The sequence below is a fragment of the Protopterus annectens genome, chromosome 9.part0 (genome assembly GCF_019279795.1).
Source record: "Protopterus annectens isolate FY-2018-M chromosome 9.part0, PAN1.0, whole genome shotgun sequence".
Lineage (NCBI taxonomy): Eukaryota > Metazoa > Chordata > Ceratodontiformes > Protopteridae > Protopterus > Protopterus annectens.
In genome coordinates this window covers 831,590,400-831,662,488 of record NC_056743.1, presented here as the reverse complement: position 1 = coordinate 831,662,488, position 72,089 = coordinate 831,590,400, and positions in this window count along the sequence as shown.

The window sequence follows — 72,089 nt, the reverse complement described above, 5'->3', positions numbered from 1 at the left end:
CAGATAGTGGCAGATAAATGAGTTTTAAATGTAATTAAGCAGGCTTATGCTTGGCAATAGGAATCTTTCCCTCCCTTTCAGGGGATTCCTCCTTGTCCAGCAAACCAGGTCTCCTTGCATCCCATTCTTCATGGAGTAAAACCGATGTCCCTCTGCTATATGGTAAAGCCCTTTATTCAAGGATTTTCCTGATATAAAACACACAAGGTTCCTGGAGAGCTGTGCTGAACCTTTACTTTCTAAACCCTTTTTCATCAAGATTCCAAAATTCAAAATGATCTCCCTTTTACCTCTTCTCCCTTCTGTATCATTCATGGTAAAGGTAGACTTAAAGGATGCATCGCATTCCCATTTGCAAGCAGTTCAGACCTTCTTGCTCCATTGGTATTCACAAACTTGAAGGCATGCACACTCTTCTGCAGTTGGACAGCTGTCTTATCCTTGCAGACTGTTTATAGCTGTCAAGTGCCTTTAAGAATTGTTGAGAATATTGTACTCAGTCTGGGTTTTCATATCAACTTTCAAATATATTCTCTTACCCTTCTCACAGGATTGTGTTTCTGGAATGGCCTGGGAAGAGCCTTTTTTCTCCAGGCATTTACAGATTTCCCAGGATTTGGGGATTCATGGCATTGATCATTCTCATGCTTCCCCTGGCCAGATAGCATGTGAGGAAAATCCAGTCATAGCTCAGGTCTGTCTGGACACTCAATCTCTACCCTTTGTCTTTTCAGATCCATGTTCTGGGATTTATTAAAAGGGAAATTTTCTGGTGGTAGACCAAATCTCTCACAATCCATGTCTTCTATTCTGGCACTACTGATGCATCACATCTTGTGTGGGGAACAATTCACAGAGAGGTGAAAGTACAAGCTTTGTGGAACCTTCATTATGGATAGAAGCACATAAATGTTAGAGAGATGCTCGCAGTGGTTAACAGTTTTGAAATACTTAAATCTTTTCTGGACTCTAGGACTACTGAAAGTTTGCACAGACAACACCACAGTGAGGTGGTACACAAACAAGGAGATACCAGATTATACCTATTTTCTGGCTTGTTATGATAGCCAGGGAGATAGCAACTCAACTCTATTTGACTCTTCTGTCTTCATATGTTTTATCAGAGCAGAATCTGGTTGCAGACTAGCTCAGTAGGACCAGGACATTCCCTTATGATTGGAAACTTCATCCTCCGGAGTATTCCAGGAACTGATCCAACTGTGGGGAAAACTTCATGTAGGTCTGTTTGCTTCCTCTGAGAACAAGACAACTAAAAAATTCTGCTCCAGGACTCCATGCAGACAGGCCTGGAAGACAGATGCCTTTCCATTCCCATGGATGTGAATGTGCCCATATTTTTTCCACCTTTTACACTGATATCCAGTATTCTTCTGAAGTTCCAGAAGGACTCTCCAGAAATAGTGGTAATGACTTCATTTTGGAAGATAAAATAGTGGCTCTTCCTTCTTTTCAATCTGGCCAAGGACAATTATCACAGACTTCCTAACAGACTGTATTTCGTCACACAAGATAGGGGTTGTTTGATACACTCCAACCTGAAAAGTCTTCAACCAAACAATCTGCATTATAGAAACTTGATACCTTTTAGGCACTGTTTGTCTGAAGATGTGCAGCAGATAGTAAAGGAGATTAAAAAGTGCTACTAGAAAGTCATATGTATGCAAGTGAAAAAGATGATCTAGTTGATGTCAGTCCAAGGACACGGGCCTTCTGTAGGCCAGGCTATCTCTGGTTCTTGATTATTTGTGTCAGTTACTGTCCTCTTTTCTTTTTATTCATCTGTCAATGTTTACTTGGCCATTTCTGCTTGTCTGCTCATAGATATCCCCATTCTAACAATCCTTAACGTAAAACGTTTTCTAAAAGGGGTGCTGCATCTCCATCCACCTCAAAAGCCGGTATCTCCTCCTTGGTATCTTAACTTTGTGCTTGAAAAAGCTTAATTTATTTTCCATTTGAACCAGCTCATTATTCTGAATTAAGGGTTTTAAAATGGAAAACTGTTTTACTCATTGCTCTGACTTTTGACAGGAGAGCTCTTACGATGAGTCAGTCCTACCTCATGTTTTCAAGGACAGAGGGTTTTTTTGAGAACTTATCCTTCTTTTTATACCTAAAGTTGTATCAGAATTTACTTATGCCAGATTATTAATTTCCCATCTTTATTTTGTGAACCGAAGAACAAGGGAGACCAGATTCTTTACACTCTATAGATTAGGCAACTGCAACAGTGATCCAAATATTGAACATAAATTAGTTTTGTAAGTAAAGTTGTATAACAGTAGCTGTTCTAATAGATCACTGGTGCAGTAGCCATCTTTCCCTCCAGCCCCCTACTTTTGGCTGTTTTCATTTTTGTATTGCCAGGGTGTCATTGTACAGACCCTTGTATATGCATTTCACTGTTGGGCTTGTTTCCTAGCATTATAATTTCACAGTTCTTGCCTCCATTTTTTTCTTGGAAAAAAAATTCTGACTAAAATTGGTGTTCTGTCTTTATATTGGAGCTCTCCTCGAGCTCCTGACATAGCACATGGAGGGCACCCTAAAGCTTTAAAAGCTGGATGGTCACTGGAGCTTTTATGTAGATACCCTGTTGTTGAATAATTGACTGCAACAGTGATCCCTTAGAACATCTACTGTAAAACTGTCCTTTATGGTCTAAAGTTGGGGAAAAGACAGGCTAGATATGCACCTCTTTGATGTCATAAAAGTGGTAAAAACTGTTGTTAAGGCACCTCTCATTTCTGTTAACCTGTAGCCTCACTACACTATAGAATCTGTTAGTGGCCATAGCAGGAGAGAGTTGAGAAGTGCAAACAGCTCTAAAACCTGGAGACCTTTGCTTACTGACTTAAAAGATAATAGTTATAGTCTTGATTTTTGTATTGTAGTCGTGATTCTTTGTATCATTTTTGCCACCTATGAAAATGTTTGAGTTGGAGTGCACTAATTCTCTTATTCATATCTCAACATGTATTCAATATTTTAAGTACTTTATTTCATTTTATGCTATATATGTATCTTATACAAATACACTTTATTTTGTATGTATAACCATGGATTCAGAAAAATTTGTGAAAAAAATCCACATATTGTTGTCATTCAGTATGTTATGTCTATAGAAGTTTAGTTTGAGCTTCATTATTTTTCCTGAAGTGCCTTCTACAGCAGATGCCAATGATATATATATATATATATATATATATATATATATATATATATATATATATATATATATATATATATATATATATATATATATATATAATACCATTGGCATCTGCTGTAGAATACATGTAATGACATATGTAATGTAGGCTTTACTTTCTCATAAAGCAAAAACATAGATGTAAAATGTGTTTTCTTTGACAAGTATTGACACAGTTGCTATGTCAGATAAAATATATTTGTAAAACTTCTGAAAAGTGAAATTGGATGGTCTTTTGAATTTCATTTGTTTCTGTGCAAAAGTCTCATCTTCTGATTTAAGTCCACTCATAACATTAGCATAAATTGACATTTTTTATTGCACCTTCATCTTTGCCACAAAGGAAATTCTGTCACCTTTACAAAGAAACTAGTTTCTGCATATGGAGATTTAATACTGAATAGTAATGTACGCTGAATGAGATGGGGAGATGTGCTCTACTAATTTCTTCTTGATCTTGAGCCAGTCAGAGTTTCTCTTGAGGCACAAAATTTTGAAAAGTATGCAGAATTTATTGATGGTAAATAGCTAGCAAAACTTGTGTTCTTGACAGACATCACATTAAAGTTTAATTACATATAAAATTACAAGGGACAAGCAGAGCCATACTTTATCTGTGAAGTCGGGAAAGGCACCTGTACTAAGTTGTGCATCCTTAAACAAGTTGTTGAAAGGTCTAGCAGAGAACTGGGGCATAATGTAAGTGTGCGGCATTGTTGAAAAGTTAGCTTATCAGCTGGGTTACATGATTTTTATTACAAAATACTTTTTTGAAAACCATATACTTGCAATACTTTCAATGAATGAACAGTCAGTGATTTGAAATGGAACTGATAGACTAACAAAGTGCCACCATATTGGTATCAGAGTTCAAATCATTGTAGAATGGGCTTGACCTTAAAAAGGACTACAGTCAACTGAAGAACAAATCATGCCCCAGTATTCACTAATCTTCCATGCAGGAATAAGTTATTCCTGCACAGAAACGACCGTTTAAGTGCAGCTTGGCAGCGCGCCATGCATATTTACGAAGGCGTGCTGCCTGTGCTCCCAAACTAACATGGAGCCATGGATGAGTGCAGGGGGGTGTGCCTGAGAGCAGAGCTCTCACAATATACATGCCCCTGTACTCAAGAATTGCTGTTCAGCAATTAAAATGAGAGAGAATGCTCATAGCACCCCAAACACATCAGGATAGCTGTAAAATGTACAGATGCATGCAGAAATCCACAGCAGTATGTTAAATCCACCCCTCCATTTGTTCCCCCATTATTTTAGGGTTTGTCCAGAGTTTGCACTCCAAGAGGTTGAGAGGTATGCCCACCGTGAAGCAGAAAGCTAACAAAATAACAGGTGTAGCAGTAACAGGGATATTTGTGAAGGGTGTAGATAAAAGAACACTACAAGATTTTTTTTTTTATAAAAGTGAAAAAGTTTAACTGTATCTGCGTGGGGGTGCTTGTTGCTAAGCTACACATAGTTCAGCTTAAACAGCACAAGACATTAAATAGCAAGATTCATTCAGTAGAAGCAGTACTGCTATAGTGTCGTGGTTAGAGCGTATGCTTTGCAAGCAGTCATTCCCGGTTCTATCCTCACTGTAACAAATTTCCATTTTACATGTGAAAGCAAGTCATAAACAATTATTTTGTGTATAACCTACTAAATAACATATATTTGTGAACTGGAGTACTACATTAAGTCGAGATGTGAGGTGTCATTGTAATAAATTGGTGAAATCCCCCCAATAAACACAAGTGTCCCATACAGTATACTTACACATGAATCAGGGATAAAAGGATACTAAACAAATTTATGATAGGTAATGAATGATAAATCAATGCCATACAGCAAAAAGTGTGTAAAATTAAAAATAAGCAACGCTAAGCCTTGCACACCTCTTTTCTATCACCCCTTTTTCTTGTCTTTTAAAGAAATTATCTCATGGGTAAGTGGGAGTAAGCACTTTTAAGCAGTACTAAGTAGGTTTAAGGCTGTTTGCATGGAGTAAGCAATGCCGACATAGAATAAGCAATTTTGAGGCTAACTCTCTGTACGCATATTTACCTGGTAGTTAGCATTGCTTACCATCATGCAAACCTGCTTACAACTGCTTAAAAGTGCCTTAGTCACTCTGTATCCAACATCCCTTGTTCTGCCCAGCAACAAAATAATCAGCCTTTGCAAAACCTGAACCCAGGACCCTGCACACCATAGCCACAGTAGTTTACCACTACGCCATACCAGCTGTACATAAAATTGAGGTATACTCAAATATAGCAAAATCACATTTTACATGTGAAAGGAATTTATAAACAATTTTTTTTGTTATATAACCTACTAAATAACATATATATGTGAACTGGAGTACTGCATTAAGTCCAGATGTGAGGTGTCATTGTAATAAAGTGGTGAAATCCCCTGATAAACACAAGTACCCCATACAGTGTACTAAACAAATTTATAACATGTAATGAATGATAAATCAATGCCAAACAGCAAACAGTGTGCAAAATTAAAAATAAGCAATGCTTAGCATTGCACACCTCTGCTTAGCAGGTGTAAGCAATGCATAGCCCAGCTAAATAGATTTGCCCATTGATATGCCCCTTTAAGCAAGGCCAACCTTAGGTAAACAGGTTTGCCCATAGCTTAGCATTTTCAAAACTGTCCAGTCATGGCAAAGTTCGGGAAATTGGCCCTACTTAAACCCCACAGGGGAATATGTCTCCTAACTGATTGCAGCTTCCGCCTGTAGGTGCAATGGCCAATGTTGGGGAAAGATCACGCTTCTAAGCGCACCATTGGGGCATCCAGGAGTCTAAGGACATGGCAGGACTCCTGGTAAAAGACCATGAAGAGAGATTGCTATAGGGCCAGTACCAGGGTTCCCAATATAAAGCGGAACCCTGGGACCGTCTCGCCCGTGACCTCATGGATGTCACTGGCATCCCTCGAACTGGTGAGCAGGTCAGGCAGCACTATGCTGACCTGAAATGAAGGAAAAGGGAGCTCTTGGATGAGTGGATCCAAGAAGCTAGGCAGGATGATGTCCCAACAGTGTGTAAGTACTCATTCTACTAACTGTTTAATAATTGCCTAGCTCATGTATTTTATGGATAGGTATTGCTAAGTATTCCTCTCAGTCTCTGACAGCTGTAGCAGAGTGGGCTGTGAATCAGGAAGCTCACGCAGGTAGGCTGCAAAGGCTGCATCACAAGGCAGGTTAGTAATAATCTTGCATGTACTATCATAAGAAATAAATCTAAAAGTAGTAGAACATTAATTGCCAGTATAAAACCTGTATCGTGTATGGGATGTACTGAATAAACCAGACAATATGGCAGGCAGAGTCTTGTATAGGTTTATGTAAATAAAAGGGTAACAGCGTGGCAATAAAGGTCTAACTCCTGGACTGCTTGTGTTTACTCTGGTATCATATGGTAATGTAGTATTCCATTCTTTTAATAGTACTGATGTATTAAGCACTGTTATCCACACTATGTTACATAAAATGTGTAGGAATGTCTGTATACGACTGTTGCAATCACAAGGTCATATTGTACAACTGAAGGAGACTTAAACAGAAAACAGTGAAAAGATACACGACAAAATCCAAATAACACACACTACTGTGATGTAAACTTTGGTATTTTTAACACAGACAGACATGGTTTGAATCCTGGGAGTGGTAGTAAGCTGTATACATAATCATACCCCTCAACTGTACAGATTTTGTCAGAAAGTTCAGATAATTGACTTAAATTTTCTGCTTGTCACCCTGTCCCCCTGCCAAATCAGTGGGATGATCCCAGACGTTTAAGCAGCAAATAATGACATGCAACTGATTCAGGCATCAAAACCATCAGAAAAATATCTATAAGAACAAATCTGTCACTCTAGCAACTCACCAAAATGTTATGAGTAATATGCAAATTATGTCCCATCTCTATCCCCATGTTGTGAAGCTAAGACACTGTGTGTGCAGTAACAGAGTGAGACATATGCAGATAATAATAATGTGGAATCTGGTAATGTGTGGCAAAATTCAGGTAGTGTTAACAAACATTCCCTCCACAGGTGTGTCAGATAAGAAAACTGTCTGGAAATAAAGATTGAAATCCTGGACTGGTACTGTTTAGTCTGGTATTATACGGCATTGTTAGTGTTGCAGTTGCTCTCAATAATAATGTATTAGTCATCACTGTTACCCACACTGTGCTACATAGTAAAAATGTTTAGGAATCTCTGTATAAGACTGTTGTAATTATAAGGTCAGATTGTAAAACCATGGGAGACTTAGACAGAAAATTGAAGGGATGCACAGCAATATCTAAATAGCACACTCAACTGTGACATACACTGTTTTACTTTTAGCAGACACAGCCATGGTTCGAATCCTGGGAGTTGTAGTAAGCTGTATGCATAATCATACCCCTCAAATGTACAGACTTGTTTAGAATGTCCAGATAATTGGCCCATATCCACTGCCTGTTACCCTGTCCCCTGGCAAATCAGTGTGATGATCTCTGAAATTTAGGCAGCCTTCAATGACATATAACTGATTGCTTTCCTTTCCCTATCCCTTCTTTCCATTATCCACTCTCCATTCCTCCTTTCCTGTCCATTCCTCCTTCCACTCCCCTCCATTATATGTGTCCATCCACTTTCCCTTCCTTGTTCCTTCTATTCCTTCCTGCTCTTTCCGTGTCTCTCATCCTTTCCTTCCTTTCCTTTCCTTCCATTCACTGTGTCCAAGGCTTCTAAGGGCTCTCTAAATTTATTAGTAACTTGTCCTCCTCCCTCCCACCCTACATATCTACCATCATCCACTGTCCCTTCTTCCTCCTCTTCCTTCTCCACCATACCATATTTTCCTCCTTTCCATTCTTTCCTTTCCACCATATTTTCCTTTCCTCCATACTATTTTCCTCCTTATTTCCTTATTTGTCCACTGTGCTGTCTGTCTTCCTTATTCTGTCTTCCTCCTGTCCGTGTCCTTTTCCTTTTCTGTGTGTCCATTTCCTCCGTGTGTGTCCTGGGTGTGTCTGTCCTCCTCCATGTCTCTGTGTGTCTCTTCCTGTGTGTGTCTTCCTCTGTGTCTCCATATTCCATGTCCTCCATCTATTTCCTTCCATCCTTCCTGTCTGTGTGTGCCTGTGTGTGTGTGTCTCTCTGTGGCTCTGTCTCTCTCCTTGTGTGTCTCTCTCTCTCTCTCCTTGTGTGTCTCTCTCTCTCTCTCTCTCTCTCTCTCTCTCTCTCTCTCTCTCTCTCTTCTCTCATATGTTCCTCCTCTCTCTCTCTCTCTCTCTCCTCTCTCTCCTCTCCTCTCTCTCCTCTCTCCTCCTCTCCTCTCTCTCTCTCCTTTCCTCTCCTCCTTCATTTGTTGTCTGTCCTCTCTCTCCTTTCCTCTCCTCTCCTCCTCTCTCCTCTTTCCTCCTCTTCTCTCTCTCTGCTCTCTCCTCTCTCCTCCTTTCCTCCTCCTCTCCTCCTCTCTCTCTCTCTTTCCTCCTCCTCTCCTCCTCTCCTCCTCTCCTCTCCTCCTTTCCTCTCCTCTTTCCTCTTTTTTCCTCCTTTCCTCCTCCTCCTCTTTTTTTTGTGGCTCTTTCCTCTCTCTCTCTCTCTCCTCTCTCTCTCTCTCTCTCTCTCCTCTCTCTCTCTCTCCTCTCTTTCTCCATCTTTCTCCTCCTCCTCTCTCCTCCTCTCTCTCCTCCTCTCTCTCTCTCCTCTCTCTCTCTCTCTCTTTCCTCCTCTCTTTCCTCCTCTCCTCTCTCTCTCTCGTTCTCTCTTTCCTCTCTCTCTCTCTCCTCTCTCCTCTTTCCTCCTCTCTCCTCCTCCTCCTCTCTCTCTCTCCTCCTCCTCCTCCTCTCTTTCTCCTCTTTTTCTTTCCTCTTTCCTCCTCCTCCTCCTCCTCCTCTTCTTCCTCCTCTTTCCTCCTCCTCTTTCCTCCTCTCTTTCCTCCTCCTCCTCCTCTTTTCCTGCCTGTGTCTTGTGGATCTCTTGTGTGTGTCTGGGTCCTTGTCTTGTCTCCTTGGTCCTCCATGTGGGTCGTTGGTCTGTGTCTCCTCTTCCTCCTCCTCCTGCCTCCTCCTCGTGTCTTTGTCTCCATCCTCAGGATGGGGATGGTTATGTGTTGCCTGTGTGTGTGTGAGGGATTTTCCGTTGTGTTGTTTGGTGCTAATTTCTTTGGATAGGATTGATTTTGCAAGATGGATGTTGGTGATTTTTCTTGATTTGTTATTTGATTAGTGGACAGTATTAAAGTGTTCGTTGTGGCTTGCCTTTGGATGTTGGCAGCTGACGGGGTCCTTATGTTTGTTGGTGAGCCACTGTGGCTGCTCCACCAAGGCCAGTGGGTCTTCTGGGTCGGGCTGGGACCTCAGTGGTGGTGTGGTTTTGCCTGGTGGTTACCCTGGTAAGAACTTTAGAGTAGCTGGCTTTGGAGTGTTGTAGTGCCAGTATCTACCTTACAGTATCAGCAGAGGGGGCATAGCTAGTAAATTTGTGCCAGTTATCCTAGGTGTGTGTGTGTGTGTGTGTGTGTGTGTGTGTGTGTGTGTGTGTGTGTGTGTGTGAAAATCAAATCTCAAAGAGTGTGTGTGTGTTTGTGTGTGGGTGTGTGTGTGTGTGTGTGTGTGTGTGTGTGTGTGTGTGTGTGTGTGTGTGTGTGTGTGTGTGTGTGTCAGCTATTTGGAGCAGGGACGCAGGGCACTGGATTTACAGAGAGGGTGGTGGAGGACTTGGCTTGGAACACTTTTGCTGAGGCCTGAACTCTACAGCTGTGTCACTGAGGAGTCTTATTTGGGGCCTGGAGTGAGAGAGAGAGAGACAGAGGGAAACCCAGCTCTAGGACTGTGTGTGTTCCCTGTGTGCTCTTAAAGAAAATTGTGCTTGGTGCAGAGAACTGCATCTGGAAATATTGTGCTTATCTATTTTTTAACAAGTGAACTTCCCTCAGTGATGTCGGTGGTGAGGATTGAGGGTCGTGATTACTGGCCTAGACGAGAGACGTCACACTATGTATGAGGGCAAAATGGTATATACTGTCTACCTTGACCTGGAAAAGGCATTTGAGGCAATATCTCAGTTGTGTATTATAGACTAACTCTCAAATTTAGAATTACATCCCTATGTCACCTGATGGATAATCAAATGGCTCACAGATAGGACACGTAAAGTTAGGGTTGGGGAATTAACCTCCACCAAGAAGCCTGTTATTATTGGGATACCACAGGGCTCAGTACTAGGTCTTCTCTTGTTTGAAATATACTTATCTGACGTCAAGGCAAATGTGATGAAATTTGCTGATGACTGCAATCTGGGTGCAATCACTAAATCCCACAAAGATATCAATAACCCCCTCCCCCCAGGAAGGTCAAACACTAATAATTGATGCTAGAATCATGAACTAAAATTCAATAAAAATACTTAGTTATAACCTTTGAGAAGCTGACCACACTTGCAAATTACAACATTGATAACACTCCCCTAAGAGTAGATGCAGTGCAAAGGGACTTGAGAAGTCAGGTTGATAGTAACCTGAACTTTGATCACCACGTGCCAGTGGTAGTGAGAACATGCTTCTATGTGGCACAACTATATAATAATAAGAAAACATGTTGGAATATTGCAGAAATGAAGCTGGAGCACCAGACTAATAAGGACAGCGAGGAGGGGAGACTACTGAATGGGAATTCTCTAATACGAAAAGACTGTGACATCAGTACTGGGTTGACATGCAATGTACTAATGTGAGGGACACTAGAAGGGAACAAAAAAGTCTTAAAAGGCCCACATCCAGGGCATAGTCATATATAAGCAAGAGACAAATGGCAGGGATCCAGAGGACGGGGATGGTAGGAGGGGTTCTGCAGTCATGGAGCAACATTTTGTTCAGCTCAGAAGTTATGCCCAGTGGAAGGATTATGCCAGATGGTAGCAACTGGGAAAATGGGTAGGAGTGGGCAAAAACAAAGTGGAAAATATACTTAATTACATGGATAATTGAGGATTCTTCAGATCTTACCAGAAAAAGAAGAAGAAAATCAAAGATGAAAATATATTGTGTTATAGCTACCTAAAGGCAGAAATGGCCAAAAATGCTGGGGAGGAAAGACGGAAGAAGCTACTGTATTTCATAGAATGATTCAGGCAACCCCTCAGAATGTCATAAACAAACAGTGATGAATAAGGATTCTACAAGAATGTTTTTGCTAACTGGGCACAGACAAGAAGAGATGAGGGGGGCTACAATGTCACCATATAACCAGAAAAAGACAGATTATATAGAAGGCAGAAAAATAACAAAAAGAAGAGACAGGAACTTGCTCAATGATTGAAAAAGGTTGGGTGGATGGACATACAGAGGGCAATGTATCCAATTGAGAAGGAATCTGCATTCAGAAGAATTATTTTGATCCAGGGAAGCAGAGTAGGCAGGCTGATAGGGAAGGAAATCCTATTAGAAATAATGGAAGTAGTCCAACTACAGACACAACACATAACAGATCGTGCAGCTGTAAGACTTAAAGTAACTGTGCAGGAACAGGAAACAATGAAAAGGGATGGAGTTGAGCTAGCTATAAATGGAAGGAAACAGAGGGCAAAAAAACACTGCAGGGTTAATAAAAGAGCCAGTACCATGAAAGGCGAGAAAAATTGGAATAGTGCTGGTGGTGGTGGGATGAGATGAGGGTCATTGTGAGGGAAAACTGGTTAGTGCAGGAGGAAAGAAGAGAAGAGAAGGAAGGTAGGAAGGGCGACTGAGGAGTTAAAGAGAGGGCTAGAGGTGGTGTAGAAGGAAGCTGGAAGAAATTAAAGTGGAAGGGAAGAACTAAAACTCAGAGAAAATCAATAAGCATGGAGTTAGAGAGTAAAATTATTACAGAGCATGAAATTCAACAGTGGACTTGGAGGGACTACTGGTGTATTATGGGTGAGGCACAGAGGCAAACAGCTAGCCAAGAAATGCGAGAATAAATGTGCAGAAAGTATACCTCTCAATCTCTTGAAGCAAAAAATCTGGACAAAGCCATAAATAAATGTGGGACAAAGGCCCAAAAATAGGGACAATTTTTAAATATTGGTCTTACAAACTTAGAAAGTTGGAATAACAGGTTTTGCATTAGTGCAAATTTTCTGAAGGATATAAAGTCTGAAACTCAACTGTCATTATTTCCTAATGTCAGTCTTTAATGATTTGACAGTAATTTTCCAGAAAAACACAATTTTATGAAAAATGGACTACAAATATGAGGCAAAAATCTAGACATTCTATGAAAATCTGTACAGTTGAGAGGTACGGCAGAAAGAGAGGTGCAAAGGATAAGAGGAAGAAATGGAGACTCTTCAGAAGAGGATAAGCTAATCAGGGAAGCATTTAAAGAATAGTGCAGGGTGATTTACAAATATCAGGAAAGGCAGATGTTTCAGGGTAAAACTTGGAAAAGAGTTTAGAGTGATGCATACTGGGGGATGAACAAAGTGGCAAGCTGAATGTAGAGGTATCAGGGGGTGAGATAAAGTGATGTACATGATAAAGGAGAGGAAGGCTGGGGGGCAGGATGGATTCTCCACATATTTTTACAGATGGGGAGGAGATGGACTGTGGAAGTCTCCAGAGGAAGAACACAAGAGAATAAAGGACCTGGGGCAAAATACTTGAAAGTGTAAGAATTGACAGCATAATCATGATAACAAAAAGGGAAGGAGAACGGTAGGACATGAGAACTGTAGGTCTTTTTCTTTGATGGTGTACACTTGGTGCAAGAAAGACTTGTAGAATTTCTAAATGACCTAAAGGACACTTTCTTAATGTAATAAGTGGTGTGTAATAAAATGTGTTTGGCTATAAAAATCACTAATTATGCCCTTCTCTGCTTATTTGCTAATCTACATACCAGTTATGACACATTGTCTGTAAAGACTCATATAGTTAAAGATTTATGGTCTTTCTTTTTGAGACCTAACAGTATGGTTAGATCAATATGGGATGTGCAGAGCTTGAGTAAATGAAATTTATTTTGAAAAGGGTATACAAACAATGACATATTTACTTTATTTTACATAGTTTCATAAATAATTGAAATTGGATACATCTCAATCTCTTACAGCAAGAAATGTGGACATAGCCATAAGTAAAAGTGGGACAAAGGCCCGAAAATAGGGAAAATTTTTAAATATTGCTCTTACAAACTTAGAAAGTTGGTAGAATAACAGGTTTTGCATTAGCATGAATTTTCTAAAGGGTAGGAAGTCTGAAACTCAACTGTATGTCATTATTTTTAAACTTTCGTCTTTAACAATTTGCGACTAATTTGCCAGAAACCCACAATTTTATGAAAAATGGACCAAACTTATGAGGCAAAAATCTGGACATTCTGTGAAAATCTGTACAGTTGAGAGCTATGGATGATGAATACTGGTCACACAACCAAAAATCAAGAGCACCTTTCCGCTGCTCTGTGGGATGCACATGGCTAAAATTCTTGAATCATGTTTTGAAAATGTCAAGGAAATTATTGTTTATTTTTCATGTTTCTTTTAATAGTCTTCATAAATTCAAACTGGAGTGTGACATTCATCCTAGAGGGCTATTCAAAACACACTAAAATGTGGCAGATCACATGATGACATTCATCCACAAAACTGTTCGTTTGAGTTAAAAGTTATTAATATTAGCAACATTTTCAGAACAGGGATAGTATTGAAAGAGTGCTATGGCATGGAAGGGAGCAGTATATGTTTCCAGGTCAGTAAATGAAGTTGGTGTTAGAAGAGAATGACAGTACCACTCTTGGGTAAGAGAAACATGTACTTGTATGGGGAGGGTGTATTCCCCCTCAGGTCGATACCTTTCCTTCGAAATATCCAGCCACCATCCATCTTTCATTCCTTGGGCTAGTTATTGTCTCATCTTATTGTTATATCCCCTTCTTCTGCACAACTTGTCTTTTTCTGGTTCTGTGATAAATGAATATACAGGGCTTGAGTTACTATGGAATGTTTACAAAAGGTTATACAATGTATTAGTGTGAGGTAAACTAGAAGGGAACAGAAGAAAATCTTAAAAGGCCCATATCCAGGGCCTACCCGTGTACAAGCATGAGCCAGAAGGCAGGGAGGGATCCAGAGGCAGACAATGGGGAGGAAGGAATCTGAAGTCAGGCCTGACAGAAGGATCATGCTAGATAGCAGCAACTGGGAAAGTGTGCAGGAGTCATCAAAAACAATAAGGGAAATACAATGAATTGCTTGGATTATTGGGAGTATATCATATCCTATCAGAAAGAGAATGCAGGTAAAGTTAAAGAGGATGGGTGCAGACATTGTTCTTTTTGAAGAAACAATACTGAAAATCAGAGACGGGGACAAGTTATTATGTTATTACTATCCAAAGGGAGAAGGGAGAAATGAACAACAAGTCGGAGGGAGGGGGGGAGGAAAGAGAGGAGTAGTAATATGGAATATTTCACATACTTATATTAGTAACATACAAAATTGGTGTTACCATTATATTATGGGACCGTATGCAAGCCATGGAAGCAAGAAAACAAATGACAGTGCCCACACATGGTCACTATTTACATGAGGTACAATGTATTAATGTTAACAATATGCTAATATTAGCAGTAATATCTTCTTAGAGAAGCTCATAGATTAGAAATCAAGGTGCAATTTGCACACTGACTTGATAGGGTAGATACCCGTAGTGCAAAAATCACTGTGAGATGTATAATGATTACAAGATATTATTAAAAATAATACATCTGACATTTACAATAATTATACAAAAATTGTACACATAGTGATAAGACAGAGAGGCCAAATCAAGCAGCAGGTATTTGAAGAAAAACAGGAAAAAAACTGAGGACAGGCATACATATTTATATAGACTGTATCAATAACAATATTCTAATATTGATCCTATTGTCATATTACTAGTAAGTCCTGCATGGTTGATGATGGTGCCATCTTAAAAAATGACATGATTTCGTAGGAGTGCATTTTGAAATAGTCAGTGTGAGATATACAGAGAAACAGTTAAGAAGAAGTGCTAAAATATGACATTTTGAATATTTACATTACTTATCAAGAAATAGAGGGTGATATTGTGTTGGGTTAGCATATGCAAGCTGTATGTGTTAGATGAAAATTAACATTAAAAATGGTAGGTAATAAGCTTTCCAGAGATACAGATATTTGTTTGGTATTACATTTGCAAATACTAGCTGTATTTTATAGCAGAATTATTATTGTAGCATCTGTCCTCTGAACCGGTAAGCAAATGTTGCTATCAGACGGACAATATTATGGCACACAATTTTGCCATCTAATGTGCATGATTCTCTAGATTAATATTTTTGTTTTGAAATAACATGAAAATATGACCTGCATATCTTACACTGATGGCACAAGATCACAAAACAGCAGTTTGATAACATTCTTGACATACATTACTAGAAAGCTGTCAATCAAAAGGCTCCCTCACTGGTATATTGAGTTTATCTTACATGGTTGCAAAAATATTACCCGTTGTTCTAATATAATCCTAATTAATTTTACAAGTAAAGTGCCATTTTTCCTTAATATTATTTAAGTGAAAATTCAGTATTAACAAACAGACTTTTGATACTAACACCGATGCATACACAATCATGTAACAAAAAACTTTTTAGTTTTACACTTTTGTAGCTGGCATTATTTCTCAGATATTGCAAATCATACGAGGTATGGTGTCAGTTGGATCTTGTGAGAAAAGCTGTCAAGACATGCTTTCTTGTCTTGACTTCAGTAAAAAGAGGATTAATTAGCTTTCCACTGCTCAGGGTTGAATGAGTTAATGTAGATTTCAAGATTTAGCAAAAGATATTGACAGGAAAAGAGGAAGTATTGCCAGAAATAATGCAGGGCAAAATGGCTTCATGGAAGGAAGGGAAGCAGAAAAATGGTGGGACCTGCTGGAATTTATGCACAGGAGGTAACGAAAGCAGGAAGAGAAAGGTGAGATTGTGTTCTTTTAACTGTAGAAGGTCTTTGATATGGTGAGGTGGGAATACCAACTGAAAACACTGCAGCAAAAGCAGATAGAGGCAAAGGTTCACACATTAGATATAGTCCATACAAGACTCAGAAATTGACATGCTCGTAAAGTGAGGAGTATCTGAGGAGACAAGGATAGACAGGGAGACCAGACAGTGGTGCCCACTATCTCCAGGCCTGCTCATGGTTGTAATTGGGAAGTGGCACTGGAAGTCAGACACAATTAGCAATGCTCAAAAATGAGGAGGGGATACAATCTCAATTTACGTGTTATATGCAGATGACACATGCTAATGTCAGGAGATGTGGTTGCAGTACTGGGAACTATAACAGAGAATGAATAGGACACAAAAGGTCTGGGAACTCCCACATATCCTGATGTATGCACTAACATTTAACATTATACATTGAACACAAACAGAAGAGAAGGATTTTAAGCAAGAGAGACTATGGGATAGGGAGATATAGAAAATCTTACTAAAGGAAATGACTGAAGCACCATTAAAAGAAAATGAATACATAAAGATGGGGGAGAAGAAAACCTCAAAAATCTGTGTGGAACACTAGGGCAGGGCTCATCTTAGGGTAAAATGGAGAAATATGGAGGAGAAGTGGAATAACTCAAGGGTAATATTTGATATGCAGAGAAAAGGATGGTGGGGAAAGATTTAATACCAGTGAGTGTTAATACAGAAATGCAGAATACCAGAAATCCAGTGGTGGAAATACGTGGTACTTGGGGAGACCTAGAAAAAGAATACAAAGAGAGCAACAGGAGGAAGGATGGCTCCCTGGAGTAAATGGAACAGGTTAGTGAGGCAAAGGACCAATCAGATCTATGAATTGTTAAGGGAAAGAAGAGATAAGGTCAAAGAAGGGAGAATGAGAAAAAACTGAGAAGGGGGTAGGGGATAATGTCTAAGAAGAGTGAACAATAAAAAATGGGAAAGGGAGGAAAGATGGAAGAGAGCAGCAGAACACTGGAAGAAGAAAATTCATGTGTTGAGGCACATACAGAATGTATATAGAGTGGGAGATCAAAGTCTAAGAATACTACACAGAAGCTATCTAATCCCATGGGATTGATGAAGGAAGGCAGAAAGAGGGCAGTAGATGTTGGAGGTGTCAGTAGGCAGAAACAGAAATGATACACATGTTATTGGAGTGTGGGTTGGCACAAGAATCCTGGAAGCAGGCCCAGAAGATTTGGGGAGGGATATTTCTAAAATAAGCAGAGCATACTTGGGAATTGTATAAACAGGGCATAAATAAAGAGGACAGCACCTGTAAAGAAAGAGAAATGAATATTATCAGACTGATGAGTACCAAAGTTAAAACCTTAATCACTCAGAACTGGGAGGGGGCAAAGACATGAACAGAGCATGAATTACAGAAGATGTTTCTAACATGAGGAAAAGATGGTGGAAACTGACTAGAAAGAGGAAAAGAGGGAAATGAAAAAAACAGCAATGGAAAGAGGTATGAAAATATTCCAAGAATGAAAATCATGCCAGGAGGAAGGAAAGTACAAACCCAAGTGGAAATCATGGGGGGAGGGGAATAAGGATAATGTAGGAAATGAAACTGTAGCAGAATATAGGAAGTTACTATAGTTACAAAAGTCAAAAGATAAAGAAGTTCCTCCTGAGAAATAAAGATATATGTTTACAACTTCCAGGGAGGGCAACTCTCATTAAACCATAAATGGAGATAATACCAGGGAAGAAGGTCAGTTTGAATTCCTGCTGGTACCAGAAACTCAAAAGCACCAGTAAGAAAGGAGATTAAAATACGCTGAAGTTAAAGGTTATTGAGCAGTTCACTAGTGGCTGGATTTGTTTTATTGTTTTAGTTCTAAAACTAGATGGCAAGTCCTGTGTCTGCAATGACTTCAGAAAGTTAACTTACAACATAGCATAGGTTAACTATACTATGGCATAAATGAGCTGCTTGAGAAGATGGCAAAAGCAGGGTTCCTAACCACTTTGGAACTAACAAAGGGATATTAGCATATTCAATTAACCAATGAGGCTGAGACAAGAGCAATATACTTCATGACTGATGGTCATAATGTTCAACCTCCACAGGGCTCTGGCTATAGTCTAGTGGCTGATAGAGGGGATTAATAAAGCCTCCTCAGTTGTATGCTACAGCCTACCTGGATGGCATTTTCATTTATTCAGAGAACTGGGATTCAAATCTACCCATTCATAAATAAAAGACAAGTGGGAGCAACAATTAGAAAAAGAGTCTTCAAGAGAAATACACAGATATCAAAGAAATAAACAGAGAATTATTTTAGGACTGATCTTTGAAATGGAAGATGCAGACATTGCAGTGCCAGTGATTTTGGAAGAGAAGGCAACTTAAGACAAGCTAATGATGGAAGTAACCCTGAGTTAATGGACTTACTGGTAGGTACATAAATCTTTAAAAAGCAGAATGAGAAGATGATACTTTAAATTGGCAAGAGAGAATATAACCAACGTAGTAGGGGAGGATATTGAACAAAATGTATCCGTTGCTTCTTACCTTATTTTGAGTTGAATGATGACTTCTTACATAAAGTAAGTAAAGATGAAGTAGAAATTCTATAAAATTTGCTTATGAAAAAGAATTATGCATTAGTACTTTACTAGGCCAAAGCCACTTGCTGGAAGTTCACCTGGAGGAACGCAAAACTAAGCAAACAGCACTAGTTAGATTTTTTTTTTCTTTTAGTCAGGAATTAAGAAAAATATAGAAAGTTTCTGAAATTGTAGTCAGGAATATCATAAAACTGTATCACATCCTGAATAGGAGCAACAGTTGTTTCCAATGCCTACTATGGGGTGCCATTTGAAAATATTGTTATGGACATTGTGGGGCCACTAGTAAAATCTAGTAAAGGGCATTGGTACATGCCAGTAATAATGGAGTATGCTACAAAATTTGCAAAATCAACACTATTATACAGTGTTAATGGTAAAGCTATTGCCAGTGAGCTGGTACTGTAATGCTCCAGATTAGGTATTGATAAAGGGAAACTTACTGACTATGGAACTCCTTTTATGTCAAGATTATTGCATTGTTTATGCCAATTCTTTAAACATAAACAGCTGAAGACATCAATCAATCATCTGCCGACTAATTGATTCCTAGAGAGGTTCAATAAAATACTGAAAGTCATGCTGCTGACACAGAGAGGAAGAACTGGGACCAGCTGTTACCTTACTTGCTGTTTGCTGTAAGAGAGGTGCTACAGGCATTAACTGACCTTACCCCATTTAAACATTTTTTACAGCAGCCATCTCATAATGACTGCTTGACATTACCAAAGAAGTTTAGGAAGAAGGGAAGACACTATTTAAAAATGTAATCAAACATTTTTTTTTAGTTTTCAGGATAGACTAAAGATGATTACGCCTATAGTAAAGGAACATATACAGATAGCACTGTAGATAAAACAATGAGCTTATAATAAAATAACTAACCTAGACAATTTAACTCAGAAGATTAGATATTAATATTAATGCCCTGCCTGTAGAACAAATTTCTGGGTAAGCAGCAAGAATCACTAAAGGTAATAGATAAAATAAGTGTAGAGAACTACAAGGCCATACCTCTCAACTGTCCAGATTTCTGCAAAATATTCAGATTTTGACCTGATATTTTTGGTCTGTTCCTCATAAAACCTATGTTATTTGTGCAAATTCATCAAGCACTGAAGTCACTAAATAGTGACAGATGCTTGAGTTTCAGACTTCATACCCTTCAGAAAATGCATGCTAATATAAAACCCATTATTCTGTCAATGTTCAAGTTTATAAGAGTAATGTTTAAAATTGTGCCTATTTTTGAGCCTTTGCCCCCCATTGTTTTTGGTTTGTCTACAATTCTTACACAAAGAGGTTAGGATGTATACTACAACGTTAAATAGATAGAATGGAGAAGGATAGGGTAAACTGATCATATTAATGTATTAACGTCATCTATAAAGTCTGAAAGTTCTGTGGTGAACTTGCAAGTTCAGCTTCATGCAGAAGAGAGTGAAGATTCTCTGCCTGAATATAAGGAATAAATAAGAAGTAATAATAATAATAATAATAATAATAATAAATAATAAATATGTTTAAGATTGAGCAATTGAACAGGAGAAATTGAAGGTTACATTCAGGATGACCCACAGGAATCTATGTGAGACACACATGTTTTAAGATTGTATCATTTAGATCTGTCTTTTTCATCTAAGGTATTCTGAAGCATACGTCTCAGCTGTCCAATTTTTCAGATTTTTGACTCATATTGTTGGTCTGTTCCTCATAAAAGTTGTATTTTTTCTGGCAAATCACTGAGAACTGAATCCACTAAATAATGACATACCTTTCAGTTTCAGACTTCATATCCAACAAAAAAGCATGCTAACACAAATTGTGTTATTCTAGCAACTTTCTGAGTTTACAGGATCAATATTTAAAAGCTGTTCCTATTTCTGGGCTATTGTCCTCCCATTATTTTAGGCTTTCTCCAGATTTCTTACATTAAGAGTTGAGGAGTATGTTCTAAAGTCTATGTGCAGCTGACTCGAAAATGGGTGAACTGATTTATATCTGGTACAGCTAGGGCATGTCTGCAAAAGAACTTGACTAAATTGACCATTTGTTCATAGGAGAATATTATGCTGATAAATGCATCAAAAACTGAACATATGAGAATTTGGAGACATAGATTAATGGGTATATGGGTAGAAACTGCTTTGAATTTTTCTAATCATATTGATCAATTGGTTATCGAACTGTACGTTGTATAAAAGTCTAGGAAATCAGAAATGATGAAATTATTTTTTTGTAAGTGATATTACACACAAACTACAGAATGGAATAACAATATGGAAACAAATGAAAATATACCTTGGGCATCCATGGATGTAAAAATTTTAAGTTATTATGACAGATTAAAATATCCAACTTGTACAGTCTCATATAGATATTTCAGAGGGCACCTTATTCAGTTATATAGTGCATTTAGAGACAACTACCTCTGAGAATGTTTGGGGATATCAAAAAATAATAGAGAATCATCAGACAACCTATACAGAAGATTATATAGGAATGCAAGATGTACTAATTAGTTCTCTGAAAGAGTAACTGATGCATGGAATAGACTACAAATTATATTAAAGGAAACAATAGTTTAGATATTTTTAAGAACAAATGGGACGCTTATTGTGAGATTGACTACTTTTTTATATTGCCAGGCTAGAAGGGCTCTATTGTCCATGCTTGAAATATTTGAATGCACATATGTATGTATATGTATGTATGTATGCAAGGAGTGCTCGCAGACATGCCTGGAAGAGCTAAAGTAATTGAATGTAGCATAGAGACAGATGGAGAAGGTTAAATTGAGACTTTACAGAGAACCAGTCACTGAAACAATTAATAAGAACATTTAAAAAAATCCTTAGACTAGGAGCTAAAGCAGAATTTAAAAAAGTGCATATAGCATCCCAGTAACGATACTTGTTGAACCTGATTGAAGCATTACATTCTGTAATGACTTTAGAAACCTAAAAAAAACATTTCAAAGTTTGATATGTATCACATGCCCAGAACTGATGAGTTGACATACAGCCTAGGAAAGGCCAAATACTGACAATGTTGGAGCTGATTAAGGGATGTTTGCAGATACCAGTTTCCCTCTCTTTTAAAGACACAAGGATCTATTATTTCCACTGAAGGTATATATCAGTACACATGTTACCATTTATCCTGCATGAAGCTTCAGACACATTTCGTAGATTATGGGTTAAAGTATTAAAATCCGACTTACATGCTACTACTTACCTAAATGATGTTGTAATCCACTCAGAGGACTAGGCATCTCACTTAACTAAAGAGCATACTCTGTCAAAGGCTATGCAATAGACAGGCTTGAACTGTGAATCCTAAGAAAAGTCAGTCGGGTGTGGTAGAAGCCACGTATTTTGGATTACTCATAGGAAGAGGGTGTCAGGAAGACAACTAGAAAAAATAGAGGGTATAAAGAATTGGATTATGTTGTAGTATATCTGAATATTACCGAACATGTGTACTAAATTTTATAGCTATTGCCTATCCTTTGACAGGTCTTACAAAAAGAAAAGGTCCTGTCATGGTGCAGTTGTCCTTTTAGACAGAGAAAGTATTTCTAAGGTAAAAAGCATATTATGCTTCAAATCAGTATTAACGAATTCTGATTTTTCTAAAAAAATTACCCTCTACTTGCAAAAGAGGTAGGTCTAGGAGCATTGTTGCTCCAGGATATGCAAGGTAAAGAGCAATCTGTATGCTGTATCAGCAGAATAATAAGCAATGCTAAAAAAAAAAAAAAAATCCAGCCACATCGAGACTGTGTTTAGCATGTTTAGCAGGGAGGTATGCCTTTTGTTCCTTAAAGTGCTATTTATTAAGTAGTCAGCTCAACCTGATAACTGATCATTCCCTGTTACAGTCGCTGAGCAGACATGCGGCAGTACAAAGTTATGCAGATGGGAATGTTTACTCCATCTCTTTCAGGAGACAATGATTCACAGGTCCAGATTAGCTAATAAGAATTCTGATCGATTGTCCATCACCTACAGTCTATCATTATGAGACTAAACATAATTGTTTTGTGCTGGGAGGAGGAGAGTAGTTGCAACATGCTGGACAGGTGGCGTATCTCTTTAAAGGGCATAAAATGTAGCTTGTTCCCATGAATAGTATGAAGGTGATTGACTATATCACACAGAATGATGATAGATAGTTTTTTCTGAGTCTGGATGGAACTTTATTGAGGAGATAACTCTCTGGTAGTGTTTCTTTAGTTTGCTGAAATCCAAATAAACTGTCATTTTTTTTCAATTTTTGGTAGATCTATGCAACCTATGTTTTTTACATAAATACTGCCTACATCATTTTTCACAGATCTACTTTCTTTACACATGCACACACACACACACACACACACACACACACACACACACACACACACACACACACACACACACACACACACACACACACACACACACACACACACATATAGTCTTTTGTTTGAAAGGTAAAAATGCCAGTAAAATACATTATAACTGGTGTAATCTCAGATTGCCACTCTTTGTATGTGTAAGATCAGGGTACAGCGAGGATTGGAAATTTCTTTTTCCCTGATATACTAAGATATCAATGTTGGTATATTTAAGTATCAGGAGGTGGAGATGGGGGTCAAGGCAGACTTGTCCTCTGCAAGAAGAGCAGCTTTTAGTTTATTTGAGTGCTTTTTGATAATGTGAATGTTTATCTTCTTACACTGATGTTTTGCAGTTCATTTATTTATGTTTTCAATTTTATGATGTGTGCATGTGCGCACACACACACACACACACACACACACAAATATATCTCTCTCTCTCTCTCTCTATATATATATATATATATATATATATATATATATACTTATATATGAGCAAACACAGCCAAAGTGATCATTGACATAAAAGTGAGTTGAAGTTCATAGGTTCATAGATAAGTACTAGCGAATCAGTCTGCATATCATTACAAGCCCAGCCAAAAAACCCAATTCAAAACTTAGCTCTAGCTCCAAAGAGGACAAGACAAAATAGACCAGGAGAGAATTTTAGGCTGCCCTTCCAATTATCTAGGTTCACCTTGAAGGAAGCAAAGGTGCTACTCTGCTTGACATGTATTGGAAATTTGTCCAGAATTGAGGAATGTGGTGGGATACGAATCTATCATGCCAATGGGTCTTACTTATCTGCTGATGAAGGTTTAGTCCCTTTAACCAAGTATATGAGATACTATTAGTTCTACAAAGGAATAGAAGATCAAATAGGGTTGGATCTTTCATGGCTCAAAAGGCTAGGCACAGATTTCCACTGAGGAGTCTGTAAGAGACTGAGTACAGAGAAAGGGCACAGTCTCTCCTGATAACTAAAATTTTTGAGGCCACTGATCTTTAATTTTACCTTCTTTTACAACTAATGCAATTCACCCTGGCTTTACACTTAATTCCATAAAGAGTCCTGGGAATACAGCCATGTGTTAGTAATAGGCTTCTCTATAGTCAGGCACAGTGATGCTCCACACAGTCTACAATGCAAGGATAGGGCCACAGCCAGCTGTCTTTCTGGTCAGAATTAAGGATGCTACCAGAACCCTTATGTTTTTCCATCTTAAGTATGAGTGCGCTTAACATTGAATTTCTTAACATCTAACACTACAAATCACATGAAAATAACACCCCTCCATATATAATGACACCAAACTACCAAACACACTTTTTACTACATTTCTGCAGGGGGGCTTGATACAGTGGGGTTAGGAAATTAACTTTTCCCCACTGTAGTGCGATCTTGGAGTTGGTATATTTAATTTATGGGGCGGGGGGTGCAGGGGGGCTTGCCCCCCTGCAGAAACATAGTAAAAAGTGTGTTTGGTGATTTGGTGTTGTTATATGTGGGGAAGATATTTTCTTGTGATTTTTACTGTTAAATGTCATGAAATTAGATGTTATGGGTTTTACATGTTTTGGGTTTTAGATGCTCTGGTCTCAATGTTATGAAATTAATCAGTTACAAGAGCCTGTAAACTACATCAGACTGCCTTGTTGTTAGCCTAAAGTAAGTTATTGCTAAACTCCTCCTTAAACATTTCCAGTCTCACCCCATAGCTCTCAGCTGTCCAGATTTTCACAGAATGTCCATATTTTTCCCTATATTTTTGCTGTTCCTCATAAAATTTTGATTTTCTGACAAATCACTGGCTAATTCTTAAGGGATGAGTTTATAAAATAATGACAGACATTTGAGTTTCAGACTTCATATCCATCAGACAATTCATGCTAATGCAAAACCTTTCATTATATCAACTTTCTAAGTTTGTAATAGCAATATTTAAAAAATGGCCCTATTTTTAGGCCTTTGTTCCCATTTTTTATGGCTTCATGCAGATTTCTTGCTCTATGAGGTTGAGGAGTATGCTCAGCCCCTTCCACTGGGTATATGGACTGAGCTCTGAATAACTACTGTTGTGGTGACTCTTCATAAGCATGTTGTAGTAACTGACTCTGGTAATTATCTTTCCATTAGACTCCTTAATATTACATGTAAAATCATTGAGTGAATCTTATTCAGTTTTGTTAACAGTGAAACTTGTAACTTACAGTTCACTCTTGTCTGTATGATTTTGTAAAATATAGGTATTACTTGCTTAATTTGGCTGACATGTTTGAGGGTGTGACTGAAGCCATTAATGGAGATAATTCTGTCTATGCCACTTATCTTGACCTTGCAATTATGATCCCCTCATACAAGCATTATTGATAAGACTTATGAGATTAAATATCAGCCCATATATTACTCAATGGATTCCTAACTAGCTTGGTGATCATACACACATTTTCTTGTATAGATCTGCAAGGATTCTGATCAGAGTTGGAAAAAAGAGGTTTAAAAAATCTTCTTAAGCTATAGAGCAGAACAATGCCCTGTTATTTTCATGGTGATCTGGTCTCAAAGTGTAACAGGACTTCTTGTGATATAGTCCCTCTGAAGAAAAAGTTACAAAAATGTAAAATATGATAGCTGTTTGGCAGACAGTGGGCTATGCACTGGTTTAAGTATAAAGGTCTGCCTGTGCATGGTGATTTTATATTACATATTTATGAAAAAAATGTGCTTTGTCAAAAAATACTAGTGTTATGGTAAAAGAAAAGGTTATAGTTCTGTTAAGTGTGCAAGACAGAACCAAAATATCAGTGATGGAATTGCTCACCTGTTGAAGAGTTTTCCAAAGATGAATGACAAGGGGGATTTATTTGATCTTGTTGAATCTATGCACATTATGTATATAATAATTTCATTATATTTAAAAACAATATTAATTTACAAAACTATTTGTGTTAGATGGAAAGTATCAGTAATAACAATGTGTATGATAATGTTGTGTATAAGATGTCACCATTTGTTCATCTGTAGGTTACAAGGTTTTTATGAAATTAACACAGTTATGAAAATATAGGTAATAGTCATAACTGCTTCACCAAAAGACCATTTATATCTTAAGTTACCAAAAGAGCATTTATATCTAAAAACATCTTCACCTTACCCACCATGTGTTTTGTCATTTTTACTAACATTCCCTACTTGAATAAACCATCCCAAAAATACAGCATCACACTCTGTTTTTGCACTATTAATGTAAGCATGGAAAGTCATATTTTTCGTAACTTTTACAGACACTCCCTATTAACTCCAGCTCTGAACACTCTATGCTGACCATTTGACTGTCATACTTATCAAATTATGTCAGCTTGTAGATGCCACCTTACTGCCTTAATTTTATTTATGTACCTTTATTTGGACTTCAGAAATTAGACTTTGAAACAATGACAAACATACTAATTTTAAGAGTACAGGTAAGTTTCCTGTAAAGACAATTTTAGTCTTATAGGATACATGGAAACTCTGTCTTCCTGATAACAATACTCTCGTAGGAAACAATGAGTTAAAGAATCGAGTCATTGTTATCATCACCATCATCATCATCATTCCCCTTTTACCTATTGTTCTATTTGGGGTTGGAGTGTCGAGTCAATTGTTGACACCTTTCTTGATTCAGTGCCACTCTCCTATCTTATTCAATGATTATGCCAGGGTGTTGCAGGTCTTCTGTCATGCAATCTGTCCAGCTATTTGCTGGAAGCCCTCATTTCCTCTTGCTAGCTTTCTGTCTCTCCAAAATTTTCTTATTGCTCGAGTCTGCTTGTAATGCCACATAATAATATGTTTAAACACTTTCTTTCTTTAATAACACCAGAACTTCATCAGAAATGTTAATTAAATGCAAACTCAGTCTTAAATAACCTCAGCTTAATCACATAACAGAACATTTTGTCCAACGAAAAAACTTTGATTCATGTATTATTAATTAATTATTAATTAAATAAAAAAATAGTATTGGCCAACAATTTTTTTTATTCTAAGGGGGTATTTACCAACAGAAATTAGCAGTAGGTATGAGGGCCAGGGTAACCCCAGCTTTTGCAAATTTAGTCATGTGTTAGTGGGAAAGTATTGTGTTGGTCACTTTACCCCTTTTCAAATATATAATGCTGTATAAAAGATACATTGATGACTTATTTTTTATATGGACAGGTACGCTGTTTACATTATTTGTAATGGAAATCAAAGTATTAGCTGGCTGCCCTTTGAAATTAGTGATATAGGTGAAAATGTAATTTTTTTAGATGTGAGCATTAGAATTGTTATTGGAAATAAATGTTTAAATTTAAGTGTTACCCATCTAATAAATTGAAGTCCATCACTGAAGAAGTAATCCAAGCCAGACATATTACATTTCCCACTATTGTAATTAGTGGATTCATTTCTAAAGATAGGGGTGACAACAATAGTGATTTGGACAAAAATTGTGCATTTCCTATACCAAAGAGTTTGAATGACAAGGAAATTAAAAAAGTAGTAGCAGATAACTGGAAGGTCATCCTTGGTAACCCTGACTTAGTCAAAATAATAGGAGATAACCCCAAATGTGTATTTAAATAAAGTTTCAATATGAAAATAATTATTAAGAGACAAAGCATATATAATTACAGATTTAGTGGCAACCAAGTTGGTACATTTGCATGTTTGAATTACAAACAGTGTAGATTTATCAATGCTACTCATAATGTTTATTTAAACGTCTGAAGCAAAATGTTACAGCTAAGAGAAGATATGACTGTAAAACTGAAGGTGTCATTTATGTGGCTAGTTACCATTTCAATGTAGGTTAAACTACTAGGAGGCTGTCACAGAGGATTTCTGTACATAACATCACAATTAAAATCAAAGATCATACTAATGCACTGGCTAAACAGAGTTCCTGTTGTCCTGGTTTTAGGAAATTCTGCTTCTTTGTACTTGAAAATATTGATGGAAGGCTGTATGTTGGTAGCTTTAATAATGTATTAGAATGTAGAGAACTTAAGTGGCAATTTTTTAAGAGCAGAGAAGGAACCAGGACTGGATGAGACCATTAATATTAAATGCCTGTTAAAAATAGAATATTGTAAGTTTTTAAAGTTGCCCATTGCCTTACTTGGATAGAAGGAAGTTTCTTTGCTCACCAGTGGGAGTGGGGAGCCTTGAGAAGCCTATCTGTCCCTGAAGAAGTGACCTCAGCACAAGATCTAGTAGTAATTGGTCATTTTGGACCATTTCTAGCTCTTTTGAAGTTCCCTGTATAAAAATCCACCTCTGAGCCTTTTTTTTCGACTATACTACTCAGCAACAGCTCCTCGTGGTTCTGCAGAGTAGTGCTAGCAGCAGAGAACTGAAAAAGCGACTACTTTCCAGATTTAAGTATATTTTTGCTGTTTCTACCTGTGCAACCTTCTTTTCTTGCTGTAAACAAAGTTTAAACTGCTATTTTATCTGTATTGAGCATTTTTATTACCTGCACTTAAGTTAAAGTTTTGTTTGTTTAATTTTACTGTTGAGGCTGCCCACTCAAGTGTGCTAGCCTGTGCATTTAATATATATTGCTGTTTTCCTGCATTTTTCTGTAGTTCTCTTACAAAAAAAAATATCCTTGTTTTCCCGCCTTTCCTTGACTAGAATAGTCCAGTATACAGGCTTTGCTATATTCTGGTCTTTGGAATAGTTCCTGTGTTGCCCATTGCCTTACTTGGATAGAAGGAAGTTTCTTTGCTCACCAGTGGGAGTGGGGAGCCTTGAGCAGCCTATCTATTCCTGAAGGAGTGACCTCAGCACAAGATCTAGTAGTAATTGGTCGTTTTGGACCATTTTTAGCTCTCTTGAAGTTCCCTGTATAAAAATGTGCGTTTGCGTGGCTTTGCATGATTGTGTGCATAGCGCAGCACTGGTTAAACAAGTTTAAACTATTTTTGGCTCCGCCAAGTCTGCTCTTCAGTTTTTCCCTTAAAACTGCTCTGCCTTCAATAAAATCAGTCTATTCTCTATCTAAAAAGCCCAGCACTTGATCCTAAAGCATTTTTCACAGGTAAAGCACTCAAACAAAAGAAAGCACTACATCCACCTACAATCCCCTTGAGTACCCATTTCCCTTTAGGTCCTTTATGACTCAGTACTCAGCAATCCCTTACACTATTCTAGCATGTCAAGAGGTCAATTACCGGCGTCCTCTCCAGTCCAGCTGGTGAATCTGGGAATCTTGAGGCAATGTTATAACTGCCTCATGTACACAGACAACCCTCTCCTCCTCCCAACAAATACAAATATATGTGAGAGATGCAACTATATAGCCAAACTGGAGGCTGAGCTCTCTCAACTCAGTACTGGCAAGACCAGTCAGGAGGAGAAGGTAACCACACACACCACAAACCCAGTCTCACACAGACCAAACACAACTGCAAACCAAACACATAAACCCACAAAGGCATACTCGGAGGCTCTAATTAAAAATCTACCAAAACAACAGAGGCCTCCAAAGCAGACATCCAAGAAACCACTACCTCAAAACATAGCACATGCAACACATATTTCTCAAAGTCTGTGTGCCAAACAGTCACAGCCCTTAAGGCCTAACAACATGCCTGATACACTTGTAATAGGTGACTCTATAGTCAGACACACTGACGTCCCGCTCACCAGACTGAACAAGGAAAAGGTTACAGTAAGCTGCCTGTCAGGTGCTAGAATCCACCACATAACACAAGCACTCAGGTCACTCCAAAGCAAGTACAAATATGACTCAGTCATTGTCCATGCCGGCGTGAATGACCTGAGACGTACCTCCCTGGACTACATGAAAAGAGACATAGAGGAGCTCTCTGATTATATAGCCCAGGCTGGTATGACCCTGACCCTGAGCAGCATTTTACCCTCACCAAGAATGATGCCACAGTACAAAGAAAAAATGATCAGCTTTAATAATTGGCTCAATTACTGGTGTCATTCTAGGGGGATCCAATGTCTGTCTGCTTGGGATGACATGCTTGACAAGCCATGCTGCTTCGCAAGGGACCTGCCACCCCTAGGCTTCCGGATATTGGCAAAGGCTCTTGCCACCCCTATAGTGCCTTTTTTAGGCAAGGCTCAAAAAACAAACCCACCTCCCTAGAAAACACAAATGGAAAAAAACTAAGGGTAATGCTGCTCAACGCCAGAAGTTTAAACCTTAAGATGCAGGCTCTCAAAGCCCTCCTCAGTATGGAGAGCATCAATGTCTGTGCAGTGACTGAAACCTGGTTCAAGGTTCCTGAGAGCACCTCAGCACTACCAGGTTATAACTCATATCATGCTTTTCGGCCCCAAAACTTGGACTGAACCACAAAGGGAGGGGGAGTGTCCATATTCATCAAAGACACCCACACCTCCAGGATAGTGGCAACGCACGAAGCATCGGAGACCATCCATGTGCAACTAACCATAGGCAAAACTGCCCTACAGTTTGTAGCATGCTACAGACCTCCCTCTCAAACTCAGGAACCCCACTCAGCCTTCCTGAAGACACTGGAGAGTATGAATGTCTCTCCAAATACCATCATATTGGGAGACTTTAACTACCCAAACATAGACTGGGAGAATTACTCAAGCTCCAACACCCTAGCCCAAAGGTTCCTAGAATTCATAAACTCAAATGCAATGGAACAACTAGTCACCACTCCCACAAGACGAGATAATATACTAGATCTGATCATCACAAACATGGGGACACAATGCTCCACACCGGAAGTATACTCCTCACTGGTGAGATCAGACCATAAACTAATCTCACTGGAAATCCACATCCCGCCCCCACCCCCAGCACAAAAGACCACAGTGAGGAACTTCTCAAAAGCTGACTTCACACTTCTTAAGACTGAAGTGGTATCCTTCAAGGCCCCTGGGCCAGTGGAAACCACAGCCCATACCGCTGAATCCTTTATAAACACCTTCTATGGACACCTTCAAGAATGCATGGATCATGCAATCCCAAATAAAACCAAGACCCTCTCCTCCAAAGGCAGGCATCCTGTCTGGTGGACCCCAGCCATAAACAAACTTTACAACAGGAGGAGGAAGCTACTACAGGACAGAGCAAAATCCCAAAAAGGGAAGGCATCTCTGATCAGTACTAGCAAAAAACTACGATCACTCATAAAATCATCCAAGGCCAACTTTGAGAGAAAAATTGCAAAAGACACTAAAGATAATCACAAGGCCTTCTTTAGTTATGTTAGAAACCTGGGTGGAAACTCCCAGATATGCTCAGAGTTAGTTGAAAATGACAAAAAATACACTGAACCCACAGATATTGCCAACATACTGTTCTCCCCCCCAAAAGGAGAAATATCTATCCCAGCTGAATGTAGCCTCCCTGACATCACAGATGTCCAGGTGAGAGCCGCCCTCTCCAAAGCTAAAAACACAGCATCAATGGGACCAGACGGTGTCCCAGGTTGCATGCTACATGAACTCCAAGAGGAACTAAACTCGCACATAAGGCTGCTGTTTAATCTTAGCCTTACTACAGGATACGTACCCAAAGAATGGTGTACAGCAACAGTGGTTCCACTCCACAAAGGAGGTGCTTCTACGGACCCTGGAAATTACCGCCCCATAAGCTTAACGAGCCTGGTCTGCAAAGCTATGGAGAGGATCATTATGGAACTCATAAACAAAGACATTGGTGACCTACAGACACTTCATCCTACCCAATTTGGCTTTGTTCAGGGCAGATCCTGCCTTTTGAACCTAGTCGACTTTTTTGAAACAGTCACTAAGGCCATTGATGAGGGAAAGGCAGTTCACACAACCTACCTTGACCTTGCAAAAGCCTTCGACACAATACCCCACTCGGGCATCATAGACAAGCTCACCAGCTTAAATGTAAACCCATATGTCATAAAATGAGTTGCAAACTGGCTAAAGGACAGAACCCACAAGGTCAGAATTGCTGGAGCCATGTCAGACTCTAAGCCAGTCACAAGTGGTGTCCCACAGGGCTCGGTTCTGGGACCCCTCTTGTTTGGCATTTATTTCTCAGAAGTACAAGCAAACATAGGAGGATTGTGGCTGACAAAGTTCGCAGATGACTGCAAGCTGGGTGCCATAATCGATACTCCAGCGGACACTAACATCCTTCAGAAAGGCCTCACAGAAATGGATAACTGGTGCCAGAGACATGGCCTTAAATTGAACGCCAAAAAATTTATAGTTATACCCTTTTGGAAAAACAAAGTACCCACAAATTACCACATAGGTGGTAATCCATTAATTATGGAAGAAGTAATCAGGGACCTAGGGACCCAAGTTGACAGTGACCTCTCATTTGACACCCACATTGCCAAGGTGGTTAGAAAGACCTTCTATATTGCCCACCTTATCATGAAAGGATTCACATCTAGATCAAGAGAGGTCATTGTGCCCCTATACTCTTCCCTTATCAGACCCATGATTGAGTACAATGCCCCATTTGGTATGTACCTTACCCGGCACCTGCAGCAGTTAGAAAGACCCCAGAAGTACCTCACCAAGAGAATCAAGGGTCTCAAACATATGTCATATGCTGCCAGATTGAAGAAACTCCAGCTCTATTCAGTCACATACCACCTATTCAGAGGTGATCTATGCCTGACGTACAAGGCCATGTCCATTCCAGAATTAATGGACATGCTCCACCTAAAAAAATCCAAATCCACCAGAGCCACGAGAGTGAGAGACTTGAACCTCAACACAGAAATAAATAGGACATGCTGGAGGGACAGATTCATAACCCAGAGGCTCCCTACACTCTGGAACAGAATCCCAGTCCATGTTAGGCAGAGCCCCTCACTGACTCTCTTCAAGAGAAATCTTGACGAGTGGATGGGAGATCGTAGGTTTACCCTGGGGGTCATCTCTGTGTCACTTCTAGACAGAGGCACAGTAAACTAAACCCTAAATGGGCACAGTATTATCATTCCAGGGGGTGGCGGAAGCGACACACACTCTGGCTAGGCTTATAAATGCCCTAGGGCAGATAGCCTAGTATGAACCTATGAACTTATGTATTTGTTTATCAGTTGCTACTTTACAGTTGTTTTATCAAACTACTTGTATATTTGATTTTTTTATTTAATTAATAGTTAATAATTCATTGGACAAAATGGCCTGTTGTGTCATTAAGCTGAGGTTATTTAAGACTGAGTATGTATGCAATTGGCATTTCTGATGAAGTTCTGGTGTTATTAAAGTATGAAAGCACTTAAACATTCATTACTGTGTAGCTGAACAGTCATATTTTCTAAGGATTTTTAGTGGTGTTACTAGTTTATTTTAACCCTGTCCATTTGATTTGTTTTTTGGGGTTGTAATGCCACAAAATCTGCATTCTATAGCTTTGTTGATCTGTCCCCTCTGACCGGTTTGCTAATGTAGTCCATTTATTTTAGATGTGGTGAATCAATTTACCCCTATAAAATAAATTTCAAAAAACTTTAATATTTAAATCAAATGTGATGAATCAATATTAACACTCAATCCAGAGGTTAGAGTTGTATTTTACTTTAAATTTAAATGTATTCATGTAGACAGTAGCTTCTGTTCAATTATCATCATTATCACCCCCCATTTGCCCATTTTATTACAGGGGTTCAGGCTGTCTTCTGAACTGTTGCCAACTCTCTTTATTCAGTGAAGGTCTCCCACATTCTTCTACAGGCAAGCCTGACTTTTTTCACACACAATTACTGCATCTCTTTGCTGGATGCCCTCATTTACACTTACTTTCTTTCTCTTTGTCCTAATTCTTCTTCACCAGATTGCCTTCTGGTTCCCTGCACATGTGCCCAAACCAGTGCAATCTGTTCTCTTTGATGTTCTCTGTAATTGGACCTACTTGGGTTTCTGTTCTGATGCCTCATTTCTTTGACTGTCCCACAGTGTGCATCCTACCACTCATCTCAGGCACTTCATCTCCATCACATCCAGTTTCCTGTACTAGGATTCTGTAGCATACAGCTGTGCTATTCACACTACTGGTTTACATTGCAGCTTCTTTGGCATTTTTCCTTTGTACACTACCCTGACACTCTGTGTCAGTTGGCTGCAGCCCCTCTGATTCTAAGTTTGAGCTCCTCACTCAGTCTTCCCTCCTACTCTACAACCACCCTTCCCAGATACTTGAAGATATTAACCTGTTCCACTCTTTTCCCTTCTATTTTAATTTTGAGCTTCATCTGATTTCTTCCATTTGCTGCTACTGCAACTGCCTTATTTGTACCCAGTTTTATACTGTGTTCCTTCAGCTTTGCATTACATTTCCCTACTATTTGCTAAATCATTTGTTCAGAATGTACTTGTAATGCCACATTGTCTACATACAACAGCTTTATTGATGTGCCCTATCTGACTTTTGCTGGTGTAGTCCTTAACTAATATGGGCAGCAGTGGGTGCAGAGCTGAACTCTGATGCACACTCACTCCCACTGGAGATGCCTCTGTGAGTCTGAACACTGTCCATGCTTGTGTCATGGGGTCGTCGACTTTGAACCATCACAGTACTGCACAAATCAGCTTTCTTGGGACCTTGTCAAGCAAAGCAAACATTATTGTCATTCAACCATGCCAAGTACAGCTGAACAAAATTACATTCCTTCAAGCTCATGCACAATAACAACATCACAACACAACTACATGTAACAGTAAGTGGTAAATGTCAATAACACAACAAAGAGCCAACCTTAGATCAACATTATCTAAAATAGTTCTTTTTTTTCCCTCCTCCATCAGTGCAACTGCCGCTGCCTGCAATCAACCACCACTACAGTCCCGACCATCCATATCAGCTTCTAGTCCAACAATCCTCCTTCTGACCCTCTCCGACCACAGTCTGTCAGTCACCTCTACCTGCAGGCCCGACTGGCCTCACTGACCACACTATCACCAGCAACCACCAAGTCTTCCTGTCTTCCAACACCACAGATCAACATCCAAACCAGCTCCTTCTCCATGTTCTGTCACTCTAACCACCACTGCATTCAAGGAGTCCAACAATCAAAAATCCAATGAAATTCCCTTTCTCGCACTCCATATCGGCTTGATCACCATTGCAGGCCCCAAATTCCACCACTCCACGTTATGTTATGCTAACAAGCAAAGACAAACATTACTGCACATTTGACACCACCAACATTCACATGGCAAAGTCTACTCACTAGAGAACAAGAAGCAGACTCACCTGATGAAAAACTTCACGCAACGAGAAACACAAACAGAAAGTGCATATTGAGAGCCGGAGAGGCCACTGCCATATTTGGCGCAGCCATCTTCCAAAAATTCATATACTCTGTTCAAGTCTAGGAATATCCATTTGGGCTCTTTCCTTATTATCGCCTCACAGTCAGACGCTGTCCGGTTCGATTCTCAGCTAGAGCGTCTTCTGTGTGGAGACATGCATGAATGGGCGTACCTTCGTTGAAGGTTGTGCGTCAGGGCTGGTAACTCGGCACGTAAAAATCAACTACCAATCATTAGCAGTCTGGAGTTCCGCTGTGGCAACCCCTAACCGGAAAAAGCCGAAAGAAACAACAACAATTATCTGCCTAACTGCAAACATTGTACTGCATACTGATATGAATCCATTCTGCTCATCTCCCATCTCACTTTCTGTTATTCTGTGTCCAGCCCTCTCATGTGGTATGGCAGGAGCTTGATACATCTATTCTCTCACAGTTGTAAATATTCCCTTTTGTTCAATATTACCACTGAATTCATTAGATATTTTAAGTAAGACCAAACATTAGCATTTCAACACAGAACCACTTTTTTCCCATTTTTACTCGTGGGGTCAGCATGTCACTTCAGCAATGACAATTATCTAGAGCCAATAGTCAAATTACTGTATTGTTTGCCAGAAATATAAGCAACTTATTTTTAGAAATTTGAAATACTTGATGCTGGGATGACTTGCTTCATGGTACAGAGGGATGAAACCCTGACTTCAACTGAGATGACTTCTGATTGATTACTGGCCCTCCATGCAGGAGCCAGAGAGGGAGCTGACTGCAACTGAGATGACTTCTGATTGATTACTGGCCCTTCATGCAGGAGCCAGAGAGGGAGGGAAACCCCAGGTCTAGATGCAGAACCTAACTTCTGGCTAAAAGTATTGATATCTTTCATGAAGATTTATCCCTGAGTAAGAACTACTTATACGCACATCCTGAGCAGATACTAACCTGGTTAACAACAGGGAAAAAGAATACTACCCCTTAAGAGTGAACCTACAATCTACCCTAAAAACTATAGCTCAATAACTCGCTTCTGATGATGTATAAACTGTATGCTGGAATTGATGCCAACAGAGTTTATAGTCATTTAGAAGAAAACTCAATCATGGCAATAGAACAAGAGAGTAACAAAAGAAAGTCATATGGAACAAAGGATCATTTTTTTGTTAAATAAAGTCATAATGGAGAGTTGTAAAAAGGGGAAGAATCTAAGAATGGCATGGATAGATTACAAAGAAGGAGATGACAGTATCCCACATTCATAAATAAAGTGGTGCTTACAGATGTATAAGATACACCCTGCATTGATCAATTACATTGTAGTGACCATGAAACCGTGGCAAACTACTTTGCAGCTAAGCCATGATAAAGGACAAATCATTATCCCAGGGATACAAACTCAAAGGGGGATATTCCAGGGTGACTTTTTGTCACTACTGCTCTTTTGTCTTGTTGTAACCCATTAAGCTATCTACTTAACAGATTAGGTCATGGTTACAATATGGCTCCCAGAAAACAACAAAATGTAAAGAGTTTTCATCTTCTTTTTGACAATGATTTAAAAACGGTATAGTTTATCAGATGAGCTGAAAGCACAACTGCAAGTGGTCAAAACTTTCTCAGATGATAAGAGAATGCCATTTGGTCTTGATAAAGGTGCAACAGCACCATTTAAAGCAGGAAAGCTGCAGCACCAGGAAAATATCAGACGCTAACAGGAATGTGATATAAAGGAACTTGAGAAGGAGGGACTACCTCTCAACTGTCCCTGATTCTGACTCAAACTTTAGCTCTGTCAGTCTTAATCCCTCTTAACACTGGTGCCTTTTGGACAAAAAGTGGTGAATTATACTTAATAAATAATGACAATAATTAAGAGCTGAAGAACTATTTTACTTCAGAAGATGTATATTTATTCACATTCTCTAATTCTGTTAATGCCTCAAGTTCATTGAACTAATATTTTAAAAGTGTCCTTGATTGTCCCTGATTTTTTTCTGGATTTGTCACAGATTCGGTTGAAATTTGTCCTTGACTGGTTGAGAGCTATGGGAGGGAGTGTATAAATATTTCAGAACTAATGAGGATCAACAATAAGACATGACTAAATGTGAGCAAAACTCAGTAAGGAATATTTTAGAACAGGGGTGTCCAACCTTTTGGCTTGCCTGAGACACATTAAGTGAAGAGGACTTGTCTTGGGGCCACATATAAAATATATAATATAGTTAACTGTTTCACTGCCACGGGTGACCAAAGTTGACCTCCTGGCTCCACTCTAGGTGCATTCAAGCAGTAAATGTAATAATGAATGCCTAGTTACAAGGCTTAAAATAATGAAAATAAAAGACCACGGTTACTTTACTGTATTTCTTTCACATCACATAGCCAGGAATTTGCACCTGATCTTACTTCAGTTCACCAAGACACACTGTACTCATGCAAGCGTAGAGTTTGTTTCAACAACAAAACATTGACAAACCATCCTAACGTATCTTGACTAACCTTGCAAAATATATTAGGTAAAAAAAAAAGATGTCATCCACAAATGTCCCCACAGAACACACTGCATACCTCATATCTCTTTGACATGTGCCAGGATATTATATTTAAAAAGAAAGTAATCTACAGCCCCCAAAACACATTACCTCCCTATATCTGGTTAACCCTGCCAAGATATTATATTAAAAAAAAGAAAGTCATCAACAGCCCCCAAACACACAGATCACTACAATTTGGTTGACCCTGTCAGTGTATTATGTTAAAAAAAGAAAATTATCAACAGTTCCCAAAACACATTGCCTCCTTATATCTGGTTAGACTGAAATGTATATAAGCAGCATAAAGTTATGAAACATAAATACACTGGTACACACACACCTCTGTTTCAGAAAATGTATGCTAACATAAATCCTAATAATGAAGTAAAATATGTTCCTATTTTGAGCCTTTGTCCCCCTTTTATTTTAGGTTTATCCAGATACTTGAGCTAAGAGTCAACAGAGCATACCTTTCAACTGTCCAGATTTTTGGCTCATATATTTGGCCACTACCTCATAAAGTGTGTAGTTTTATGTCAAATGACTGGGGATTGAAGTCATTAAATAGTGACAGGCATTTGAGTTTCAGACTTCATATTTCAGATGCTAATGGAAACCCTGTTGTTCTACCAACTTTCTAAGTTCATAAAAGCATATTTAAAATCTGTCCTTATTTTTGATTGTTTGTCCCCATATTTGTGTCTCTGTCCAGATTTCTTTTGCCGAGAGTTTGAGAGGTAAGAGGTATGCAAACCTATGATGCTGCTGCTGCCAGGGATTGCTCTCACTCTTTACGCACACACACTTAGTCTCTTCTGCTTTCATGCACTCATTCACTCACACACACACACACACACACACACACACACACACACACACACACACAGGAACGTACACACACATACACAATTACTTTTTCAGTTTCAATTATTTTCAATTTGCACTCACTAAACAGCAAAAGTGCTGCTTAGCAAGTGTAAAATAACAGCTGAATTGATCTCACCATTCACTCTCTCTCATACACACACACACACACACACACACACACACACACACACACACACACACACACACACATAAACAGAGAGTTTCTTCTGCTTTCACATAGACATACATTCTGCTTTCATACACGCATTCACTCACACATGCAGACAGAAACATAAACACACTCATACACATACATACACACATATACAGTCAGGTGCCCAACATAAAACATTTGTTATTTTTCGGTGCGGCATGGTGGTTGGGGGACTGATGTCATACTGTATGTGTGCTGTGGGTTAAAAAGCAGAAATGTTGTTGTGTTGCTATAGTTAACATTGCTCTCAACTATTCCTGATTTCACTGAAGGTCCCGATTTTACTTCAATGCTTGAGTTTCAGAAACTCCATGCTAATGTTAAACCTATTATACTAGCATGCAGTAATGCAGGTACAAACGATTAAGTAAACCTGTGAGAAGTGACTAACCTGATTGCTGTCTCTTCACTCTCTTGGTCTTGCTCTTTCCCCAGCAACTAGAGCATGGGAAGAGAATGGGAGGGTAAGAGGACTAATCAGCACCTATGTCACATAGGTGACAGGCTGATGACTTCACAGTCCTGGGTCCTAGTGCCTGCCATATCCTAACCCCCCCCCCCCCCCCAGATAAAGTACTGAACTGAATTGCTGTTCAATTGGGTCAGAGCATATAACAATGTTAAGTACAGTTTGCAGTACTTTGGGGCTGCATTACTAGCTGTCCAGGGCCTCATACAGCCTGAGGGCCATGGGTTGTTGGACACCCCTGTTTAGAAGACTAAAATTAATACTGGAAACAACCCTGACATCTAGGGACAAGGTCCAAGCTATAAACCAATTTGCTGTTCATGTTCTAACTTTCAGTACTGGGGTGACTGGTACCAAAGGTATTGACTCAGTTGGACAGGAAAACAAGAAAAATGCTTCACACTTATCAATCAGTGTATATCTAGATTATATATTCTTTCTTTTGAAGGAAGTATGGGTCTCCTCGAAATTGATTATATATATAGATCAGTGTAGGACTGCATAACTATCTGCTGACTTCACCCAATCCAAACATAGTGAAAGTTTTAAAACATGAGGAAAACAAGTCTAAGATGAGTTCCCTTTTTAGTTTAGCAGAAATGTATTGGTGTCAAGTGGGAATGGAAATCAAACCAGAAGTAGACAAAAATCAGGCAACAACTAAATGTGTCAAAAAAAAACAAAGAATATAAGGAAAAAGGTCAGATAAGAAGGTAAGAAATGTGGAAAAGGCATAAATATAGTTACAAGTACAGAAACTTCCTGGAACAGCGTCATATTGATCAGGATCTAACAGAGAAATGGTTAAGGAGAGGTGAATTTAAACCAAAAGACGAAAGGTTAATATTGGTGGCCCAGGATAGTGGACTGTGTACATGATGGTTTACAAAGTCCATTGAACATGTGAGAGAAACAGACAAATACAGGTTCTGTATAGCATAACTGGAAACAGTTGCACACCTTGTTGTTGGGTGTGATACCCTAATAACAGAGGATCTGTACACTGAAAGGCATAATAATGTGCAACATTGTTGTAGTGGGGATTGTGCAAACTATACAATACTGAAGTAACTGAGACACATTGGAAACATGAGCCACAAAGCATTACAGAGAATGATGAAGTGTATATCACATGGAATCATAGATTACCAACACTTCAGGTCAAAAAACAGATGTGGGGAAGGCAAAAGTATCATTGATCACTGAAATTTCTACACCTAGAGATTACAGTGTCTTACATACAGAGAAACACAGTCATAAAATACCAGGATTTGTAGGCAGAAAGAAGAGCAATGTGGAAGAAGGATACCCAGACAGCTCCAACAGTAGTGGGAGTAATGGGTCTCATAAAAAAAGATTTTACAGTCTTATTTAGATATGCTATTCATACATGTAACTGTATGAATTACAGAAGGAGTCCATTCTGGGGAAATTGTGGATGCTGCAAAGAGCACTTTTGGCTAACATCAAAGACTGAAGCAATACTAATTTCACAAACTTTAATCATACTTTGACTTATGAATGGGGTCCTTTTCTGTCATGGTATTAGAAATAAAAAAAAAACTGGAGAAATTAAACAATGAGGTGTCAACTGGCAGTTTGTTTAAATGTAACAGGGGCCATACTTTTTACCATAGTATGGAAACTGTTCATAAACTACATTTTCTAAACGTTATTGACAGGACAGAAGTTTCCAATAAGGCAGAAGTCCTGAGGGGAGGTTGAGGAAACAACCTTAGGAAAATAATGCATGATATAATTCTTAAAATATGGTAGAATGCTTCCTCTACTTCCTGGACAGAGGAGGGAGATATTTAAAATGTGACCAAGCAGTTTGCCAATTATGGAACCTGCCATTTTTTGGAAGATAGGCTTTAAAGAGCAATTTGCAGATTTTGGTTTTCGAGTATCTTGCACAGTAAATGTTAAATGTCTTACAGCACTCATAATATGATATTTGATGTTATGAATCATGGTCAGATATAACATTTTACTTGGGCTGATAGGATTTTTACCGAAATCTCCTGCAAGATTTTTGATTATCTCCTAAAATCATTAACAGTGACTTTTCAATGAATTTTAACTTCTAAGATATACTCTGTTGATTAAAATGTTATCTCTTCTACACTATTTTAAACATACTGTAGTTGTAAGAACTATCTTTCTGTTATTTTCTATGATAGCCAAGCCTGGCATCTGGCATTAAGATCAATTTAGAGGTCAGAGGTAAGTGGCAGTCACCTGTTAAATGTGTCTTCTTAATTTACAGGGGAACTGTCTCATTCACATTCAAGGGAAACAGTTCCCCTGCCTTCTTAATCTACAGGGGAACTGTGTCATTCACATTCAAGGGAGACAGTTCCTCTGCCTCCTTAATCTGCAGGGGAACTGCCTCATTCAGATTCAAGGGAGACAGTTCCCCTGCCTTCTTAATTTGCAGGGGATCTGTCTCCCTTGAATAAATGAGCAGCTTGAAGAATATTCCTAGGGTCCTCTGTCTAGTTTGATTCACAACAACTCAAGCAGTTGAGTTTACAGCAGGAAGGTGGAGGTTGGCATTTACAGCAAACAAACAATACACCCACATTCCTTAGGTGATGGTATACTTCACAGGCAAACAACAAATACATGCTTTTGCATTTGCATGCATGTATGCAGCACTCAGGATGCAAGCAACACATCATGGAGTTTGCAAAGAGCAAAAGCAGCACATTAACATATTTTGCTACACATATTGTTGGTATACAGACATATGGTACCTGTAGGCAAGGCACAGCATCTCCATACAACCCTGGAGATTGTACATGTTGTACCACAGTCCATGCATTCCTAAGGAAATTTGAAAAGGGAGCAGGAATAGTTCACTACATAGCAGCATAGCATCTACTTGTAGTTACCAGGCAGACACATCCCACATGCTGTGGCAAAAGTGGGATAATGGCACAGCAGAAAACAAGGTGGGAGTTTACAGCACATACACTAAGTAGTGACTAAAGTGGTAGAGCAGGAAGTAAGGCTGTACAGTACAAACAGTATACAGGAGGAAGCAGTCACTTAGGGAGGGAGCTGGGACCTTAAAGGTAGACATGTTCACACAGTAGTGGGGTGGCTGTGGTGGGACTGTGTGTACTGTGCTGCTGAGACACAGCACTGCACCCGGTAAATGAATGAGCAAACAGGCCATCAACACACACACCACAGGAGGGGCTAAAAATAGGGAAAGGAACAAAGACTTCAGAGGACAGTATCATCAAGCAATCAGCTGTTTAAAGATGCATATCTCTCAACTGTCAAGATTTCACAGAATGTCCAGATTTTTGCCTCATATGTTTGGTCTGTCCCTCATAAAACTGACATACATTTTAGTTTCAAACATCATATCATTCAGATAATGCATGATACTGCAAATTCTGTTATTTTAACAACTTTCTAAGTTTACAAGAACAATATTTAAAATCTGTACCTATTTTTAAGCCTTTGCCCTTTCTTTTGCTAGTGAAAACTAAATGCAAAGAAATGCATAATAGTATCCTTCAGGAAGTCATCCGCCCCTAGTAATTACTATATTGACAACACACCCCTAAAAGTTAATCCATTAGTCAGGGACTTGGGGACACACATAGACAGTAATCTAGCCTTTGACCATCACATGTCTACAGCAGTGAGGAAATCATTCTCTGTTGCGCAACTTATAAACAAAGGTATGGCATCTCATCTACATCCAAGGAAGTCATTGTTCCACTGTATTTGGCATTCATCTGACCTATCATTGAGTACAATAACCCCCTTTGGTATTGTTTCCTTATTCAGGACATTTACCTGTCAAGTTGCACATCCCTAAGTCACAGTCTATATGCACCTACCAAGGATAAGAAACCAGATATTATCTCCCACTAAGGCTTTTATTGTAAGTATTACTTGTCCAGTGTCATGTATAACCATAAAATCCTTTATAGACTCATAGATAGGTTCATAGATTAGTACTAGGCTAACTGCCCTTGTGGGCCATTTTGAGCCTAGCAAAACAATTTTAGACAAAGTTTACTCAAAAACAACGAGGTATTACCAGACTGCATTCTCTCAGAACAACACTTCCCATCAGTAGACACTGCATTATATTACTGATAGCACTTTATTCCTGTGTAAAGAACACTGCATATTATTTATCAGTTTGTCAAGAATTAGTCTGATCCAGTTCCTTAACCTGCCGCAGTATCACGTCATAACATGTTTTACTTGGATTTATTTTAACATTAGGTGTTTGACAGCTGAATTTTATATGCAATAAAAGTAAAGCACTATCTACTAACAGGGTGTTTATCTTGAGAGAGAGAGAGAGAGCAGTCAAATAATACGTCAGTCTTTACCAGGATAGGATTTTCAGATTAAACATTGTGATTGACCAAGGAATACTTTCAATAAAGGCCTTAACTTCTTTTCTTGTTACTAGACCAAACCATATTAAATGTTTTTATGTGAAGTGCACAGATTTCCCTAACCTTTTCTATATTGTTGTGAGCTTGTTTTCTTCTTTTCAGTAAGAAAATTGTGTCTGCAAGACTCCCATGAGTTTTAATGAAATGTCTAATTAAAGTATTTGACCTTTTCTGTTTCTAATATTTCTGTTTAACTATTAGTTTTAAAGTGGAGTTTAACTATTAGTTTTGAGTGGATTGTTTTATATATATAGCTTCTCTGCAGAGAAAAACAAAATCTGAACAGTTATCTATATGTTCCTGGTATAACACCAAACTCTACTTGGTTTGGTTATTCTCAATTGCAATGTTTTAAGTACTCTGCTGATTGTTAGATATTGCTTGGCATTATAAGGAAAGATTCAGGTGTTCCTGTCTTTTAAATCATCCTAGGGTTTCAGCTGACACTGGCATAGTTTGTGTGTAAACAGTTATTTCATATTAGTATTTCTCTAATGCACTAATGTAAATATACTCATAATTATCTGTAGCAGTAGCATTCATCTTTGAATTTTGCACATTTTGCTTAATGGCATTTTGGTTGATTTTAATATTTTTTATTCTGGATTTGGTTGATGTTTAATGGCTTTCTGGCAGACCAGAAATCACTCTCTGAGCAATCTGCACCATTTTGCAAAATAGTTTTATGTGCAACATTTGTGACATTGCTTTCTTCTTGCTTGACATATTTATATATGTTAATTACTATATTACATATACAGACTAAATTTAACATTCACTAATATATTGCTTGTTTTGGCTATTGTATGTAAGTCCTGTAAGGATTATTTGTCTTAATATGTGACACTGGACTTGTATGTTACATCGCTTTGTCTTCAGATATTTTTGAGTCTTGAGATTCTCTTGTACATCATTCAGAGTAAGATCAAGTTATCTAGGAGCTTTTCTATTATTTTAATAGATATATAGCTTTGTAATACATCTGCTCTGACTTCATTATCATAACCTATAAAACTGCAATTATTACCCATTATTCGTAATCTACTCTGGTGCATATCAAATATTTGAGTCTTTGAGTCGCTTCTTGCATTGACTTTCTAAATTACCAATTTGGAACAGTATTTTTGTTCACAATAATCAGGAAGCCTTGCTGTAATGTTTAAAAATACATATGTTTTAGGTACCAAGGTATCATCAACTTTGTCTTCTTTTTCTTTTACTATGTGGAAATCAATGGTTTAAGTCAAATATCCCCAGTTATATTTGCTGCAGTTATTTTGCTCTCAAAATGCTGCACACATTTCCACCACTTAGATCATGTGCAGTTTACTTACTTTGAAGATCAAATGATGGTAGGTTTGTTGCTGCACTGACTTTTCCATTGTACTTGGTTTAAAATGTTGTTTTAGTTTTAGAATTTATTTTCTCACTGTGAATTCTACTGTGATGTAAAGATCATGTGCAACAAGTTTTTTGCACCTACCTGCAATCTTTCTCTGGAATGACAGGATGCCTTCCAACTCTGCAAATCCAATGTTCTGGGTATTCTGTTATTTCATTTTACTGTTATTTCCTGCTTGCAAATGTTACCTCTCCACTGCCTTACAAGGGCAGTACCTCCTGTATTCACATCATCATGTTTGTCACTTTAATGATGCAAAGATAGATCTTTCTTGTACTTTTTGCACTAATAGGCTGGGTCCTCTGTTTTTTGTAACTAAATAAATATCACATTAATACTGCACATGGGCTAAGAGTAGTATGTGTGTTTATTAATGGAACAGGTTTTGCATCAGCATGAATTTTCCATAGAAAATTATAAAGTGAAACTTTAATATACAGGATTAGTGTCCAACTGTAATCTTCAGTGATTTACTAGAAAATCAAGAGTTTTATGAGGGAAGGTCAGGGTAAAAATATGAGCAAAATCAGGGGTATTCTGCAAAAATAATGGACAGATGAAAGGTAATATTAAATAATATGAGGCAAAATTAGAGACAATTAAGAAATATGGACTTTGTGCTGTCCATGATATGCTTGTATGGCAGTGAAACAGAAGCAGCCTTCACATTTGTTTCCACATAAAAGGAACATAGAATGTGTGGGGTTTAAAACTGGATTAGCCAACAGCATGTAACTAACCTTAACATTGAAAATTGCACAAAAATGACAACTCCAATCTGAAAATCCTCTCTCTTTATGCCTTTCTGCATCTCACTGACTAGGCAATGGACTCTGCTGACCTCAACATGATGTTAGCACATCAGCAAGTAAGCAAACTTCCTGCGGCATAATCAAGGAAGATGAAGAATGTTATAGAGGCCATTGTTTGGAAGAGCTCTTACTTAGAAAGAAAATTGGGAATGCAAACTTAAATGCCAGAAAGACCGCCAATGTAAGCAACTACTGAGGAAATGCATTTTCAGAACAGATGTGCAAACAGAAAAAATCAAGGTAGCCTATTATATATAAGATTAGTTGCAGGGTAGATGTTCTTGGATATGTTTGAAGGATACTATATTACAGTAATATAGCACAATGTGGCAGGTTAGACTAACTATTCTTCATTACGTTTTATGTACATTGGCTTGATTAAGTGCAGTTTTACAATATTAACTTCTACTTTGTACAATTTAAATTTACAAGTAAAAATGGACAGCTTTAGAAGTCTTCTGTTTCATACAAGGATCTCTCTATATTTTTTTCTTTACTGGAACTTGCTGGTCATCTGCCTTTCTTCTCATTGCCATTTTTCACTGGTGTACTGAGTATACTAGGCAAACTGAAACACTGTGGGTAAAACTAATTGAACATCCAAACGCCAAGTATATAAAACCTGGTTTTGGCATATCTTACATAAATTAAAATAATAAAGCAGAATAACAAATTGAATTAAACTGTGACAATGCAGTCTTGTAAAACCGCACCATTGAGCTGACAAAACTTAGTCAGAATATTCAGAAGACACCATTTATTCTATTTGCTAACACACTAACCTGGATTCATAAATGTATTTCTACCAGCTCTCTTCAGCCAAGGCCACAGAGACTTGCAGTGTAACAGTGATACAATGTGATTTAGAAATATAAAGCCAAGTGGAGCAAAATGTCATTAGTGGTACATGATTATGTCTCTGAAACAACACTGTGCTGTTAGGTGCAATGGTACAAGTATTTTGCAGTTGCAAAGGTACCTCCAAACACAGACAAACACACACACATGCATACATTTACACATACATTGAGACAGCTGAAATCATTCCCTTACATTCACACACACACACACACACACACACACACACACACACACACACACACACACACACATACACACACCACTCGCACGTACATTGAGACAGCTGAAATCATTCCCCTACATTCACACACACACACACACACACACACACACACACACACACACACACACACACACACACACTCAGCTTCACGGTACCTCTCTGATGAGGTGGTACAAGGCCACCTTCTACCATTGAAATGGGTGGGTATATGCAATCAAAAAAAGATGAATACAAGTTTGTGCATTGTGACACAGGTTTATGAATCCCAGCCACTGTCTTCAAGTTATCACTAACAGCTGTACAAAAGTATTTCAAATGTCTTTTTGAGAAACACTCATTTTTATTCTCACTGAAATGATTTGACTTAATCAGCCTTCAGCAATTGTAGTGCTGGGCTTGAATCAACATACAATATGCCTTTCTTAAAATGGTTGTTTTTTAAGCCCATCCAATACCAAGGAATGCATCATAAAAGCCTTGGTATATCCCTGTGGTTGCCAATGGTGGACGTAGTTGATCACTGTGCTTCATTCTGTAGGTGAAGTAGGCTAATTGGTTGGAATCACAACATTATAGACATGCATTTTCAGTAGGTTTTATGTCATTATTTTATTAATTAATTGGTCAAGCTAGAAGTACTTGAGTGACGGGAACATTCTTTGCCTTAAAAAAGTTCACAATTAACTACTTTTAATAACAGTTCATTAGTCAAAAGTGGCAGTATATTCAGTCTGGTCTTTAATACTGCAGCATGGCTGTTCCACAGCCTATGTAATTGTATGCAGCTTACAGTTAAATATCATTGCTATATAAATTTGCAGTTTGAATCTGAATCTTTGGAAGATTCCATTGCACTGGAGATTCTCTACAGAATGTTTGCAGTAAGGAAGTATAACTCAAGTGGTAGACGCTGAGAAATATGGAACCGGAATCAATGCAAATCAAATAAATAAAATCTAACCTGTGAATGATGTGGGTAAAGAAAGTGCATTTTTACTACATAAGTATATTTCAGCATTTTCATGTAAAATCTGAACTTTAAAATGTTGAAGAAAACAGAGATGCATTTGGCTGTGTCTTTAATCATTGCTTTTTCCTCAGTTTTTCAGTAGTTAGTATAATAAGTGCAAGTGCAATGAAGCTAACTTCGTATCACAGTCATTATGCAACAGATATTAACATATATCAAAGTTTTAAATTTGTTCTATTTTCAATATGACCTAAAACATCCCCAGTGCATAGATGAACCTGTTTATCTTTCCAGGCTAAGTTTAAATCAAACGTGAAAATAACAGGCTACAATTAAATGACACATGGGTACACTGATCTCCAGGGGACTATGACAGTATTATGCTACCAGAATGCTCATTGTCACTACAATGAAAAGGTTGTATGTTGTGTATAATTTACAAATGTCAAAAATATTGGTAGGCACACCTGCACAATAAGTAAAATGAATATACTGTATTATTACCTAATTGAATGACTTGATGGAATATTTTAGGAAAAATCTGTGGCACAGTGTGATTGGCCAAAGAAATTCAGCAAAAACAATTTATCCCAGAATCCAGTACATAAATATGAGTTGTCAGAAGCCATTAACAGCAAAGATGAACAACAGTGAGGATGCCATGGACAAGCATCAACAAAGAGGTAGATATTGCATGTGATAAAGAGACAATGTTATACTGTATCCAAGAGTATTAATTATTGTAATATTGTTGTTGACTTTTTTCAACCATATTCTAATAGTTCATGTGTTTAATGGTCTGCAAACTGGCCATCAGTAAGATAGTGAAATTCTGTCATTTTTGGTGTTTCAGCTCATGTTTTGCCCTTTCCTCACATCATTAATATATATATTAATATTTGGTTTTCCTATGTTTGATTAACAAATCCTAAAATAAATCATACTTCTTCATTTATTAAACATCAAGAAACATGACTCAAAGACAAATCTGCAAGGGCATCCCCCAAACCCTCATGTGGGAGCTTCATGTGGCCATCCACAACCCTCAAACATGTATGTGTATATATATATATATATATATATATATATATATATATATATATATATATATATGTGTGTGTGTCTACTTCAGATGTTCAAAATTTCAAAACGCCGATATTCATATGGCTGAGACCATATGATCGACATTTTGAAATGTCGAACGTGTATAGCGGCGATCCCATTACAGTGATGAACTGGGAGATTTCCCCTTTCTGCACTGTAGTGCGATCTCAGAGTAGGAATATTTAAGTAGCAGGGGGTGTGGTGTGGCACAGGGGTGCTTGCCCCTTTACTAAACACAGTTAGTGAAGTGCCAAATCCAAAGTTGAACAGCACAAATACCGAGGCAAAGGACAACGTGCAGAAAATGTAATAGCAAACAATCTCCCAAACCATGCACGTAGTCCAACTGGCTATGAAACGTAATAAAAGTCCCACTTCTTGTACCAAATGGATCAGAAGATATGAATCCAAATTAAACGACCCGTTGTAGAAAAAATAGTTTATTTAGCTAAAACAAAGTAAGCGACACGACTTCTTCAGACTTTGATAAAACTACATACAGACAATCTCTTTAAAACCACCATACTAACCTATGATACGTTACATAATTGGCAAAATGCTAAAAATTTAAAGTAAAATGCACGAGAATAACTGTAAGCTCATCATAACAGATCATCTCAGATTTGTCCATTCTAAAACAACTCATCATAACAATTACCTAACATAAACCTGATGAAAAACACAGTATTGAACTGATTGCTAGAGGCGCCTCAGGAAACATAGGCACCTTAAAGAATACACTCACAGTATGGTTCAGCACATAGCCTGTCGCAAACAAATTACAAACGCATTAAAGCATTCAGTGTATTAATGTCAATTCCATATATAGAAAAGGTGCCTATGTTTCCTGAGGCGCCTCTAGCAATCAGTTCAATACTGTGTTTTTCATCAGGTTTATGTTAGGTAATTGTTATGATGAGTTGTTTTAGAATGGACAAATCTGAGATGATCTGTTATGATGAGCTTACACGGTTATTCTCGTGCATTTTACTTTAAATTTTTAGGCGCAATTTTGCCAATTATGTAACGAATCAGAGGTTAGTATGGTGGTTTTAAAGAGATTGTCTGTATGTAGTTTTATCAAAGTCTGAAGAAGCCTGTCGGCGAAAGCGCTTACTTTGTTTTAGCTAAATAAACTATTTTTTCTACAACGGGTCGTTTAATTTGGATTCATATCTTCTGATCCATTTGGTACAAGAAGTGGGACTTTTATTACGTTTCATAGCCAGTTGGACTACGTGCATGGTTTGGGAGATTGTTTACAGTTAGTGAAGTGTTTTTTGTGTGTTTTACGTTATCTAGGACATGTTCGACATTTCAAAATGTTGATCATATGGTCCTGGCCATATGAAAGTCGGCGTTTTGGAATGCTGAACATCTGAAGTAGATGCATACAGTATATATATATATATATATATATATATATATATATAAAGTGAAACATGTATTGCCAGTTCCCACGATGTAGGATAATGTGATTTTGGCAAACTCCAATAAACAGAAATTGACCTAAAGCCTCTTGAATGAAAATTTATCTCAAAGGTGCAGGTATTCTAGCATGCCTCATGATTGTGTAATGTCTGTAATACATAAGTTGCCAGCTGCTGTGCTTTTCTTCATTATGATCATATTTGCTTTTATATACACATTCACTCTAGCAGTTGCTCTCTTCTTATTTTGTGTGCCCTGTTTCTTGTGCTCTGCTGCCTTGTCTTAACATTTACAACTTATTCTCACCATTTGCCATATTCTTTAATTTTGCATTGTCACCAGGAATATAACTTTCGAGATTTGCAGCCAAACATTTTCATCTCTTCCTGTCTCTTGTACTCTCTTCCTAAGGGGGAAAACATTGCTCTGATATGAAAAGAGAATTACTTGCATATATTTCATATTTCTAAAATTACACAATTATTTTTTAGTTTTTATACATTATTTATCATATTCAGAGCCACTGTCTTTCTCTCTCTCTCTTTCATATGCGGCTGTACAAAGAGTCTCAGGTTGTGTTACTAGATTGTCTTTATTCTGCTGCTCTTGCTGCCTCCTCAGTTTTATCACATACAGTGCTGTTATAAGGAGATGTAGCCCACGCTCTTTCCCTTCTTGGCACTTTTTAACTTATGCCACTTAATGGGCATAACTCACCCATCCTTTTTTGGTTGTGTGTTGGGTGTACCATGCACAGAATAGGCAAGTAAGCAACATTTTCTGAGAAGATAGTCTAAAATTATGACTTCCCTAGCACGAAGTTCAAGAGCCAGGCAGACAAACTCTGTGTCTGTGCAGTGTGTGTGTGTTTCTATGTGCATGTGGGGTCAGGGTGAATAGTTGAAATAACTGGATATGCTCATATGTTTCAACTACATTGACTATATTTGTCATTAATTACTTAATGAATTAGTTCAAGTTTGCAAAAAATCCTGTCAGTACAGTTAAAAAAATAAGGACACGATGTCACTGAACAGGATACTCCTTCCCTCATTGATATGCCAAAGAAATATGTGCTTGACTTTTATTCTTCAGCACTGTTACTGCCTATCCTAGACAATAATAATTATGTAACAATCATATTTCCATTTAACATTGCCTTGTTTTAGCTCATTGTTCAATACTTTCTAATTTGTTTTTATCACATGTATTCCTTCTTGCATTTGCAAAGTATCAACCTATGGTGTATATTCACCTAGTTTGATCTGCAGCCATAGGTTCATAGGTTCATAGGTTCATACTAGGCTATCTGCCCGAGGGCATTTACAAGCCTAGCCCATCGTTTTGTGGCTTACGCCACCCCTTTAGTATGGGGAACTATACCCATTATTTTGCTGTGCCTCTGTCGAGCAGTGACACTGAGGTAATCCCTGGGGTATATCTGCGATCTCCCATCCATTGGTCAAGATTTCTCTTGAACAAGGCCAGCGAGGTGCTCTGCCTCACATGTACCGGGATTTTGTTCCACAGCATAGGGAGTCTTTGGGTGATGAATCTATCCCTCCAGCACGCCCTATTAATAGCCGTGTCAAGGTTTAAGTCTCCGCCCTTGTGGCTCTGATGGATCTAGATTTTTGAGGTGAAGCATATTCATCAAATCTGGGTTTGACATGGCCTTGTATGTTAGGCAAAGGTCACCTCTGAGCAGTGTGTTTACTGAATAGAGCTGGAGTTCTTTCAGTCGGGCAGCATAGGACAGATTTTGAGACCCTTTATCCTTTTGGTGAGGAACTTTGTGGCCTCTCCAGCTGCTGCAAGTGTCGGGTCAGATACATTCGAATGGGGCATTGTACTCAATCATTGGTCTGATGAGTGATGAGTAAAGGGAGACTATGACCTCCCTTGATCTAGATGAGAATCCCTTCATGATAAGGTGGGCAATGTAGAAGGTCTTCCTAACTACTTTAGCTACATGGGTGTCGAATGACAGACTACTATCAACCTGGGTCCCCAGGTCCCTGATAACTTCTTCTGTGCTCAGTGGATTGCCACCTATTTGGTAGCTAGGGGTAACCTTGTTTTTCCCGAAGGGTATGACTATGCATTTTTGGCATTTAACTTTAGGCCGTGGCTCTGGCACCAGTTATCCGCTTTCTGTGAGACCCTTCTGAAGGATATCTGTGTCAGATGTGTTTTCTACTATGGCTTCAGTTTGCAGTCATCTGCAAACTTTGTCAGCCATAACCCTCCTGTGTTTGCTTGTACTTGGAAAAGTAGATGCCAAACAAGAGTGGGCCCAGGACTGAGCCCTGTGGGACACCACTTGTGACAGGCTTTGAGTCTGACATGGCGCCAGCAGCTCTGACCCTGTGGGTTCTGTCACTCAGCCAGTTTGCAACCCATCTTGTGATGTATGGGTTGACATTTAAGCTGATGAGTTTTTCAATGATACCCGAATGGGGTATTGTATCGAAGGCCTTAGCCAGATCGAGGTAGGCTGTATGGACTGCCTTTCCCTCATCAATGGCTTTGGTGACTGTTTCAAAAAGTCAACCAAGTTTAAAAGGCATGATCTGCCTTTGACAAAGCCAAACTGGGTTGGATCCAAAGTCTGCAAATTCCTATGTCTTTATTTATGAGGTCCATTATGATCCTCTCCATGGCTTTGCAGATAAGGCTTGTCAAGCTAATGGGCCGGTAATTTCCAGGGTCGGTGGAGGCACCGCCTTTGTGAAGTGGTACCACAGTTGCAGTGCGCCACTCCTGGGTGCGTATCCAGAGGTAAGACTTTGATTAAACAGCTGTCCTAGCTGTGGGTTTAATTCCTCATTGAGTTCATGGAGCACACAGCCGGGGACACCATCAGGTCCCATGGATGCTGTGTTTTTGCTTTGGAGAGAGCAGTTCTCACTTGGGCGCTGGAGATGTTTGGGGGCTGCAATCGTTTGGTATAGATATCTCTCCTTTGGGGAGGGGAGAAGTTTGCACTGAACCTGTCAGCCAGTATGTTGGCAATGTCTGTAGGATCAGTAATCTTCACATCATTTTGAACTAGCTCTGAGCATATCTGGGAGTTTCCTCCCAGGTTTCTAACATAGCTAAAGAAGGCCTTATGATTGTCTTTTGAGTCTTTAGCTATTTTTCTCTCGAAATTTGCTTTGGATGATTTTATGAGAGCTCTTAGTTTTTACTTATAGTGATCAAGGGTGTCTTACCTTTAAGGATTTTGCTCTATCTTGTAGTAGCTTCCTCCTTTTGTTGTAGAGTTTGTTTATGGCTGGGGTCCACCAGACTGGACGCTTGCCTTGGTACAAAGAGTCTTTGTTTTGCTTGGGATTGCCTTATCCATGCAGTCCTGCAGGTGCTGGTAGAAGGCATTTGTAAGTGATTCAGCGGCTTGAGTACTGTTTTCCGCCGGCTCGGGGCCATTAAAGGAGACCACACTAGTCTTTAGAAGTGTGAAGTTGGCTTTTGAGAAGTTCTTTACTGTGGTCTTTTTATTTCAGGTGGGGTGGGATGAGGACCTCCAGCGAGATTAGTTTGTGGTCTGATCTCACCAGTGAGGGGTACACCTCCGGTGTTGAACATTGTGCTCCCATGTTCGTGATGATGAGATCAAGTATGTTATCTCCTCTTGTGGGGATGGTGACTAGTTGTTCCATGGCATTTGAGTTTATGAATTCCAGGAACTTTTGGGCTAGGGTGTTTGGGCTTGAGTAGTGTTCCCAGTCTATATTAGGGTAATTGAAGTCACCTAGTATGATGGTGTTTGGTGATACATTTATCCTCTAGTGTTTTCAGGAAGGCCATGTGAGGTTCCTGAGTTTGTGAGGGTGACCTGTAACATGCTACAATTTGCAGAGCAGTCTTGCCTATGGTTAATTGCACCTGGATGGTCTCAGATGCATCGTGCGTTGCCACCAGTCTTGAGGTGTGGGTGTCCTTGATGAATATGGATACCCCCTCCTTTCTTGGTATTGTCCAGATTTTGGGGCGAACGCATGATATGAGGTAAAACCTGATAGCGCTGGGGTGCTCTCAGGAGCCTTGAACCAGGTTTCTGTCACAGCACAGACATCGATGTTCTCCATACTGAGAAGGGCCTCGAGTGCGTGCATTTTGAGATTTAGACTTCTGGCATTGAGCAGCATTACCCTTAGTTTTTTCCTTTTTGTGTTCTAGGGTGGTAGGTTTAGAATTTGAGCCTTGCCTAAAAAGGCACTATGGGGTGGCAAGAGCCTTTGCCAATATCCGGAATCCCAGGGTGACAGGTGCAAGCCGCCCTTGCGAAGCAGCGTGGCTTGTCCAGCATGTCATCCCAGGCAGACAGACACTGGATCCCCTTTGAATGACACCAGTGTTTAAGCCAATTGTTAAAGCTGATCAACTTATCTCTGTATTGTGGCATCATTCTTGGTGAAGGTAGGATACTGCTCAAGGTCAGGGTCATACCTGTCTGGGCTACATAATCAGAGAGCTCCTCAATGTCTCTTTTCATGTAGTCCAAGGAGGTACGTCTCAGGTCGTTTACACCAGCGTGGACAATGACTGAATCATATTTGTACCTGCTGTTGAGAGACCTGAGTGCTTGCTATGTGGCGGATTCTAGCGCCCGACAGGCAGCTTACTGTGACCTTCTCCTTACTCAGTCTGGTGAGCGGGACGCCAGTGTGTCTGACTATGGAGTCACCAATGACTAGTGTGTCTGGCATTGTGTTTGGCCTTAAGGGCTGTGACTGTTTGACACTCTGACTGTGAGGTCTATGTGTTGCAGGTGTTGTGTTCTGAGGTGGTGGTTGTTTGGGTGTCTGCTTTGGTGGCCTCTGCTGTTTTGGTAGATTTTTGATCAGAGCCTCGAGTATGTCTTTGTGTGTTTATGTGTATGATTTGAGGTTGTAATGGTAATATGTGAGACTGGGTCTATAGTGTGTGTGGTAACCTTCTCCTCCTGACTGGTCTTGCCAGTCCTATGTTGAGAGAGCTCAGCCTCCAGTTTGGCCGTATAGTTGCATCTCTCGCATGTATTTGTGTTTTGTGGGAGGAGGAGAGGGTTGTCTGTGTACATGAGGCAATTGTAACATTGCCTCAATATTCCCAGGTTCACCAGCTGAGAAGGAGAGGACACTAGCAACTGATCCTCGACATGCTAGAAGGAATACACAAAAACTTTAAAAAGATTCGGGACGTGGGTGACCGAGAAATGGGGGTTGCCTTTTGGGGTACTATCTATGACAAGAGTGCCGTATCAAGGTAATAAGTACTGTAGGAGCAAGTGCTACGTTTAACAGATAGAGAATAGTCTACTTGGAGTCAAGTAGAGATGATCTTTTTAATTATAGGATACGCTGATTAGATCAGTAGTATAGTTCGAGGAAGGTAGTTTTAAGGGAAAATTTGAAGAGTGGACTTTAGGTAGCCGAATAGTTTAAACCTGCTTAACCGGCTGCCCTAGTGTGCAACAGTAGCAACTCTAAATCGGCTAAATCACGCTAAAGCGTGCTTTATAGCAGGGGGCTGGAAAATACAGGAAATGACCCAAATTGGCCAACAAACCACAAGTCACTGCCCTAAACCACTCCTCTGAGGACAAATGAAGGAGTTATGGAAATGACCCCTAGTGGCCAATAAAACTACAGTTTCAAGTCAGTAACCACCTCTCCGGGGCAGGAAGCTGCTCAATGTTAGTCACTGCCACTGATAAACACAGAGACCCTCCTTCAGCCCAAGCAAAAATGGCCTCACAGAAACTTTCAAACAGTTCAGGAACAGCAAGCCTGTAACTGAACTTTTTTAACTCTCAGAAAAGTGGGAAAAAAGCAAGATTTTTTTTTGTCAATAATATCTCTGTATATAATATATTACAAATATATAGCTTAATTATTGCTAGTTGATTCCAAAGACATGCAGTAGGTGGATCGGACATTCTAAACTGGTCGTAGGTGCGACTGCATATGCAAGTGAGTGGTACAGATAAACTGCCAAGGCAGGGTTGGCCACCCAGCTGTGTAAACCTTGGCTTGAGATGATTGTCACTGTTGAAGTGACACCCCGACCCCATGTGCAAAGTGGGAAAAATGGGTTACGGATGGATGGATGGATGGATGGATCCAAAAGCATTAACAGAAAGGCAATCCAGTGGTTATTACCTTTTCTTTTTGTGGATAAAATCACCCCTACCACCTCATCAAATAAAGAATCTAATTTGCAACATATCAACAAACGGACTTTCAAGCAGTCCGTTTCTGTTAGTTGTTTTTCTATAAAGCAGTAATTGTTAAGCCTCAGTGATACCACTGTTTTACAGTTTGACTTTTTGAGAGATACATTGGATTGTCCCAGTCTAACAATTTCCTTACTGCCTCCATATATGCCTGATTGTGTTAAACTGAAGCATGATGCACAGAACTAGATATTACATTGCTGATGGCAGGAGTACACTGGGCATTTGTTAATGGCTGGTGTTTCTAACAAACCAGGGAGATGCATAGAGACACTAATTACAGCATATGATAAAGTGAAGTATAAGCTTGTATCGATGTTGGAATTGCTGGTATTTGTTTTGCGTAGTAAGTATTGAAAAATGATAAAATACATGCTTCTTCTGTTGATCTTTTTCTTTTGGTTGCAGTGTCTTTCACAGGTTTAAAGCACTGCATAGCCTGTGTATTGTTACTGTTTTCCTCTTCTGCCTCTGGCATCGTTTCCAAGGGATGTAAATTACCACTTCCTAGTGTTGATGCATATCTCTTTGACGGTGATTTCACTTTTGGTTCAATTGCCCCTATATACATGACAACTCAAAACACAGCAACCAGCTTCACAAAGCCTGAAGAACGCAGACAGTGTGATATGTAAGTAACTTTATGACCCGGAATTATACATTTTCTTATCCAAGTGCAGAAAGTTAATTTTTATATGCTCATATGCTGAATTTGCAGCACATAATAAAATGAATGATGGAATGTATTCCTGTGCTCTGACGCATTCTCTGGTGTGCATGTTTTATTATCGCCATTATATAGGACACTTCCTAAAATTTACAGCAGGAACAGTGACCTGGAGTTGCCCTAGTACACCTAACTGTAAAATAATGTACTTTACTACTAACTTTTGTGTATAGTGTTGATGAATATTGATATAAAAAGGCATTATATATTCCTTATATTCCGTAAATGATTTCGTTTTTGCATTTAATTGTAATGAGAAAGCATTGATGTTAAATTGATTTATGTACACTTGTTTGGGTACTTTTCTATTATCGGGGTAACAGTTGTAACATGCTAGCATGTGCACACAGTTAGCCCTGAAGCGCTTGTTTTGAAAGACTAAGAAACAGACATGAAGTACTCTTTTTTACTGCCTTGTAACCAGTCAAACTGTATAACTTGTCATAAAGACTTGATTAACCCCCCCCCGCCCAAATAAATCGGACGGTACTTCCAATTGAGCAACCAGCTCACACTTTCCACTATCTGATCTCAGTAAAGATGCCAGCAGCAGGGATTAGTCCCTCCTACAATATAACTGATGCGAGCAAGCCCTGGTTTGCCTTACTGTTTCTTCTTTTTGGTAAATTGTGGATGTGTTGTCACTCTAATGCTCAGTTGTATATATTATGGAAAATTCCACATTTTGTTTCCTTAAAATAACATGCTGTGCACATAAAAGGATTGTACTACAGTCGGTATTGAAATGTTTAGCAGAAATCAGTGGTAAATAATACAGAAACTCATTGTCCCTTACCAGCCGTATCTATCCTTACATTTACGTTACTGAGAAACAAGTCATTGATTTCATTTGTGATCGGCCCCGCATGTTCTGTGCCAGAGAAAAGGGTAGTATTTAAACAACCTCTAGTAATAAACATGGACAGGTTGAGGAACTATCCCATGTTTTATCTATAGTGTACATGCTCCCCAGTATATGAGCCACTATCGTAACTATCAACCGTCCTTGATTTTTACGTTACTCAGGATTACAATTAGTCAAGAATGCCACATGTTATAGAGTTTCATAATTATTGCTCAGAAAATGAATGCTGATGTGATGCAAAATCTCAAAACAAGTGCTAACAGCTGTGCAATCATTGCATGCGCATTACAAATGTTGTCTCGATAATGGAAGGGTACCCTTCTTTGTTCCACAGAAGCACGCTTCAAACCCTTCTGTATAATATGGTAGTTTACATCATTTGAGGTGGGCAACCAGTTCACTATTCTTATTTGTGGTAGCATTTTCCATTTTATGAGCTGTGATTTAGGGAAAGGGGGTTCCACTTGAGACTTGTGATTGTGAGTCCACTGATAATTAATGCACCACTTGTACTTCATTCATACCATGATTTTATGTGCTCTTAAATGTTGTCTATTTTTACACTTTCTATCAGTTATCATCTTACTTCTATTTCAAACAAATCATCACCATTGGCACCCATCAAAATAGTCAACAAGGGATGAAGAAGCCCATACATTTTTCTTTAATTATATGTATTTCACCAATATCTCCAACATCTCTTTCAGTTGGTAAAGCAGAACTGGCACAACTGTAAAATTATATCACAATGCACATTGATATCTTTATCAGTTTAGTTCAACTCCTTACTAGTACACCAAGACCTCATCTCTTTTATATTCACTGCCTACAGTAAAATATTTCACAAGTGTGCCAAACTACCTGGGTCTGTCTTCATAGTGTAAATAGATGTCAGCTGTGCGGTGAATTCTACGCACACACTTCCCCACAGGCACCTTCACAAAGGAAAAGCAAGTAGAAAGAAAAATACATAAGGTATTTCATAACTTCAGACTTATGATATGCCTCTCAGTACAAAAGCATACAAAAATATTTTTTTAATATCACAAAAGTAAAACTAGATAATCTTTCTATCTTCGGGACATGGCTTTTCTAGTGAACTTTCTGTGTCTTGTATATTCACCTTTCATTAATTGTCAGCTACAAACCGCCTTCTTTCACTTAGACCGTTATCTTTGCATTCAGATTTTATACTACAAATTTGTCATGCTGGAAGGATCTTGTTAGGCACATTTTTTATACACAGATTTGAATACTAATAGGAATTAAACAGTTTTCTGTATATATAACTGAACATTTATGATGCATACCTTTTTGTAATGCCTCATTGACCTGTATACATGGCTTTATCATGGTTATCTTCAACTTAACAAAGGACAAAGCAAACTAGAAAAAAATCATTATTATATTACTGATTCAAGCTGTTCTACTATAATATATTCTAACTATAACTCAAGTTTATATTTTCATATAGTCTTACCATTAGTTGGTTTACTCCTGAAAAATTATTAATCCCTTAAATAGTTACTTAAGCAATAATCCATGACTGGGTGTGGTTATATCAGGATTTACTGGTTACTTAAGCAATAATCCATGACTGGGTGTGGGTATATCAGGATTTAACCATGGTTGGTGTGATTTGATCATGAGGTCAAAGCCAAAGTGATTAAACAAAGCCAACCGTGTCTAAACCATGGTATACTCAGACACAAGAGTGGATTATTGCTATAACATTTCTTAAATAATGTCTCTGTATAATGGCACTTCAGTCTTCTTCCACGTTGTACTGTTCATGTGTATGGGAACTATGTTCCCATGCTTGTAAAATATACCACTGCAGTGCCGGAGAAATAATGATGAAAAGAGAACCTCCATTACTGTTTGCTTTTTTTTTTACTGTTTAAAAACATGAGGTCTTAATAGGGACATACCAGAAATACAATGAAAATCAGCTATGTTTCTGTTTCTTTCATTTTTCAGAACATACCTGATTTATCTCAAATTTTGCTCTATTCCCCAGCATATACCACTAGAAAGTCTGGCCACTCAATGGTACTGCAGCAGCTGGCCTTTTTTCTGTTGGTATATAATTAATTTGCAGTAGACACGAAGGTTGGGCTATCCAATCATCATGCACATTTTAGAATAATAATGACCTTTTATTGTATAATTTTGCATATTGTAGCTCCAACTTAGATTTATTTTTCATTATAGACCTCCCATCATCCCATTGTCTGTATTGCTCTTCCAAATTGTTACTCACTAGAATAGTTACTACGTTACCCTACCACATTCTAGTTATTACATTGCACTTCTTCAGATCTCAGCTTAAATATTAGAAACATTAAGGAATTCACTGTAGAATAGGGAAACTCCTCACATGACATTATCCTGCAAAGTTGTTATTTTCTAGAATGGTTGATGCTTCACCATACTGAAATTTAGATGTATATTTTCATACAGACTTTGCATCACTTAGTTGCTTGCAATATTCTTACAAATCACCACTTACTAGAATGGTTACTCCATCACTAGTTTCTAGTTATTACCATGACCAACACTTTTATATAGTATTTTTATCAACCCATCATTCACTTGCATTAACCTTTCACTATAGCTAATATTTCCATATCTTTAAAGTCCATCTAATATTTCAGTAGATGTAGTTTTCATTAAAAGAAGAGATTGCACATGTTTAAATGTGAGCAATTAAAAGAGAACTAGATATCTGGGGTTGATTTGTTAATATCTCCTAAGTGCAGTTGAAATAATACTCTGTTCTATTTAGTATTACCAGATCTTCTGGTATAAATGTAACTATGCTTAAACAGACTTTGGGAATTTGCTCTAGAGAGCTGAGAGCATATGTGTTGCGTGTTTGCAGAACCAAAAGTCAAATGTAACAGAAATATCGTACTAACTAAAGCAGTTTACTAAAGCAGTTTGCCTCCGTGTATTTACTGTACTTAGTACAATCCAGTATTTAAAAGTAGCTGTCCATACTAAGAGTTAATATACTGTGGTGTGATTCCATGCAAATATAAATAACAAGACGGTACCAAAAGAAGGCAGCACAGAATTCTTCAATGGCGAGCCACAGTTGACAGACCACATGGTTTCTCCTTGTGACAACTACAGCTACTTTTTCATTTTATTCAGTTAGTACCTTCAGTTCCAGTGCAAACGTTTGCCTCCTCCTTATGCACAGTATCCAGTAGCAGAACAGTGCATCTCTGCAAGGTCCACAGGTCCTGTACATTTGCACAGCTGAATCTGCCAGCTGTGTTTGGCCACCTTTTGGGAGAATCAACTAGGGACTTTCTGAAGACTTGATCACCTTCCACACAGAAACTAGTAATTCTCTTTTTGTTTCTCATTCTACAGCATGGATGCTATAAACAACAGAACTGTAAAGTGTAAGACTACCTTTCAGGTAGACAGTAGTAATAGTCCAGCACATGTATGGTCAGGATTTAAAGATTGGTATAAACACAACTGTAGCACATGCAGTACTTTATTAGTTAAAGCTAATGTCAATGCTTTATGTAAATGCATTATGTTTGACTGGTATCACATCATTCGTATGACAGTAAACGTTTATGTCCTGTCACCACATGTAAAATGTTAATTTCAGAGTTACAATATCAGTCGTCAGTTATTTACAAGATCTTCTGTACATCTTGCTAGACAAAAGTGGCATAAAACCACTGCACATTACAAAACAGATAAGAACAGAGATGAAGTTCATGGTGAACTGAGAAAAAGATTTAATAAACTTCTAAGACACAGTCAGCGTGAGTTCAAAAAGTTCAGACAACATATGCAAACACTTTTTCAGAAGTGCATAAGAGCTTTAAAGTTAGCAGAACAGAATACTAACAAATATAATCTGGTTAGTAAAGAGTTAAAGCAACAGCAGTTAACTGCGCTGATAAGAAATAATTTACGACGTACTATTCTACCTTTAGAAAATGGTTAAGCATACACAGCACAAACTTTCATTCAGTTAAAGCAAGGCACTTAAATAGTGATTTTAAAACCATTTCAAATAAAACAGTTCTAGGGCATAGAAATCAAATGAGATTAGTTAAACGCAGAAAAGACATGACGTCACAAGACTGACATGCATGCATTTTTTTTTTCATTTAAAGTGCAGCAAAAGGCAGACCACAACAAATGTAAATCATGTAAATATATCTGTTTTAAGCATGTGTTAGGTAAACATTATTGTTAAGTATTCACGTACAGCATTAAGCAAAAAGCACAAAAGTTTAATCCGGTTTAGTAATTGTAATAAAATGTCATGAATGTGCATGCATGTCATTAATAATCTGTTTGCAATTAAATGCTACGAGTATGAGTACAGTCAGTACATGGGTTATAGTATGCAGTTAAATTATGCAAGTCCCTTTGCAAAAAGGGAGGGTACAAATAACTACTAGTAACAGTAAACGTCTTTTCAAAACTGGTAAAAGCAATTTCTATTACAACTTTGACAGTATAGGCAACAGCAAAAGCTTTATAAAAATATTTTCTGTTTTTAAAAATGGCCAAAAAATAAGCAAATGTGTAAGAGCAAGCGTCACAGTCTATGTAACAGCCAAAAGGCAAGCGTACATTCAATTCTCACAACATAAAGCAAATACGCAATACTGCAATAAAATGATGTATACTACAGGGGAAAGGGCATGCTTTCAATTTTGCACTAACTGTGTAACTAGTACTGCAAAAAGGTATGTAATTAGCAGACTTCAGTTTAATGCTAGGTTTAAAAATTGTACTGAGTGTACATTACAGCCATGTATATGTTGTTGTATCTTTCGGCTTTTCCTGGTTAGGGGTCGCCACAGTGGAACTCCGGTCTGCTAATGATTGGCAGTAGATTTTTACGTGCCGAGTTGCCAGCCCTGATGCACAACCTTCAACGAAGGTATGCCCATTCACGCATGTCTCCAGACAGAAGACGCTTTAGCTGAGAATCGAACGGGACAACGTCTTACTGTGAGGCGACAGCGCTACCGTAGCACCACCACTGCAGTACATTACAGCCATGTATATACAAATGCAAAAACAATCTGTACAAGCAAGTGTATTCTGTGCAGTATATAGTAAAGGGTTTATCTATGTAAATAGATAAGTTTGCATTCATGTGTTAAACTGTTCACAAAAATTGCTTCTCAATTCATTTATATGTATAGTAACAAGTCAAAGCTTGACATTTGTAACATATGTGTTTTTTTTCAAAAAAAAAAAAACAAGACTGCAATGCCTTTACAATGAAATACTCAAGCATTGTCAGTAAATTACTGTATAAAACATCACTTTATAGAGTCATATGCAGATTCATCCATTTCTAATAGTAATGGTTGTCATCATTGTGTTGACAATATTAAACTGTGTTAACTTGCTGTATTAAAAGGAAATCTAAAGGTTTTGTTTCCCAATGTGTTTCTAGTTAATAGCAATATAACTTGACTATAGACAGTTTTGTATTTAAAATAAAAAAGAGGGAATTTATACAGTGATAGATATGTTTAAATATGTATAAATGCATGTGCACATCTATTTGCTAGTTAGATGCATATACACATCTGTTGCTATAATATATGTAAAAATAATATAGTTAATTAAATACATGTATTTCTGTTTGGTAGCACACATATATTCTGGCACAGCTTGAGACAAGCTGAATGTTCAGTGTCTGGAACATGCTTCAAAGACTATAGATAAAAATGCAGCTGCAAGACAAATCAGCATTCAACACAGACATCTGCATTTCATTTGCATCATTCTGAACATCAAAACAGAGGGAATTACAATATTTCACAAATAAAACTTAGTAAAAAATGCTGCACAAAAAAGAACACAAGACAATTTCAGTTGTAAAAAGCATACAGCATGTATGTTTAAAAAATAGCATTTAACACAAATATAACAGCATGGTTTGCTAAACAAGGTCAGGCATACATAAAAGTAGAGAAACAATCAAAGACTGACATAAACATTTCAATAAACAGCTCTATTTCTATTAAATGCTGTACATTACCCCCTGGAAATGTAACAGTTCTGACAAGGAAAGACATCATGCAAAAATGTCACAGTGTGTAGACAATAACACAAAAATAAAAATAAACTCAACAGAGGAAGAAAGGGGTATGGTTTCTACCAATACTCTGTTTATTTGTATAAACACAGTAATACAAGAAAAAGGACCATGGGTTAAAATACTTACCATTCTGGGTAATAAACCAGTACTTCATGCAGATCAAGTGGTAAAAGTACCATCCACTTGTACCATAATAGGACAACAATGCCAAAAGACAATATTGCACTTCAGTATTACATTTGTAAGTTTTAAAGATACCAAATGCAGATTTAAAAGAGCTTGGTATAAAAACTAGTAAAACAAGATATCTCACAGATTATACATTTACAAGAAAAAGAAAATGCTACTATTTAGTAAGTCATTACAAGTATCTTTGATAGACAGATTACAATTTAGTATAAATGGACAATATTGCCTTCAAATTACAAAATGTTTGTTAAAGTGGCAACACAGTTTGTATGTGTGGTTTCAAATAACCCAGTGTTAATAGTGAAAGACAAAAACAGAAGCTGACACTGCCCATAATTGGTGGGACATATTTAAAGAATGGTTATCATCTGGGACCAAATTGCTAAATTAGTTAATGCATCTTGTGTTGGTAGTTTTGAGAGTCATAATAATAATGACAACTTGAAATTGTTTTATATGCTGCAGGTTACAAAGAGTTGCAATAACTCAACAAGTTATGATTGTAAATATGAGCAAAGTGGTAAATGCTGTAAATAGCAATGCTGATGAAACAAATGCAGTCTTTTCTTTAAGTGAAGTTTAGTCCGTTCCTCAAACAAATCAAAAAAATGGGGAACTGAAAGAATACTCTGTTCTATTTAGTATTCACTGTCTTTTCAAACTGTTGCTAGCATGATTATTAGCTTGAATAAAAGATGCAAGAATAATATGAAATATAAAGGGTTAATTTAGAAATAGTGTAAAATGCTGAAAAATAGAAAGTAGTATATGTGCTGGCAAACATATAATAGCTTAAATAGATTTTGTCATCCATGTGAAGGAGTATGTTATTGAGAAACAAAGTCTGTAAAAATAACTTATGTAGATGACAGCTGCAAGGACATCCTCGAAGTAAAGAAATGTAACATCAAGTTTCAGATAGTGCTGGAACACCACGCTTCAGATAATGCAAGACTGAGTTTCCATGGATCATTAAACTACAAAGAACCAAGGAAAGGAAACAAAGAAAAATTGTTATACAAAGAAAGAACTGTTTTACATCAGACTCTAGCAAAAATACCAAATCTTCTGGTATAAATGTAACTATGCTTAAACAGACTTTGGGAATTTGCTATAGAGAACTGACAGCATATGTGTTGCGTGTTTGTACTACCAAAAGTCAAATGCAACAGAAATGTTGTACTAACTAAAGCAGTTTGCCTCTGTGTATTTATTGTACTTAGTGCAATCCAGTATTTAAAAGTAGCTGTTCATACTAAGAGTTAATATGCTGTGGTGTGCTTGCATGCAAATGTAAATAACAAGAAGGAACCAACAGAAGGCAGCACAGAATTCTTCAGCAGTCAACTACTTCATTTGTCTTGCATTACAAATAAGAAAAAAATAAGAAAACAAAAACGTAAAGCTAACCCCTTCTTACTGTGTATTAATTCTACATTGCTGTTTATTATCATGGTTAGTACTTCATTGTATTCTAATTAAAACTCAGGTATAATTTTCATTTCAGTAATCTTCACTGTATGTTTCAACACTGGATGATAAGAAACTGAAATGAAACATTGGTGCTTGCAGAAGGTATTGCTGTTAGCATTTCAAAAATCCATAAGTCATGATAACCATGAAGAAATAAAAATCCAGTCTTCTAACTAAAATTTAGCAACATATTTATAAAATTGGGTAATACTCCATCATAGTTGTGTGAGCTGCCAGAAATTTTAAAAAGATTTGCTTGCCTAGTATTTAGGTCAGTTTCATCTTTCACGTTTTTCTGAGTAAGACTGTCAGTAACTTGCATTTGGAAAACATACTCCTGTTATACCAAACAAAAACAGTCCTTGAACCAAATAAGGAATCAGATGCAAAAACCAGAGAATACAACAAAAAGAAAAATAATCTGGTTCCACACAGCAGTGAAAATCAATATGTCCTTTATTGTAGTAGGTAAGCACTTTCTCGGAATAACATCCACTTCATCAGACCAACAAAGATAGAATAGCAGTTAAATTTTTAAACACTAAAACATCCAATCAAAAATCAGATAAAATGTGCATCATAGCTAAAAGCCATGTGATAAAATACATCTGTAAAATATATAGATCATTAAAAAATTGAATAAAACAGACTAAATGAACAATATGTATTTAAAATGGGTAACAAATACAATAGTAAAAAGTAATAAAAGATGGACTATTGAAACATATATGATAAAATATTAAAAGGGAGATCAATGCTTTAATGGCCGTGCTTTAAGGAAGGGTTTCAGGGAAACTCTGTTGTTTAAATCAGGAGGTTTATCAGCTTGAAAGCACAAAATCCATTTCTGTTCACTAGATTCTGTTCTATTATTTATGTCATCTCCTCTCTTGGTATTATGCAGAATCTCTAGTACCATAAAGCTAAATTTATGTTCTTTACCATCTTTAGCTACATGTAGTGATAGTGCGCTGGTTTCTTTAACATTCCTAATATCCCTAAGGTGTTCACGTATTCTATCCTTAAATACCCTGTTTGTTTTCCCTATGTAAAATGAGAAGCAGGTAGTACAATAGCAAAAATAGACAACATTTTTTGTTCGACAATCTGCATAAAAAGCAGTATCTATCTTAAAACCCAAAGTGGGATGTGTGAAATGATTGCCAATATGTATATGTGTACAGGCCATACAATTTCTACACATACATGTACCAAGTCTATCAGATATTATAGTTGATTTAGTATTAAAGGGTCGATAACAGAGCTGTTTCTTAAGTGATCTATTATTTCTAAAAGCAAAATCTGGCTGTGTGCCAATGACCCCATTCAACTCATGTACAGTAGGCAGAATATCCCAGTTCTTTTTAATAATATCACATGCTACATGCACATTACTGGCAAAGGTCAATGGCATCCTTAGTTTATTCCTAGAGGTATCAGTGGAAGCATCACTTGAGAAAGTATTGTCAATATTATCCCTGTTGTTAATACTAGTGGGGAGGGGGAAAAGTATGGCTGGCACTTAGCTGATCTATGCCACCATCCTTCTGCTATTTGAGAATCAATAAGTTTACTACTATAGCCTCTTTCTAAAAATTCTTGTTTAAGTGTTTGTAATGCAACAATGAGACTATCATCATCATTAAAAAGTCTCATAGTTTGAAATATCTGTCCTTTCAACACATTGAATTTCGTAGGATTCGGATGCATACTGCCATAGTGTATAACATTATTCTTTCTAACAGTTTTCTTATACAAAGTAGTAGAGACAGTGGATAAATTATTTTTAGTAACTTTAACATCCAAAAACTCTACTTTTTTATCAGAATATTCATAGGTAAAACTCAAAAAAGTATTTCTCTTGCTCTTGTTCAATCTTAACACTTTATTAGTTTTCCTACTGACTGCACATGGAGCATCTTGCTTATAGCATTCTGGCTTCTGACTAACTCCTTCTTCAAAGTACTCTGATTTCATCATACTGTCTATTTCTTGAATCACATCCACGAGGTGACATCTTCACTTGTTTGATTACCAAAACCTACTTCAGATATGCTTCTTTTATTTCACTACTTAGTGAATTTAAGTTCTAGATAGACACAGCAAATGGACGACACAACTAACATCAGCTATCATTATGCATGGTTCCCTGCTGCATACATTAAAATTGTTAAAGTATTAAGTGTCAATTCCTAAATAATTAATTTTGTAACATACGGTTTAAGCTGTAGGATAACACAATTCAGGGCTGGGGGAGGTCACCTATCCATTTCAGTGGAGGTTACAAGTGGTGTCTTACAGGGCTCTTTACTGCAACAAGTCCATTGTAAGGCTATTCTTCACAGATGTGAAAATGGGAAGTGGTCTTTATAAAACATTTGCTGATGATTCCAAACTGGTAATAATGCTACTGTAATAAAAGATGGTGAAGATCATCAAGATGCCCATGAAAATGCAAGTTTGGTGGATTAGTAATGACCTCATCTTTAGTGTTAACAAATGTGGCATCTTAAGATGTGGCATGTGGGACATAAATTAAGATTACAGAATAAATGGTCAAATTATGAAACATTACACCAACATTAACTGATTCATAACTATAAGTTGTGAAATGTTAACCCCTAGCAGTTTACATGCAACCATTAATTCCAAAGTATTTAGTTATAAAATCAAACAAAGATGTATAAGCCAAAGAACTATAAATATCACGTGAACTGCAGATGTTTACAAAGTACAAACCATATTACTGTTTGATAGAAAACTTTTCACTGCAATAGTAACAGTGAAGCATTCAGATTACTTACTTCAGCACAATAACATAATGCAAAAAAATCCACAACAAAGTTATATATATAATATATATATATATATATATATATATATATATATATATATATATATATGTTATTTATTTATTCATAGGGTAGATCATCCCATTTTCAGCATGGACCCAAGGAGAAAAGCTCCAGTATACCTAGTCAGTTAAACAATTTACACAGTCTGTTACATAATATAATATAATATAGTACTATACTATAATGGGTCACTGTCTTATTATTGAAAACACAGTTCATCAAATTGTGTTTCTGATAACACATTTTAGCGAAAGTGCATATTGTCGAATATGCACTTTTGCTAAAGAAAATAACATAAAAAAAAAAAAAATCACATCAAACAGTGTTATGAAGGGGAGCAAGCCCCTCTGCACCCCCACCCCCTACTTTATTATTCTCCCTCCGAGATCACACTACAGTGGGGAAAAGGGAATATTCCTTTATCCCCACTTTACTACGATGTCAGCGATAGTTTTGTTAGTTGTAAATCAACAGTATATGTTAATTTACAACTAATGACAGATGCAACCTGCAGGCTTTCTTTAATTTTCCACTCTCTCTTTAGCAAAAGTGCATTTTCAATAAAATGCACTTTCACTAAATTGTGTCTGCTGAAACATAGTTTCGATGAACTGTGTTTAGACAGTGTGACTAGGACCCACTATAATATATTATAATATAATATAATAAATATAATATAATACTATACTATACTATACTGTACTGTAATGCAATGTAATATAATATAATATAATAATATAATACTATACTATACTATAATATATTATAATATAATATCATGCCATATAATATACAAACATTTTTGGTAGGTACAGTATAGTATGTTCATAGTCAGAGAAACAATAGAACCTAAAGTCATATATCAGAAAACTTCATTCATATACCTGAGAAATGAAAGACCCTATAAACACAGTATCCGTAAATCGTATACGGCTGATATAAGCCTTCATATGATAGGAACCAACTCTTTTGTGGGTGTCTCTTTTTGAAATATTTACATAAGTATGACAAATTGTACTTATTTGTATAACTGACTTAGCTAAACAATACTCAATACTTCTCAGTGCATACAACTTACAGTGCAAGTATCTGTAGTTATTTTCTTCAGAATCACCAAAAGGTTTTAGCAGAAAACATACAACAGGTTATAAGTCAAAGATTTTGGACTATTAATGTAAATATGGAAAGAGTGACTAGCAAATAACTTGCAATATCTCCATTGCAAAGCATTATATATCGACAATAACACAGTATGTTGAAACAATTATCGTTTTCGGTGTCCACTTCTTCCATTGATGACACTGCACTTTCGCCCGAGATGTAACTGTTCAAATTCGTGGACTTAGCTAAGCTTCCTGCTCTTCTTGAAATCTCACATGCTGATGTCTCGACTGTCGATTGGATGTCAGGATGAATGCCCTCGTGATCGTAGTCATGGAGATCCCTATGTAGTTTGTTTTTCTTTCTGTTGACAAGGTCTTTTTCAAAGGAAGATAAACATTCATTCAAGCTCTGAAAAAAAGATTCAAAAGCAGAGCTCGATGTTTCTTTTAAAATTTCTGTACACACTTTTTTAGTCTCTTCCTTTAGTTTTTGATTTTTAAGAGTGCCTCTCTCATTATATTGGTGAAAGTAAAAGAAGTTTAGCAGATAGGATTAAGGAACAGAGATGTTAAAAATAACAAATTAATAAGCCCAGTTGCTGAACATTTTAATAAGAATTCATAAAGGGGATCTTAATGGTTTACAAGTAACAGTTCTAGAGCAAATTAAGACAAGTTTTCTATGTGGGGACAGTATTAAATACTATTTGAGAAAAAAGGAATCAATTTTTATATTAAAATATAATACACTCCTTCCAAGAGGTATGAACAAGGAATGTAATTGGAAAAGTTATGAGTTTCTTATGAGAAATTTTAATTAGTCACTTGTTTAATTGTTTCAATAATTATGCAATTGTTTATGTGTGTTTACACAAAATGAACTTGTTTTAGTAGAGGGGTTACTCTGTAAAGGCTATTTGTTAGCCGAGGTGCTAGGAGAATTGATTTTTTGTGTGAATGAAAAAGAAGAACGGTTTATAGTGATCTGATTCCTGTTTTTTTGATTGTGGATCATAGTTTCTTGTTTGTTGGTAGTTCAGTAATAAGAGTGTATGCTTCTGTTTTGTTACAACACTTCCTAATACACCCCTCAGCATCACGTTGGTCATTCATTTATGCTAAATATGTCTGTAAATGTCAGAACAAGCATAAGAAATGGCAGACATTTATATACCTGTATCCGAGAAGGAGAATGGTAAGGTAACTGTTTCCTAAACTTTAACATTTCACCTTTCACCTGTCGTTAGCTGAGAAGTGACTTGGTTATGAAAGCAGAAACTATGAGTATAAAAATGGAAATGCAACAAAAAGACACTAGCTATGCAAATAAGATAACTGTGCATGGATAATGGCAGTTAATAATTTAAACATTGTCCTGGGTAGGTATCTTTCAATGTCAGAGAAGCATATTTTGTGATCCGTCTAATTTTCAGTGATATATCTGGTTAATCCAGTGAGATTATCGCACAACATCATACCTCACTGATCTGTCCCATTATTGAATACAATGCTGTAGTTTGTATACTTTGAAGAAGCCGCTTGAAATGTACTGAATAGGTGCAATTATTCTTTATTAGAAAAATATGGCTGCAATTCCTGATCTATTTAGGTTTCAGTAATTGTCATTATATCTTGTTTCTTATGTTACTTAGAAATGCCACTGCACTGCCTGGTCTGAGTGCAATAGCAGAAAAA